At 38.6% G+C, this 72,089-nt stretch overlaps 1 protein-coding gene across 2 annotated transcripts; it reads left to right on the top strand.

Moving 5' to 3' along the window:
- The first annotated feature begins 36,051 nt into the window (after positions 1–36,051).
- LOC107770615 (uncharacterized) lies at positions 36,052–48,832 on the top strand. 2 transcript variants are annotated; one of them, XM_075225334.1, is made up of 15 exons: positions 36,052–36,274; positions 40,298–40,448; positions 42,836–42,933; positions 43,705–43,763; positions 43,848–43,939; positions 44,033–44,156; positions 44,420–44,506; positions 44,975–45,062; positions 45,323–45,430; positions 45,607–45,707; positions 47,102–47,167; positions 47,275–47,362; positions 47,978–48,038; positions 48,253–48,316; positions 48,525–48,832. In XM_075225334.1, the coding sequence occupies exons 1-15, from the start codon at positions 36,214–36,216 to the stop codon at positions 48,654–48,656; spliced, it is 1,380 nt and encodes a 459-aa protein (XP_075081435.1). In that variant the 5' UTR covers positions 36,052–36,213; the 3' UTR covers positions 48,657–48,832. The 2 variants fall into 2 exon arrangements, with proteins under 2 accessions (XP_075081435.1, XP_075081434.1); XM_075225333.1 differs by having other exon boundaries at positions 44,969–45,062.
- The last annotated feature ends 23,257 nt before the right edge of the window (positions 48,833–72,089 follow it).

Below are 72,089 nucleotides of genomic sequence, written 5' to 3'. Positions count from 1 at the left end.
GAAGGATGAGGGGGAAGTTTATAATGTATGCAAAAATGGTGAGTATCAGGTCGGTGGGGCGAGTCAGTTTAGTGGACCTCATCCCCGTTGTGTGAAATGTGGGAGATGTTATCCGGGAGTATGTCACTATGGTACTAAAGTATGTTACAAGTGTGGTATGTCGGGTTACCTTCAAAGAGATTGTCATTCATCTCGCCAGGTCATGGGCAGTGGTGTGGCACAGCCAGCTAGTTCTTTAGCTACTTCATCCACAACACCTCCCCCAGCTCGGGTCGCTATAGCATTCGCAGGGCATGGAGCATTTAGGGATGGTATTCAGGGCTCGGGAGGGCCCAACAGGTTCTATGCTATTAAGAGGCATCAAAGGTCGAAGGCTTTTCTGGGTGTGGTTACACGTATATTGACTTTTCAATCTCGTGGTGTATATGCTCTTATTGATTCTGGTTCCACTTTGTCATATGTCAATCCTTATGTTGCTACGGGATTTGGGATAGAGTCAGGACAACCTCATGATCCACTCTCTATATCTACTCTTTGAACAAGACGTACCATTCGTGAAACCTTCCTATCACAACTATTTTATTTACAACCTCTCGAGAAATTGCGTCCTATAATGATTTCTTGAATTGAGTCATAACTCGAGGGTAATATTTTCCACTTTCTCTCCTAATCTCTCACTAAGTAACTATACACAGATAAATTCCTTATAGAACCCTTTTATTCAAATGAATAACATCTGCTCCCTTATTCTTATGCATGAACCGTCGTAAAAGCATACCTATGTGGTGTCAAATTCAATGAAAAGGAGCCCAGTGTGGCGATCCTTCTTGAGTCACTCTTTTCTCTCTGGTGTATATGGCTTCTATGGTTTGAACAGTCATTCTGCTCTCTTGTGAGTATCACCCCGAAACCTTTTCACTGTCTAGTAACATGAGATCCTATCTCAGCTCCTATCTCAGCTCCTATCTCATGTGCATATCAGTTGAAGTGGTCACTTGTCCGTATAAAGTTTCTGAGAAATCTGAGGTTTTCACAAATACATCATAGGAAGATTTTCTCTTTTCCTATTGTAGTATGACCCTCAGTCCCACTTAGATCATTTCGTAGTAAGTAGCTCACTTTGTTCCTAGTATTATAGTTTCCCATGAAGTGGCTTGGTATTACAGCTTTAGAGTTATTATGGCAGAAACATGTGTAGCACATAGCAAAATGTTCATTCTCTCTAAACAATACATTATTTCATCCCAATATAAGATGTCCTAGCTATGTGGTTTCACTCGTGAAAGGTTGAAAATTAGATGTTTTTAGATTTTGGCACATATCATGAGCATATTGATTTGGAAGGCAAGTTGTCATATCTTTAGTTCTCTCATATAGGATCAATTATCGGGAAGGGTTAAGCTATTTGAATTATGATAATCTCATAAGTGTTCAACTTCTTTTTCATCCTCATGGGCTTGTGGCATAGATTCCTCGTGTCAGTTACTGTTAGGAGTGTAATTCAACTTCATTTATTTTGAAACTCATATCGCATTCAAGGTGTTAGAGTATTCTCATTTTTTTTGATAAACTAATTTTCCCTACACTCCAGGAGACGACTGGTGCCACGTACTTGAATATTCTCCCTTAACAATTTCTATTGCCGATGTACTGGCTAACTCTATGCCCCATTTTTCAAGTCAATGATGTTATCACAACGAATAATCATGTCATCGTCATGTCTCTTAGGGTATATAACCTCACAAAATACACTGCTCAGCACATTGATGGATTCCTGAATAATTCCAACCAAACTTCGAACCTCGTTGTTCCTGTTTGTAGCAAATCTACCGATGGCATAGGTTCAAACATGTTAGAAAGGAGGAGTCATTCTATGATCAATCATATTTGCTAGGAACTCTATAGTCATATTCATTCTAGCCCATAATAGGGAAATGGTTAAGGGTCGCCAAGGGTTTAATTCGGGTGTCCGACATAGAGATATAGAGTTAAAGAAAGTGAGTTAGTTGTTCTCAAGACTTTATCCATAAATATACTATGTGAAGTGCTAGTAAAGGTAAAATAGGTGTAATGCACTTTGGGATTTGTGTATAATCATCGTAGAAACTACTGAAGGTAAAGTTAATGGATAATTGGCTTATAAGAGGTATCTATTTGTCATATGCCTATGTCTAAGAAGGAAGTTGGAGATACTTTGTGTATAATCCCCGTAGAAACTACTGAAGGTGAAGTTAATGGATAATTGGCTTATGAGAGGTATCTATTTATCATCCTTGTTAGGTAAGTTTGGAAATTGAGATTATTTCCGTGAATGTGTTATGACAAAGTCTGTAAGTCGAGGAGGCCACCCTGAAGGCCGAAAGTGTCGTGGAAAGAAAATATTTTCTCTTGATTGTATAACAATTGGTTTTGATTTGAAAGGTACCTTTTAGGTGTTATAATTTAAAATTGTGCAGTAAATGTTTAGGTGTCATTAGGATAATGTAGTGCTTGTAATGCTAAGATTCGTGTTATTGATATATACATTGTGATGCTTTGTCGAGTTGTGGATGTGTTGCTAGGATGGGCTTTGGTGGTTCTCTGGCAGGTGGATAGGCCTAGTTACAAAAGAGACTCTGCCAAAATTTCTGAAAAAAATTGGGAGTTAGTCAAAATTTAGGGACTTGAGGTATGTGAGAAAAGATATATATCATGTCAAGTGTTTGGGGTGGACTCTACTTCTCATTCGAGGATGAATGATCCTAAGCGGGGGAGAATGTAAGGCCCCGAAAAATTTCGCTGAGTAATTTAATATTTTGTGGTGCCAAAGTAGGCTAATTATTTTATTTTGTACGCAAACAAAGATTATTAATATGATGGATATCAATTGGATATGGTAATAAGTGTATATGTCATATTATAAGTGATGGATACCAATTATGCGGTCCATTATGCGATCGCAGATTCGAGTTCGGAGGGTTAATTTTCCTATTTTTATAACTCAAGCCCATTTTGATAAATAACATTAGAGGCTTCATTTGGGACGATATTATGACCATTTTAGAGAGAGGTAAGAACAATATAGCGAGAGAGAGAGAGAAAGAGGGAACCTAGCACTCCAAATCACCTAATCTTGTTCAAATCTTAAAAAATCAAGGAAGCTAGCCACTAGATTATCATCCATCCGGGTAAGTCCTACTTCTAGAGATTTCATGCAAGAGGTTAAGAGTTCAAATATATGGTAGGGTTAGAAATAAGCCATGCATGTGCACTAGGTTGTAGTATGTGGAATTTTCAACTATTTTGGGTAGTTTCTTGTTAAAATTAGTTGAGGAAAGAAGGGATTTCAAGTATAGGACCTTGAAGTCTATTTCACATGTTAGGTGTTCGATGAAATTCCTAAGAGAGTTGCACCATGGGGGTCTTTCTAATTATTAATCAATTTTTGCTATCTTCATATATATTATTATCGCTAGAAGTATTGGGGCATTACTGTAACTTAAGGAAAGCTCAACAAGGTATGTTGGCTAAACTTTCTCTCTTAGAATTGAATTCCATAAATATTTTCGTTAGTTCAAGTATGGTTGGCTCAAAATTCCTAATTTCTATATTTCGGGTTATCCCCTATAAACTCATAAACTTGATTATTCCGAATGCGCCTTATATCGAAAGATAGATGTTTAAAGTATGGTTTGCTTATTAAAATCATACGGCTTGAGTTGTGTTTTAAATGAAAACTAGTATACCAATTAGGTGAGAAAAAATCGATATGCTTAATACTCCTAATTTCTCTTATGTGTACCAAATGCCTTGATTGAGTGTGTCTAGTTGTTGATAATCTATGAAGATGTTTGAAAATGAATTAAATGAATTAACGTGCTAAGAACATAAGTTATAATTGTGCCTAGTGATGCCTATGAAGTGAGAAAATATAAAACAGTTTATGAAATGAGCCTTGACTTTATTGTTCATAAATGACTTCAAAAATAGAATGGCCTAAAGGCTTTTGTACTTAATTTATGCCCATAAATGGCGGTTTTAGATAATACTTTGCCTTATAAATACATCCAATGTAATCCGAGTTCTTACATACTCTGGTGTTGAAACTGTACGTTTTCGTGATTGGAAAAGAGTAATTTAAGGATAATTGGTGTACTGCTAATTTATGACTTTGATATGTGTTTCTATTGTTGGTTGGTATATCCCCTTCTTTAGGAAGAACCCTTTTGGTTAAAAGTTCCATTACTAACGCACTTGAGGTATATGAGTTCTGGAATGTTCTATGTGTTAGTATTTGGTGGTGATCCTTGAAATTAAATGAAGTGAAAGCATGGAATATAAATAAAATGCCCCCACCGTGCCATGGGTAATGAATCTTGTGAAAGGCCCAAAGAGCCAAGGAAATATTATTAATGTGGATGGTTGAAAATACTAATAAAGATCTATACAATGTGAAAGATTCTGAGATGAATACATTTATATTTATACTACCTTGTGTGCAAATCAACTAAAAATATTTTTGGGAGTATCATTAGCAAAACCGAGGAAGGGTGGGTCATAAGGCCCACACCTGAAACTACACGTGTCGATGTAGGGGTTGTCACACCTCCTTTTTGCGCGCCCGCCCCGAAGGGTTAAATGCGCGAGGGAGTTTTTCCAATTTAAGTGACAATATCCGAAATGAGATTATTTATTTAATTCAGAGTCGCCACTTGGGAAAGGTTTTTGGTTTTTGGTGTCCCAAGTCACCGGTTTATCTTGAATCCCAAATCGAGGAAATTTTCAACTTTTCCAAATGAAGTCTGCGAACCAGAAATTCTAAGTAAGGAATTCTGTTGACCCGAGGGAAGGTGTTAGGCACCCTCGAATCCCGTGGTTCTAGCACGGTCGCTTAAATTGTTATAATGGCTAAATATCTAATTTAAATACATGTTGTGACTTATGTGCTTTTATTAAGTTTAAACCGCGCTTTTATTATTATCATTTACTTTTATAGAATTGCAACGTCGTGAAAATGCATCTCGAACCACGTCACAATCAATGCACCCGTGGTCGTCGACACATTTTGACTCCGTTGAGATTTGGATTTGGGCCACATCAATGTGCACCCGAGTTTAAGGATGTAATTTTAATTGAGTCGCGCCTAAAGAGTCCAACGCGTTGTTATCTTTGGGGAAGGCATTGAACTTTACTGAACGGTCCATCCCAAATTCTGAGCATTTATTATGATTAATTGTTGAGGGCCCCGCAATTTGCACTTTTATTTGGCGAGGCTCATCTCATTATTTTTAGAAGGGATATCCTAAAGTGATTACATTTCTATTATGTTCGTCTCTAACAATAAAAGGAAGAAAACGTAGGTTTCTAACAGTAAAAGAAAGAACAACGTATGTTGATTAAATGGCCTGCTTCGCTAATCCTGGCCTCTTATTAATTATCCTCTTACAAGGTGAAGAATGTTGTATCTCATGGAACATGCTTTTAATCAAAAAAAAAAAAGAATTACATACGAGATTGATGAAATGCTATGCTTACTCCGAACACTCTTTAAGCCAAATCTAAATTAACTCATTTAAACGTGATCAATAGAGTTCCTTATTAAAGGATGTTACCTAAGGTGCTCGAACTCAACTTAAACATGCCTAATGAAATTGCAACTCGAGAGTTTAAAAAAAACTGTATTGCATTTTGGGGAGATTAAAGGAATCGTCCAACCTATATATTCGAAACAGGCTGAAGAACGAGTTTGAATTAACAACTATACTAATGGTTGCAGATTCCATGAATTATGATTATATCATGTATACCATTAAAGGAATCGTATATTGTGGTTTAGATCAGCACAAGCTTCAATCAACTACAAACTTACTAATGTACTTCCCTATTGAACTATAAACTAGAATTTACACAAACTTGACAATATTTATGAAAGACTGTAAGTAAAACAACAGATAATTACAACTTCTCCATGGTTTTTCGATTCATGCTTTCCATTGTTACAATCAATGATACATTCTCTATTGAACTGCAGACTAAAACCCACATAACTTAACAATATTTAAAGGGCTGTGAATAAAATAAACAGATGATTATAACTTCTTCATGGTCTTTCAATTCATGATTTCCATTGTTACCATCAGTTATACCAATGTGGGGATTCAAAATGTGTACCTGGGAGTTGAATGTAATGGAAGAAGCAAGGAAGTCAGTAGCAATGGGAGCAATACCAAACAGCAGCAGTAACAGCAGGTAACAACCAAGGACAAATCCCAGTGCGAGATATAACTATAGCCGATGGAAAAATTGGCAAAAATGATAGCAGCTAACAACGCAGTAGAAACAAAGTTCCAAGACAGGCCAAATCCAGGAGAAACAAACAATGCGAATCAACCGATAAACTTAGCTGATACTCGAAAGAAAACAGAGTTGATTGAACAGGTTGAACAAACTGAGAATCAAACAAACAGTAGGAAGAAACAATTTCTGATTTTCTGTATGTTTTTCTCTCTCGTAAGTGTGTCTGTATAAGCCTCTCTGTTTTTCCTCTCACTATCTCTTTCCAGTGCCAATTTTCAGTTTTGAAATCTACTTGAGTTATCAAGAAGAATTCTTTTCCAGTTTTCTGTTTTTCAGAACTCAGCTCTTAATGTTCAATCTGAGTTCCCTATGTGTGTCTGTGTGTGTGTATCCCCCCTTTTATAAGCCTAACCTCAGCCCTTTAACAGCCTCTCAAAACACATCAGAACCTATTCCTTTTTAGCTGTTTTTCCAACTCAAACTTTTAAAATTAGGAACCCCCATCATATTCCCTGACAGTCCCCTTTTAACATTTATTAAACTAAAACAGGCCATGGGCAGCAAGAATATAATCTGACAACATGTGCTGTCAAACTATTTTAATCCAAAAGGGCCTTTATGCACATGTTGTGCACAAGTGCACATGCCCTCCAATTCTGAATGCAACTAAACAAAACCAATCCGTTTATATTTCTAATTCAAATACATCAATTATAAGTAGCTATAGTTGATTCTCAATTTGATTCAAACAATGTTCAGCAGCACAAATCAAACTGTTACCATTCAAACAGCTAAAACTATTCGACGACATGGTTCGAATCGACTATATTAATTACAACATATACAATCAAAGCCAAGGATTAGAATCAAACAGTGTTGCACCAAGGGTTCAGATTGCACTGTCAACACAGAGGTTAACTTGGGGATTGATTAATCAAACAATTTCAATTCAGTCGATTATGCAGTTTACATACACACACATTATCGGTGAATGAGGAAACATTTGACCAAATACAGAGGTCCAGGCAAGGTGTGTAAAAATAGTTGGTAAAATTCAAAATACAATTTAAACAAGACGTTTGGCCATACGAATAGACCTTTAACAAACACACGAACTGAAATAAAGAAGAGAAAACAAACTTACCTTAAAATCTTTGAAAGAAAAATCAGCTTGTGTTTGAACAGACCCTTCTCAAGGTTGAACGGACTTTAATCGAAGTGTTTCTCAAATGAGAAACACTTCGATTAAGGTCCATTAGACCCTAATCTCTTGGCTTAAACAGACACGTACCAGGCTTGGGGTTTCTAGGGTTCGTAGATGGTAGATTTGGGACTTGGGCTTCCATGGTTAGATTCGGACTAAACCAAGCATGGTTTGGTCACGAGGGAGGTCCGGGGACTATCTGGTATGAAACTGGGGTGCATCGGTGTAAGTTGAGGTTCTGCTCGAATCTTTAAATAAAGATTCAAGCAGCTAGGAACTGATTCGAGGGAAAAGGATAACAGCTCTATGCTCAGGATAATGAGGTGGTCCTATGGTGTCAAAGAGGGGGTCACCGGCGTCCATGCCGCCGGCTTTCATGGTGAAGGTGTACAGGGGAGGCTAGGGTTTGGGGGACTATGGTGAGGACGATGGAAGGTAGGGGTATTTGGATAGGGGTGGGGTACGAGTGGAAGCTTATATATGGAGTGGGTGAATGGATCCTGGCCGTTGGATGAGACACGATGAAGGGCCAGGATCCTTCAGCTAACGGGAAACAGTGTCGTTTCAGGTGTAAAGGGTTGGGGTCGGTCCGGGTGGAATGGGTCGGGTTCATCATGGGTTATGGGGAAGTGATCCTGGCCGTTGATCAATCTGAGATCAACGGCCTAGATCAGACTCGATCACTACGATGTCGTTTGGACGCTCTGGATGTCAGCTGGTGTGGACCGGGTACACATGGGGTTTTGGGTTTGATTTTGGGCCTCGAATTAAAACGAAAATAGGCCCAAATTGATTTCAACCCAATTCTGCACTCTCTTTTTATTATATTTTTTATTTTAAAACAAAACCTAAGTAAATCAAATTAAAATTCATTAATTAAACATTTAATACAATTATTTGCACACATATATTAAAATATTTAAAGCAAGTAAAATTAAACAAAACAACAATCACGGACAAAGATGCATATTTATGATTTTTCTATTTAATAACCGGATTACGGTTCAAACTGCACATGACACACATATTTTTTGTATTTTGTTTTAATAATAATAAAAAATGGACAAAAATCATAGATAATTAATAAAATGCCACGTGAAAAATCCAAAAATTGTACAGCAAGACCGATCGCTATTATTTTTTTTTGTTTCTTTTGGAGTGATTGTCGCGTAAAACAAAAATCGCGTGCTCAAAGCTGCCCCTCTTTGTTCGGAAACACGAAGAGTTTTCGTGCAAAGATAAAGTGAGCGGATATGAGCGATTTTTGCCTATGGACTACTCCGTGTGAAGCATGTTTTGAAAGATCTGACCGAATCTTTGCTTCAAAGATTTCCTACATATCCTAGGCTAAACAGGAATCAGGTCAATGTAGTTCGGGAAATTCTTGATAGCTGGGACTACCATGGGATTGCAATGCTTGCTGTTACTGCTGTTGCTGTTGTCACCGTTGCTTTACTGACCGCCTTATTACAACCAAAGAAAGATTGAAACTGAACTAAATACTTATATGCATGTCAACTGCTAGTTACAAGATCCCTATCTATGATTCTTTTGCGACTTGATCTTGGGTCTTAGCTGATTTTGCTTGGAGACTTCGATCCGAATCTTGATGCTTGCGAGTTGTAGGTGCTTGTTTAATCTCTGGGATACTGAGTGAGACGCGACTGGCATAGTTCGGGACCTTAATCAAATCTTGGAGCGATCCGCCTTCCATTTTCTCCGGTATCTCGGGACATCTTCTTTTTGTCTTTTTCTTCTTTGATTCTGAGTTGAGACTCATCCCGTGGGTCGTTTCGATCTGTGTGGCTTGAGGTTAGACCTGCGGGGAAAAGCAAACGAATGAAATTTTCTGCCCTAGTTTCACTAGGAAAATTTCGTGAATTATTCGCCAGGAAGTTCATAAAATTGATGAAAGAGGATATGAATGCTCAGTTCAGGGCTGGAGCCCTAATACCGACTAGCTGGGGAGAAGTTCAGTTTAGAGTTGAAACTCTAATGCTGACCAACTAGGAAAAGTTCAGTTTAGGGTTGGGGCCCTAATGCTGACTAAAGGAAAAGTTCAGTTTAGGGTTTAAAACCCTAATGCTGACTAAATGGAAAAGTTCAGTTTAGGGTTTAAAACCCTAATGCCGACTGAAAGGAAAAGTTCAGTTTAGGGTTTAAAACCCTAATGCTGACTGAATGGAAAAATTTCGGTTTAGGGTTTAAAACCCTAATGCTGACCGAAAGAAAAGAGTTCAGTTTAGGGTTTAAAACCCTAATGCTGACTGAATGGAAAAAGTTCTGTTTAGGGTTTAAAACCCTAATGCTGACTGAAAGGAAAAGTTTAGTTTAGGGTTTAAAACCCTAATGCTGACTGAAAGGAAAAGTTCAGTTTAGGGTTTTAAACCCTAATGCTGACTGAATGGAAAAAGTTCAGTTTAGGGTTTAAAACCCTAATGCTGACTGAAAGGAAAAGTTCAGTTTAGGGTTTAAAACCCTAATGCTGACTTAAAGGAAAAGTTCAGTTTAGGGTTTAAAACCCTAATGCTGACTGAAAGGAAAAGTTCAGTTTAGGGTTTAAAACCCTAATGCCGACTAAAGGAAAAGTTCAGTTTAGGGTTTAAAACCCTAATGCTGACTAAAGGAAAAAGTTCAGTTTAGGGTTTAAACCCCTAATGCTGACTGAAAGGAAAAGTTCAGTTTAGGGTTTAAAACCCTAATGCTGACTAAAGAAAAAGTTCAGTTTAGGGTTTAAAACCCTAATGCTGACTGAAAGGAAAAGTTCAGTTTAGGGTTTAAAACCCTAATGCTGACTAAAGGAAAAGTTCAGTTTAGGGTTTAAAACCCTAATGCTGACTAAAGGAAAAAGTTCAGTTTAGGGTTTAAAACCCTAATGCTGACTGAAAGGAAAAGTTCAGTTTAGGGTTTAAAACCCTAATGCTGACTAAAGGAAAAGTTCAGTTTAGGGTTTAAAACCCTAATGCTGATTAAAGGAAAAGTTCAGTTTAGGGTTTAAAACCCTAATGCTGACTAAAGGAAAAAGTTCAGTTTAGGGTTTTAAAACCCTAATGCTGACTGAAAGGGAGAAGTTCAGTTTAGGGTTTAAAACCCTAATGCTGACCGAAAGAAAAGAGTTCAGTTTAGGGTTTAAAACCCTAATGCTGACTGAATGGAAAAAGTTCTGTTTAGGGTTTAAAACCCTAATGCTGACTGAAAGGAAAAGTTTAGTTTAGGGTTTAAAACCCTAATGCTGACTGAAAGGAAAAGTTCAGTTTAGGGTTTTAAACCCTAATGCTGACTGAATGGAAAAAGTTCAGTTTAGGGTTTAAAACCCTAATGCTGACTGAAAGGAAAAGTTCAGTTTAGGGTTTAAAACCCTAATGCTGACTTAAAGGAAAAGTTCAGTTTAGGGTTTAAAACCCTAATGCTGACTGAAAGGAAAAGTTCAGTTTAGGGTTTAAAACCCTAATGCCGACTAAAGGAAAAGTTCAGTTTAGGGTTTAAAACCCTAATGCTGACTAAAGGAAAAAGTTCAGTTTAGGGTTTAAACCCCTAATGCTGACTGAAAGGAAAAGTTCAGTTTAGGGTTTAAAACCCTAATGCTGACTAAAGGAAAAGTTCAGTTTAGGGTTTAAAACCCTAATGCTGACTGAAAGGAAAAGTTCAGTTTAGGGTTTAAAACCCTAATGCTGACTAAAGGAAAAGTTCAGTTTAGGGTTTAAAACCCTAATGCTGACTAAAGGAAAAAGTTCAGTTTAGGGTTTAAAACCCTAATGCTGACTAAAGGAAAAGTTCAGTTTAGGGTTTAAAACCCTAATGCTGATTAAAGGAAAAGTTCAGTTTAGGGTTTAAAACCCTAATGCTGACTAAAGGAAAAAGTTCAGTTTAGGGTTTTAAAACCCTAATGCTGACTGAAAGGGAGAAGTTCAGTTTAGGGTTTAAAACCCTAATGCTGACCGAAAGAAAAGAGTTCAGTTTAACTGACCTCTTTTTTTTGAATTTTCTTGTTTTAGTAGAAGATAAAAGAGAGTCTCGTGGAAACTTACCTTTCGAGTGAATTCCTTATTGCCAAAATATTTTTTGTACCCATGTACCTTCTTCTTTGGGTGACACCTGCTTCTTGCACGGTTGTCTTGGATTATACCTGTTTCAACTTTTCAGACAAAGAACAATTGTTAGTTCGGAAATGACGGTCGGTTCGGTGACCTTGATCGTTCCCAGTTGCTTTGTTGCATCTTTATTTCTGTTGCGAAGTCCTGCCATTGATTTGATTCAAATGACGAAACCCTTTAGACCGCTCAGGCTTGTATTTCCAGATTCTGTGATGATTTGCCTCGTAAGGCTTTTTTTTTTCTTTTTTTTTGTGTGTCCCGTTTTGCTTGGAGATTCTCAACGGGGATTTTATTGGAGGTATTCTGTGGGGATTTGTACAAAAGGAAGCTCTGTGGGGAAATATTTACAAAGTGGATTCTTTGTGTGGATTTCTGTACAACAGGGCATGCTGGGGATTTGTTTCAAAGCGGGCTTTCTAGGATTTGTTGGGGTAAGCTTGTTGGGGAATTTTTACAAAGGGACTCGCTGGGGATGTGATGGGGATTTGTGTCCCATTTTTTTTTTTTTTTTAACAAAGGGAAGACCCTGTGGGGATCTGTACAAGAGAAAATCTGTGTGGATTTCGCTGGAGCAGACCTTTTGGGGAATATTTACAAAGTGGATTCTTTGTGCGGATTCGTACAAAGGGAAACCCTATGGGGATTTGTCCGAGGCGGACTTGCTGGGGAAATTTCTCTCTTTCCTCTTTACTTCGAACGCCGTCAAACATCATGATTCATCAGGTTTGGACAGACGTACCAACGAAACGAGGTGTTTTCCTTCATGAAACGGAATTCCGTGCAACCAAACCTGTCACCTGTCCTTTCTGGTATATCTAGAACTTGGGGTTAAACATGAAAGAGATTCGAAGAAAAACAAAGAAAAGAAAAAACGAATTTCAGAAAAGGAGTATCCCCTTCGGGATGAGAAAGACTTATCTGAGGAAGACAATGCTAGCTTTAAATGGACATGACATGCTTTTTGGACTGGACGCCTGATCTTCAATGAACTTGCGTTTCCTGCCGAACCAAAACGGATCTGTGATTCCAAACCGGTGGAACTTTGCCGAGATCTCCTTGGGTGGGGTCATTCTTTCGGCCAACAGCGCCCTTTGCGGGTTTTTGCTGGCTGACCTCTCTCATTTCTCTTCATGTCATCGCTTGATAGCACTCTTTGCGAGTTTTTACTAAACAAGCTCTCTCATTTTGGTTTCTCTACTCCCGTCGCCTCGTGGTGCCCGAAGGTTTTCACCAACGAGACTCTCTCATTTTATCTCTTAATTTAGAGTGTGCCGGTCTCCATTCGTGACGCTTATTGGCTTCCCACTATCTTTGGTAATTGATCTGAAAGCTTGTGCTTGGTAAAGAGAGGTAGATGATACTAACTTCTAGACCACTTGACGTGCCCCGGTTTCAATTTCAGGGTAAATGGGATTTTATTGTTGGTGTGACTGAACCTCAGGGAGAGGCTGCCTACGTATCCTTTCGGAATCAAGTCAAACGTAGTTCAGGCCTCAATCAATGTCTCTTTTTTTTCGAAGTTGCAAGCGGCTCAAAGGCTTGTAGAGAGAGTCGGTAGTGGGAATAAAAACCTTCAGCATTTCAAATGTGCCAGGATCGCCGAGGCGTCACTCAGACGTAGTATCTCTTGACTGCATCTGCATTTACTGCTGTTTCGGGGTCATTTCCTTCGATATCGCCTAGATACAATGCTCCTCTCGGCAATATTTTTCGGATGATGTATGGGCCTTTCCAATTTGGAGCAAATTTCCCTTTCGCTTCCTGGTGATGTGGCAGAATACGCCTCAGTACCAGCTGACCTACTTCGAAATCCCTGGGTCGGACTTTCTTGTTATAAGCACGGGCCATTCTTCGCTGGTACAACTGTCCGTGACAAACCGCGGCCATTCGCTTTTCATCGATCAAAGTCAATTGCTCTAACCGAGTCTTGACCCACTCGCTGTCTTCGATTTCTGCTTCGACAATGGTTCGAAGCGAAGGAATTTCTACCTCTGCCGGTATTACAGCCTCGGTCCCATAAACCAAAAGATAAGGAGTTGCTCCTACTGACGTGCGTACCATAGTGCGATACCCCAACAATGCAAATGGTGACTGCTCATGCCACTGTCGGGAACTTTGGATCGTTTTCCTCAAAATCTTCTTGATGTTTTTGTTCGCCGCTTCCACTGCGCCATTGGCCTTGGGCCGATAAGGGGTGGAATTCCTATGCACTATCTTGAATTGCTTGCATACATCTCCCATCAAGTGACTGTTCAAGTTTGTTGCGTTATCTGTAATGATAGTCGCAGGAATACCGAAACGACAGATAAGATTTGAGTGTACAAAATCCACTATAGCTTTTTTAGTGACCGACTTGAGAGTGACAGCCTCTACCCATTTTGTGAAGTAATCGATGGCAACCAGTATAAATATATGTCCATTCGAAGCCTTTGGCTCGATTGGTCCAATGACGTCCATGCCCCAGGCGACAAATGGCCAAGGTGCAGACATGGGATGCAGTTCCGTGGGAGGTGCATGAATCAAATCACCGTGCACCTGACACTGATGACACTTCCGAACGAAGCTAAAGCAGTCATTTTCCATGGTCATCCAGTAATAACCTGGTCGAAGGATTTTCTTCGCTAAGACATACCCGTTCATGTGAGGTCCGCACACACCTGCGTGTACTTCGTGCATGATCTTTCTCGCCTCCTCGACGTTGACACATCTTAGGAGGTTGAGGTCCGGGGTCCTCTTGTACAACAATTCACTGCTCAGAAAGAAACCACTTGCATGTCGCCTAATGGTTCTCTTTTGATCTCCAGTAGCATGCTCGGGGTATTCTTGCGTCTTCAAGAACCTCTTGATGTCATGGTACCAAGGCTGCGTATTTGATCCCACCTCGATTACATTGCAGTAACCGTGTCTTTCCCTGATTTGGATTTCCAAAGGATCGACGTGGGCGTTGCCCGGGTAGGGTAGCATTGATGCCAGAGTAGCAAGTGCATCTGCCAGTTCATTGTGACACCTCGGGATATACCTGAATTCTATTGATTTAAAACGCTTGCCGAGGTCTTCCACGTGCTGCCGGTAAGGGATAAGTTTGACATCCCAAGTTTCCCATTCGCCTTGGGCTTGCCGGATAATCAGGTCAGAATCTCCCATGATCAGTAAGTCTTCGACGTCCTGATCGATCGCCATATGCATGCCCATAATGCAGGTTTCATACTCACCTGTATTGTTTGTGCAAAAGAAACGCAGTCTAGCTGTGGCGGGATAATGCTGACCAGAAGGCGAAATCAAAATTGCCCCAATCCCTACACCTTTGGCATTCACGGCTCCATCAAAGAACATCTTCCAAACATGAGCGTCCTCCGAGACCACTTATACAGTGTTTACTTCTTCATCGGGAAAGTAGGTACTCAATGGCTGGTATTCCTCATCGACCGGATTTTCGGCCAAGTGATCTGCTAGCGCCTGGGCTTTCATTGCCGTGCGAGTAACATAGACTATGTCGAATTCGGTAAGCAAGATTTGCCACTTAGCCAGTCTTCCCGTAGGCATTGGTTTCTGAAATATATACTTCAGAGGATCCAATCTGCTTATGAGGAAGGTAGTGTGAGCTTGAAGATAATGTCTCAGCTTTTGAGCAACCCATGTCAGAGCGCAACAGGTTCTTTCCAGCAGAGTGTATTTGGCCTCATAGCCAGTGAATTTCTTGCTCAAGTAGTAGATTGCTTGCTCCTTCTTTCCGGTTATGTCATGTTGTCCGAGGATGCAACCGAAAGAGTTTTCCAAGACTGTTAGATACAAGAACAGCGGTCTCCCTGGCTCTGGGGGGACCAAAACTGGGGGGTTCGAAAGGTATTCTTTGACTTTATCAAAGGCTTCTTGACACTCAGCTGTCCATTTGATTGCCGCATCTTTCCTTAACAGCTTGAATATGGGTTCACACGTGCTTGTCAGCTGGGCAATAAACCGACTGATGTAGTTCAACCTGCCCAACAAACTCATCACGTCTTTCTTCGTTCTCGGGGGAGGTAGATCTCTGATAGATTTTATCTTGGTTGGATCTAGTTCGATACCTCTCCTGCTTACAATGAAGCCCAAAAGTTTGCCCGACGGAACTCTGAAAGCACATTTGGCTGGGTTCAGCTTCAAGTCATACTTCCTTAATCTCTCGAAGAATTTCCTCAAGTCTTGGATGTGATTATCCTGCATCCTGGACTTGACTATCACGTTGTCCACGTACACCTCTATTTCCTGATGCATCATGTCATGAAAAATGGCAGTCATGGCCCTCATGTAAGTAGCCCCAGCATTCTTCAAACCAAATGGCATGACCCGATAACAGTAGGTGCCCCAAGGCGTGGTGAAGGCAGTTTTCTCGGCGTCCTCTTCATCCATCAATACCTGATGATACCCAGCGTAACAATCTACGAAAGACTGTATCTCGTGTTTGGCGCAATTATCAACGAGGATGTGGATGTTGGGCAGTGGGAAATTATCTTTGGGACTTGCTCTATTCAAATCTCGGTAATCTACACATACCCGAATCTTCCCGTCCTTTTTCGGTACTGGAACCACATTTGCCAACCATGTTGTATACTGGACTACCCGAATTACTCCCGTTTTCAGTTGTTTGGTGATCTCCTCTTTAATCTTGTCACTGACCTCAGTTTTGAACTTTCGTTGCTTTTGTTGAACTAGAGGACAATCTGGATGAATCGGCAATTTATGAACCACTAGATCAACACCTAACCCCGGCATGTCATCATATGACCAAGCAAACACGTCTTTAAATTCAAAAAGAAGTTGAATTATCGCATCTCGCGTTTTCTTGTCCGTGTGAATGCTTATTTTGGTCTCCCGGATTTCTTCAGGAGTTCCTAAATTAACCGGTTCAGTGTCATTCAGATTCGGCTTAGGTTTATTCTCAAAATGTTCCAACTCTCGGTTTATTTCCCTAAAAGCTTCTTCTTCATCATATTCTGGTTCCGGGTTCATTAATTCACAGTTAAATAGCTTGTTGTGATCTGGGCGTGAAGTCCGCAAGCATGTCATATTTAAAGCCGCATTATTATAACTGAAAGGAAAGATAAAAGGAAAAATAACAAAAATCAGAACAAAAGAAAAAATGGGAAAGCAATGATGATTTTTTTTTATTTTTCTTTGGGAAGTTGGAAGACAACAATGTTTACAACTCAGGAATTCAAAACAACAATCGAAAGGAAGAAAACGTTCAAGTTATGTCCTGGAGATAACTTGTGACACAGGAAAGGTGGCAGGACAGGTCTACCCGGACTTCCGTCTAGTCGGGAATGGCGTGGCCTCCCAGTTTCGAAGTTTGGCGTTCGGCCCCACGTACAGCATCTCAGCAGTGCTTGTGCCTTCACCTGGTTGAACCATGTGAGTTTCGTAGAGCATTTCTCTCATTGCCCCACATATCTCCTCGATTTCCTCAACTGTGAAGACCTCATCGTCTTCTTCTTCGGTGTATCTTGGCCTGATGAAGGTTTCATATAAACCCGGCAATGGTTGAGGTAACTTCCAACCCTCATTTTTCCTTTTCTTTTCCCACTCTTCATCTCCTGGATTGGGTTTGAAACCTAGTCCAAATGGTTTCTTGGCGGTTGGCTAGGTGATGGGTTCTATTATTCCCTGCAGGGTTCGTCCAAGCCCTTTCCCTGGCCTGAACCCGTGCCGGATCATTTCTTTGGCTACCATAACCGAGGCGTTAGACAAGAAAGGCTGGGGGCAAGGTATTCCCTCTTCATGCTGCTCTGCTAGTACAATCTCGAAAGCTTGATAGACCGTATGTTCGCTCCCTTCCCTTGGTTCAAGATATGGGATGAATGGGTCCCGATAAATAGCATGCTCATCTTCTCCATGGACCACGATCTCTCGGTCTTCGTACTCAAACTTTACCATCTGGTGAAGAGTGGAAGGCACAGCTCCTGCCGCATGGATCCAAGGTCTGCCGAGGAGAAAATTGTAGGATGTATCCATGTCGAGCACCTGGAAGGTCACTTCAAACTCGACTGGTCCTATGACCAACAACAGGTCTATTTCCCCCATGGTATCTCTCTTGATGTCGTCAAAAGCCCTTACGCAGACATTGTTGGGTCGGATTCTTCCGGTCCCAATTTCCATTCTTTGTAGCGTGGAGAGCGGGAAAATGTCAACACCTGAGCCCCCATCCAACATTACCCTCTTGACATAGTAGTCCTCACATTTAACTGTTAGATGCAAGGCCTTGTTGTGTGCCGCCCCTTCTGGGGGTAGATCCTTCTTGCTGAAAAAGATTTGGTTAACGGCGAAGAACCTTTCTGTCATTCGCTCCAGTTGTTCAACTGAGGTCTCAGCTGGCACGTATGCTTCATTCAGGGTCTTCAGTAAGATCTTTTGATGCTCGGCCGACCTCATCAACAATGATAGCATGGACACTTGCTCGGGGCAGTTGCGCAGTCGATCTATCACTTCGTAATCCGGCATTTTCATTTGTTGGAAGAACACTTCCGCTTCTTCAACGCTTACAGGCTTCTTTGGTGGGAAGCGCCTTTGTGTGGCATTGTTCAGCTCTTGGGTATTTGAATACCTTCCAATGAAAGTATTTTCTGGAAGTTCTCCCATGACCTCTTTACCTTTGTACATTACCAAAGTCTTTTGATAATTCCACGGCACTGTGGACGGGTTGGTCATCGGCTTTTGTGGCACGCATCCGATAACCACTGGCTCATTCAGCCGAGGTGGTTGAATCGTCCCCCCGACCACATAGGCCCTTTTTGGCACGTACATAGGTTTTGCCTTTTTGATCCCGAAGTTCTGCGGCTTCTCTGCTCGACCTCGTGGTATGTAAAGAACTCCATCCTTTACCGATACCACTTTCTTCTCCACCTTCTTTTCAGGCTCGTTCTTTACAGCATTGGCCTTTTCCCCTTTTTCTGGATTATGTGCTGTTTCGGGCTTTTCCCTTGCGTCAACAATGGCGATTATAGCTTTCAAAGCAGGGTCGAACTCTTTGTCTTCGCAAATCATTCCGATCAGCGGCCCATTATTGTGAGCAGGCAATGGATTGTTAGTCACATTTGGGACCTCCTCGTCCCTTAGCACTATTTTCCCTTGCTCTATCAATTTCTCGACTACTCTTTTCAACGACCAGCAGTCATTCGTATCGTGCCCCTCGGCCCCTAAATGATAGGCGCATCTGACCCCAGCTTTGTAAGAAGGTGACGTCGGGTTTTGCCTCATTTGAGGGATTGGTTGCAAGAAACCCAACTGGACTAGCTTCGGGAGCAAAGTAGAGTATGGTTCACCGATGGGCGTGAAAGTCCGCCTTCGAGGTGGCTCCTGAGGGCGGAAGTTATTCTGCGGGGGTTGTGGGTTATAGCGGTTGCGGTAAGGAGGCTGATTTCTGGGAGGTAGAGCTTGGCCTCGGTTGGCTTGTTGCGGCGGATGGGCATAAGGTTGGGCATTCATGACCATATAGGGTTGATGAGCATATGCCAGATTTGAGTGGGGGTAGTAGTGTTGTGGGGTTCTTTCCGGAAAACGGGGTCGGGGATTACGATATTCCCTTGTTCCTGAGGCTGCCATGGTCGTTTCTTCCTTTTTCTTCCCTCTTGCCATTCCTCCGGACCCGCTTTGGACGGCTTGGGAGGTCGCCCTTATGGCTGCTTGACTCAGAATCCTACCTGTTTTCAGACCATTCTCCACCATCTCTCCAATCTTAATCGCTTCCGCGAATGGCTTTCCCATGGCTGACATCATGTTTTGGAAATAATCGGACTCTTGAGCCTGGAGAAAAGTAGTGACCATTTCTACCTCATCCATGGGAGGCTTCACCCTTGACGCCTGCTCACGCCACTTAATAGCATATTCTCTGAAGCTTTCTGAAGGTTTCTTCTTCAAATTCGACAGAGAATTTTGGTCTGGTGCAATGTCGATGTTATACTGGAATTGTTTCACAAAATCTCTGGCGAGATCATCCCATATATGCCATCGGGACATTTCCTGGTCCATATACCATTCCGAGGCTATCCCTACTAGACTTTCCCCAAAATATGCCATTAGCAGTTCTTCTTTTCCGCCGGCTCCCCACAATTGGTTGCAGTATTTCTTAAGATGTGCAATGGGGTCACCGTGCCCATCGTATTTCTCAAACTTTGGGGTCTTGAAACCCACTGGCAGGTGCACGTGAGGGAACATGCATAGGTCGGCGTAAGAGACGCTCTTCTGTCCGCTCAAACCTTGCATATTCTTCAAACTTTGTTCAAGGCTTCTCATTCTTTTGGCCATCTCATTTTGTTCTGCAATTCTGGGGTTCTGATCCTGCCCGGGTGCAAGCTCGCACTGAGGCGGTGGAGGATTAGTGTTGGTAGCGAACCTAGTTGGTTCCATTGAGAACGAGGGTGCTTGGAATGTAAAAGAGGATGAGTCAAAGCTTGGCTTGTACGTAGCAGGCTGTGCCGTAATCGGGCAGGGCAGTGCAATAAAGATGTTCATGCTTGCATCGGTGGCTGACTTTCGGGGATGAGGCTTAGAAGGCAATCCAGCAGAGAAGGCTGAAGTGGCTGGGTACCCGAATGGGGTAGCGGGATAATTTATGGGGACATTAGAAGTCCCGCATGACCTGGAGAATAACTCAGGGAATCCGGGGATGACACTTGGCGGTTCTTTTCCGTTATTCCAGTCGTCCAGCATTTCCAACATGCGGAGTCGTAGGATTCTATTTTCTTCCGCAGTTACGGATTCAGGTGTGAGGACGGCTGAGATCGAGCTCTCCTCGGAAACAGGGATTATTTGCAACGGAATTTCTGAAGACATTTCCACACTTCCTTTTGACCTGGTTAAGTAAGTGTGAGTACTGATTCCGGTCTTAACAATAGGTAGTTGAACACTTCTCTTTGACCTCGTGAAGTATGAGTGCGAGGCCAGACTTTCACCAAACCAACCGTCTTTCCAAAAACATGACAGAACTCAACGACACACGAGTGGTTAATTCGAAATAAATAACAGATAGGCAACCTCACGTTGAGCATGATGCACCTATACAATTAAGTGAATTCTACATGTTTGCGACGAAAGCATGCGTCATTCCGGCATTATTTTTAGGCTTTCCTTCTCTTTTTGTTTTTCTTTTATGTTTTTATTTTGCGGAAAAAATGCGACCGGATCCGATGAGGATTGCCTACGTATCACGACGCCACGTGAATCAGATCATTACGTAGTTCAAAAACACTAATGAGCGTAAAAGAGGCACACCTTTTATTGTTGAAACGGTCTATTACAAACTACATTTTGCAAAAGAAAGAGCAAACTTTGAAAATAAACCTAGACTCAAAAATAGACTAAAATCACTCTGATAGGAAAAAACAGGCAGAAGATGTAAGATACAGACTTGACTTATGAGTACATTATGGTTTTGAAAACTGGTGCCCGCCGGGCATCGTTCGGCCTCGCCGCGGTCCTAGGTGTGAGATCCCTCTCAAGCTGCTCCAGTTCATGCATGGTCTGTTTGACATAACCCATCACTGCCGAGAGGACGGTAACACTGGTCATGTTCTCGCATCGTAGACATCGTCTGGTGATGGCATGGGCAATGGCCTTGATCCTATCTCTGGTTTGCTTTTTCTCTATGAGTAGGCGTTTTATCTGATCGCTACACATCTTGAATACCTGAGCATCCTGTATATGTTGATTCTTCAGTTGCCGTACTTCTGACTTCATCTGGGCCAACAAGTCGTACCAGTATCTGCTCTCAATTTGGAAATCCTTAGCCTGATTAACTGCTTTGGTCTCAAGTGCAGCCATCTCTCTCTTCATTTTAGCAACAGTTTTTTCGTGGTCGCTTTTCAATTGATTTAAGTATCGGCGATGCTTATCTGCTCTTGTATCCCACTGGGCCCTGAGCTCTGCTATGGCGTTTTTAGATTTCTCTGAACCTTCTTGCCATTCCCTGATTTCAATTTTTAGCCTTTTTATCAACTGCTCGTCTGATCGACGCCTTGGTCGTTTATCCGCATCCATCCTTATCTGTTTAATCTGGGCTCTGAGCATTTCGTTTTCCTGAATCAATCTGTTCCGTTCTCCCAGATCGGTAGCAACTTGCACGTTGTGCTCATATTTCAGGCTTTCCACTTGTTGCTTTAACCTGCTGATTTCGGCGCAATAGCCTCTTTCTTTTGCTAGCCAATTCCACTGCTTCTGCGACGATTCGGCGAAATTCAGGATGTGGGGTCTCTTAGCCGGCCTTTCATGCTCAAGTTCCCTTCTATACCATGCAAGGTAACCTGGCGCCGTCTCACCTTTGGCTTGATCCCGCACGCAAGTATCTGATTTCAAATATTGACACTCACTCCAGATTTGGCGAATTTTCGCTTCTGGAAACTGTCCGTTAGGACTTATCTCAACTGCTTGAGTGCTAAGATCTTCCTCATGAGGTACTATCTGGCATCTTTCGAGCTATCTCAAAACTCGGCAGGGCGCGTAAGGTTGAATGCTCTTAAACCCCATCAGTAAGAAATGAGTTTTAACTGCCGGCATATATATGACCTCATCAACAGGCAACCATCCCAGCGTCCATTGTATTTGGCTGGTAGTAAGAGCTTGAAAGAACGAGGTCCATGCTAGGACTCCTTTGGGCAAACTGATCTCTTTGGTTCTCGTGTAAAATTCTTCTATGCAAGTCTTTTCCGGGGAACCATGGCTCAAAATCTTGGAACGATGGCAGAGGTGCTCGGTTATCCACATTTGTAGGAGAAAGTTACAACCTTCGAAGAAATTTCCCCCAGCTTTACAAGCTGTGAGAGCTCGAAAAATGTCAGATACCACCATAGGCGCGAGAGTACTGTCATTTTGCGTGAGTAAAGTGCTGACGACCCCGGATATCTTCAAATCAATGTTTCCGTCTTTCCTTGGAAATACCAGAAGGCCCAGGAACATCATCATGAAGGCTACCCGTCTGTGTTTGTCCCACTTCTGACGAATACCTTTGCTGCACAGTTTGTTGATTGGATTATTGAATCCCTCTTCATGACCGTACCTATCATATATGAAGCATGGAGTGCAAAAACCGGCAGCCAGATCCGGGTTGTGGACCGTTCTGGGTATCTTCAGTGAATCTAGGAACCGATGCACCGTGACAGCTCTTGGGGCGACCAAGTATTTTTGCTTTAACGGAAGTTCAGCATTTCCGATGTACCCAGCCATTTCTTCCAAAGTCGGGGTGAGTTCAAAATCAGAGAAATGGAAAACATTGTGCGCCGGGTCCCAGTAGGTAACCAAAGCTCTTATGATATCTCCCCGAGGCTGGATTTCCAACAAACCCACGAGACCTTTCAGATATTTCTTGACCTCATCTTGTCCTTCAGCACCTAGATCATTCCACCATAGCCGTAACTTGACAGGGATTTTGGTCATTATTGAAAAATGTTCATTTTGCATTGTGCTCATCCTGCACATTTATTAAGGCGTTTTTAACGAAAATAACTTGACTCAAAATATTTTACAAGGAGGCAAGTTTTCGAACACGGCCTTTTAGCACTTCGGGGACGAAGATTTTGAGGCTGTGTGGGTCAATTGGATGAAAATCCTAAACAATGACCCAAAGGTGGTTATTTATACAAAGTCAGCCCTCCGGCGTCCCTTTCGGGAACATTCGGCTATTTATGACAAAGCAGCATCACCTGATTTATTCGTGACAGAATCAAAATTTTGACAAGTTTTTTTTTCTTTATTATTATTATTACTATTTGTTCGTTTTTTTTTAGTAAAAGGTGGGGTTGAACCCGATGGGGGTTGCCTACGTATCTCACATCCGGTGAGAATCAAACCGGCGTAGTTCGGTACATCATGAATAGAGAAAATCAATTAAACCCAGAAAGCAAGAATATATTTTTTTATTATTTTCTTTTGAAAAGAGATAAAGACTAAAGAAAATATTTGGACTATTAGTCTGAATTTAGAAAGGAGGTACTACGAAAGAAACAACATTTTTTTTTTTGAATTATGAATTTTCTGTTTTTTTTTCTTTTTGCTTTTAAATAAATACCTTTTTTTATTTTGAAAGTGATAAAAAGAAAAAAAAAATTTTATGTTTTTTTTAATAAATCAAACTAGAAGACAATTTTTTTTTTAGGAAAATTCCGGCGAGGTTTTGACACTACTTGGACATTGGTTTTATTTTTCCAAAATAAGTAATTATCTCCCTACGCTGCTATTTTTCCCCCCTTTTAGAAACCGGTCAGCATGCGGAACCGAAGCCAATAAATGCGCAAAACAAATAGGATACAGCAGGATGGTCTTTTCATTTCAGGTTGCCTGTCCTAGACGGACCCAACCCCTGTGTTGAGCCCCCTAAGTCAAATGCAACATGATGCAAATAAACGTTCCTACTAGGGATCCGGCATGAAGTTTCGTTATACTAGGTTTATAACCTGGGCATTTGTTCTAGACTGTGTACCCGAGCGGACAACTCGAGTCGAGGAGGGGGCTACGTACCGGGGACCCGCGAGATCATCCGGCTTTGTAACTTGTCCGACCTCTTTCTTATTTCAGGTATTGACACTAACAGAATAGGGAGTCTCGACCAGCGAGCTTCTCCCCGGAGGTAAGAAGAGAAGGGTTTCGGCACAGTTTATATACAGTTCAGATAATATCAAAGCGGTAAAAGACAACATTTAGCACGTTATGCAAAAACATGTAATAAAGATCAGATAATAAAGCCAAATATAACAATTATTTTAAGCTCGAATTCTTGAACCCTGAACCAGTGGTTATGGGTTAACTTCCCCAGCGGAGTCGCCAGAGCTGTCACACCTCCTTTTTGCGCGGCCGCCCCGAAGGGTTAAATGCGCGAGGGAGTTTTTCCAATTTAAGTGACAATATCCGAAATGGGATTATTTATTTAATTCAGAGTCGCCACTTGGGAAAGGTTTTGGGTTTTTGGTGTCCCAAGTCACCGGTTTATCTTGAATCCCAAATCGAGGAAATTTTCGACTTTTCCAAAGGAAGTCTGCGAACCAGAAATTCTAAGTAAGGAATTATGTTGACCCGAGGGAAGGTGTTAGGCACCCTCGAATCTCGTGGTTCTAGCACGGTCGCTTAAATTGTTATAATGGCTAAATATCTGATTTAAATACATGTTGTGACTTATGTGCTTTTATTAAGTTTAAACCGCTTTTATTATTATCATTTACTTTTATAGAATTGCAACGTCGTGAAAATGCATCTCGAACCACGTCACAATCAATGCACCCGTGGTCGTCGACACATTTTGACTCCGTTGAGATTTGGATTTGGGCCACATCAATGTGCACCTGAGTTTAAGGATGTAATTTTAATTGAGTCGCGCCTAAAGAGTCTAACGCGTTGTTATCTTTGGGGAAGGCAGTGAACTTTACTGAACGGTCCATCCCAAATTCTGAGCATTTATTATGATTAATTGTTGAGGGCCCCGCAATTTGCACTTTTATTTGGCGAGGCTCATCTCATTATTTTTAGAAGGGATATCCTAAAGTGATTACATTTCTATTATGTTCGTCTCTAACAATAAAAGGAAGAAAACGTAGGTTTCTAACAGTAAAAGAAAGAACAACGTATGTTGATTAAATGGCCTGCTTCGCTAATCCTGGCCTCTTATTAATTATCCTCTTACAAGGTGAAGAATGTTGTATCTCATGGAACATGCTTTTAATCAAAAAAAAAAAAGAATTACATACGAGATTGATGAAATGCTATGCTTACTCCGAACACTCTTTAAGCCAAATCTAAATTAACTCATTTAAACGTGATCAATAGAGTTCCTTATTAAAGGATGTTACCTAAGGTACTCGAACTCAACTTAAACATGCCTAATGAAATTGCAACTCGAGAGTTTAAAAAAAAAACTGTATTGCATTTTGGGGAGATTAAAGGAATCGTCCAACCTATATATTCGAAACAGGCTGAAGAACGAGTTTGAATTAACAACTATACTAATGGTTGTAGATTCCATGAATTATGATTATATCCTGTATACCATTAAAGGAATCGTATATTGTGGTTTAGATCAGCACAAGCTTCAATCAACTACAAACTTACTAATGTACTTCCCTATTGAACTATAAACTAGAATTTACACAAACTTGACAATATTTATGAAAGACTGTAAGTAAAACAACAGATAATTACAACTTCTCCATGGTTTTTCGATTCATGCTTTCCATTGTTACAATCAATGATACATTCTCTATTGAACTGCAGACTAAAACCCACATAACTTAACAATATTTAAAGGGCTGTGAATAAAATAAACAGATGATTATAACTTCTTCATGGTCTTTCAATTCATGCTTTCCATTGTTACCATCAGTTATACCAATGTGGGGATTCGAAATGTGTACCTGGGAGTTGAATGTAATGGAAGAAGCAAGGAAGTCAGTAGCAATGCGAGCAATACCAAACAGCAGCAGTAACAGCAGGTAACAACCAAGGACAAATCCCAGTGCGAGATATAATTATAGCCGATGGAAAAATTGGCAAAAATGACAGCAGCAAACAACGCATTAGAAACAAAGTTCCAAGACAGGCCAAATCCAGGAGAAACAAACAATGCGAATCAACCGATAAACTTAGCTGATACTCGAAAGAAAACAGAGTTGATTGAACAGGTTGAACAAACTGAGAATCAAACAAACAGTAGGAAGAAACAATTTCTTATTTTCTGTATGTTTTTCTCTCTCGTAAGTGTGTCTGTATAAGCCTCTCTGTTTTTCCTCTCACTATCTCTTTCCGGTGCCAATTTTCAGTTTTGAAATCTACTTGAGTTATCAAGAAGAATTCTTTTCCAGTTTTCTGTTTTTCAGAACTCAGCTCTCAATGTTCAATCTGAGTTCCCTGTGTGTGTCTGTGTGTGTGTATCCCCCCTTTTATAAGCCTAACCTCAGCCCTTTAACAGCCTCTCAAAACACATCAGAACCTATTCCTTTTTAGCTGTTTTTCCAACTCAAACTTTTAAAATTAGGAACCCCCATCATATTCCTTGACAGTCCCCTTTTAACATTTATTAAACTAAAATAGGCCATGGGCAGCAAGAATATAATCTGGCAGCATGTGCTGTCAAACTATTTTAATCCAAAAGGGCCTTTATGCACATGTTGTGCACAAGTGCACATGCCCTCCAATTCTGACTGCAACTAAACAAAACCAATCCTTTTATATTTTTGATTCAAATACATCAATTATAAGTAGCTATAGTTGATTCTCAATTTGATTCAAACAATGTTCAGCAAGACAAATCAAACTGTTACCATTCAAACAGCTAAAACTATTCGACGACATGTATCGAATCGACTATACTAATTACAATATATACAATCAAAGCCAAGGATTAGAATCAAACAGTGTTGCACCAAGGGTTCAGATTGCACTGTCAACACAGAGGTTAACTTGGGGATTGATTACTCAAACAATTTCAATTCAGTCGATTATGCAGTTTACATACACACACATTATCGGTGAATGTGGAAACATTTGACCAAATACAGAGGTCCAGGCAAGGTGTGCAAAAACAATTGGTAAAATTCAAAATACAATTTAAACAAGACGTTTGGCCATACGAATAGACCTTTAACAAACACACGAACTGAAATAAAGAAGAGAAAACAAACTTACCTTAAAATCTTTGAAAGAAAAATCAGAAAAATCAGCTTGTGTTTGAACAGACCCTTCTCAAGGTTGAACGGACTTTAATCGAAGTGTTTCTCAAATGAGAAACACTTCGATTAAGGTCCATTAGACCCTAATCTCTTGGCTTAAACAGACACGGACCAGGCTTAGGGTTTCTAGGGTTCGTAGATGGTAGATTTGGGACTTGGGCTTCCATGGTTAGATTCGGACCAAACCAAGCATGGTTTGGTCACGAGGGAGGTCCGGGGACTATCTGGTATGAAACTGGGGTGCATCGGTGTAAGTTGAGGTTCTGCTCGAATCTTTAAATGAAGATTCGAGCAGCTAGGAACTGATTCGAGGGAAAAGGATAACAGCTCTATGCTCAGGATAATGAGGTGGTCCTATGGTGTCAAAGAGGGGGTCACCGGCGTCCATGCCGCCGGCTTTCATGGTGAAGGTGTACAGGGGCGGCTAGGGTTTGGGGGACTATGGTGAGGACGATGGAAGGTAGGGGTATTTGGATAGGGGGTGGGGTACGAGTGGAAGCTTATATATGGAGTGGGTGAATGGATCCTGGCCGTTGGATGAGACACGATGAAGGGCCAGGATCCTTCAGCTAACGGGAAACGGTGTCGTTTCAGGTGTAAAGGGTTGGGGTCGGTCCGGGTGGAATGGGTCGGGTTCATCATGGGTTATGGGGAAGTGATCTTGGCCGTTGATCAATCTGAGATCAACGGCCTAGATCAGACTCGATCACTACGACGTCGTTTGGACGCTCTGGATGTCAGCTGGTGTGGACCGGGTACACATGGGGTTTTGGGTTTGATTTTGGGCCTCGAATTAAAACGAAAATAGGCCCAAACTGATTTCAACCCAATTCTGCACTCTCTTTTTATTATATTTTTTATTTTAAAACAAAACCTAAGTAAATCAAATTAAAATTCATTAATTAAACACTTAATACAATTATTTGCACACATATATTAAAATATTTAAAGCAAATAAAATTAAACAAAACAACAATCATGGATAAAGATGCATATTTATGATTTTTCTATTTAATAACCGGATTACGGTTCAAACTACACATGACACACATTTTTTGTATTTTGTTTTAATAATAATAAAAAATGGACAAAAATCATAGATAATTAATAAAATGCCACGTGAAAAATCCAAAAATTGTACAGCAAGACCGATCGCTATTATTTTTTTTATTTCTTTTGGAGTGATTGTCGCGTAAAACAAAAATCGCGTGCTCACATGGGTGGATTGTGATTTGGGATGAAATGCAAATATTGGTGAAATTGTGATTATTCCCCTAAATTGGGATGAAACTGAAAGCTGTGAATTGGAAAAGAAAAAGACAACCCACACGACATATGTGGGAAAACGACCTAGCTGATCGGGTGGAGATCAGACTCCATGTTGCGCACATAATGGTACTACTCTTGTAACAACTTTCTTTCGCATCATAATGTCAAACCACATTGTCCATGGGGAGATGGCCTAGCCGATCGGGCGTGATCGGACTCCGTGCTAACAAAGACGGTGGAATATCGGTGCTAATGATCTCCCAACCAAAATTGTATATGAAGTTCGTATTCTGAAAATTATTAGTACTTTGAAAATCGTTATGTTTCAATTGGTTATTTGGATATTGTTGATTGTGACTTGCTGTTTCTATGTGTTGTCTTTGCTTCTATGGACATTCTATTTTGAAACAGGAATTTTAGCTATACATACTAGTGCTATTCGATGGCACTAACGTCCTTTTTGCTGGGGGCGCTGTATCTTTAAATGATACAGGTGGTTCCAGAGCGGGCGACATCGACCAGTGATAGCGGTATTCTCTTCCTAGCAAACTTGGTGAGCCCCACTCCATCTCGGGGTCATGTCATATATCTTTTGTTCATTTTCTTATCATGTTTTGAGGTATAGCCGGAACCTTGTTGCCGACATTTTTCTATTACTCTTCTATTGTATTTAGAGGCTCTGTAGACAGCTTGTGGGTAGTGCTTGATGTTGGGAGTGGAACTAGAAATGTTGGTTTTGGCAAAAATAAATCTATAAACTTGTAATATTTTGAAAATTATGAATGAAACCGCTAATGGAAATGAAATGGAAGTCGTTAATGAAACATTTTCAGAATTTGATTAACGGAGTTCATCTCCTCTTTATTCATGAATTAATTTGGGTATAATGAAATCTAACAGGCTTTCTTAGTCGGGTTTACTCGGTTGAGCGTCGGTCGCACTCCTTGATTTTGGAGCATGACAAGTTTTTTTAGAGATTTCATGTCCTATAATGGTTGTTGAGCCTACTATTTATATCCGGACCTAGGGAAACAAAATCCTAGAATTGAACCCCTCTTAAATGACAATAAAGGGCCAATGATGAATATGTAACGAGATGCTATGAATGCAAATATTCTCTAAAACGCCTGTCTATTTAATATCAGGAAATATTCTTCATTAAATGCTTTCCGATGGCAGACATTCGATCTGCTCACGGTGATTGTGCTCCCGGGTTCATCCAATACCAATAGCAGCCGTTGTTCCCGGTACTGGTTGTTACTCGATTCATTTTCTGCTTGTTTTCGATTCCATGTGTCGCACTATCATTCGATTATTTAATATAAGCCAATTGTACCCTATACAATTTGTAGGTGATAATACATGTAAGAGAGAGAGAGAGAAAGAAGAGATAGAAGAAGAAATATTGGGAAGGAGAGGGAGATGACAAAGAGAGGTAGAGAGGGGGTTACAGGAAGAAAGAATAAATGAGAAAGTCCGTTTTTTTGGGATTTAATTATACAATTATAATTTGTTTGGTATGCCTTTGCCAAACGTAATCTCAAGCTAATAATTTGCCAATTACTATTATATGTTACCACGTGGTGTCAATTTTTCTGTAATATGTACTCGATTTATTGAATGTTTAGCCCATGTGCGCTCAAGCCCAAGATGGCTCTCGCCCAATTTTGTTTGATTTTTTTGTGAAAATGGCGTGTAGTAGCCACTAAATAAGGGTGTATTTAATTTTTATCCACTATTTAAAATGCTTATCAAAAATAGCCACTACTAAGGGGGAAAAGACACAATTACCCTTTCTCTATTTCTTGTATAATCCCAAAATCGACGAGAACCCTTATTTCATTCGTTTAGAGTTCTGTGTTTCTTCATCTTCCTCGTATTCAAATTGCATCTTCTCCGTCATCTTCCGTCATCTTCATCTTCATCTTCTGTCCTTCAACTTCTCCGTCATCTTCTCCGTCATCTTCGTTTTTCTTTATTTGTAAGTTTGTTCAATGTCGTGTGAAGTATGTGTGAAATTTCAAAAATTAGCATTATATGTTGATTCAGTGTAGTATATGTGTGAAGTTTGTTCATAAGCTTACTGTGATTATGAATTTTCAGTTAACTGTGTTTATTAAATGTAAGGAAGAAACGACATTAAATTTTGTAGTTGGAATTCAAAGTTAAGGACTGATTGTCCTTAACTTTTGCACATGAAACTTGAAGTTAAGGACTAAGTGTCCTTAACTTTGGATGTTGAAAGTATAAGTTAAGGACTGTATTGCCTTAACCTATGCACTTACAATTTAAAGTTAAGGACTGATTGTCCTTAACTTTTGCACATGAAACTTGAAGTTAAGGACTAAGTGTCCTTAACTTTGGATGTTGAAAGTATAAGTTAAGGACTGTATTTCCTTAACCTTTGCATTTACAATTTAAAGTTAAGGACTTATTGTCCTTAACTTTTGCACATGAAACTTGAAGTTAAGGACTAAGTGTCCTTAACTTTGGAAGTTGAAAGTATAAGTTAAGGACTGTATTTTCCTTAACCTATGCACTTACAATTTAAAGTTAAGGACTGATTGTCCTTAACTTTTGCACATGAAACTTGAAGTTAAGGACTAAGTGTCTTTAACTTTGGATGTTTAAAGTATAAGTTAAGGACTGTATTTCCTTAACCTTTGCATTTACAATTTAAAGTTAAGGACTTATTTGTCCTTAACTTTTGCACATGAAACTTGAAGTTAAGGACTAAGTGTCCTTAACTTTGGAAGTTGAAAGTATAAGTTAAGGACTGTATTTCTTTAATGTTTGCACTTAAAATTTAAAGTTAAGGATTGTATTTGCTTAACTTTTAAACTTGAAATTTTAAGTTAAGTCCTAATCTTTGTTTGTTTTTCCTTCTTTTCTAGTGTTATAATGGAAGGCGATCATTTGTTTGATTTTGACGATTGGCGTAATTTTCTGGTATATTGGAAAGAAGATTTTCAATATAAGGAAACAATTAAAAGTTTTCTGTCAAATAGCCAATGGAAGAAATTGAGGGAAAGCATTTTTGGCAACTTCTTCAGATTACAAAGTGTGAAGTTCTCAGGTAAACTTATGCACTGTGTATTGCTTTCTGAAATTGTTAGTAATGAACCTGATTCGATGACCTTCAAGGTATTTGACTGCGATATTAAGTTTACTCGTGATGCATTCCATATTATTACTGGTTTGAAGTCTTATTCGTCGCTTGACATGAAAGGTTTAAATGAGAAAGAGAATAGGCTTTTAAGAGTCTATTTCCCTGGAAAGGACAAAATTGAGTTGGCTGATTTGTATAGTTTTATTTCTAGTCGCCCACATGGTACAACTTCATCATTTGCTGGCAGTGATGATGATGCTTTGAAGTTGGCAACACTCTATTTTATTGAGTCAGTTTTGATGGGCAAGAGGAAAAATAGGAATGTGTCGGAGCAAATAATGAAAATTGTTGACGATGATGCATTTTGCGCTTCCTTCAACTGGGGCTCTCTTGCTTATGAGACGCTATTAAAATCTTCAATTCCTCCTCTACCCAACAAGAAACATCATAAAATGTTCCTTCTGCTTTATTTCTTCTTTCATAAAACCAATGTTGTAGCTTCACTTGAATGAAATCCATCATTCTTAGTATAGGCAGCTCCCTTGCTTCTAATAGCACTGAATTCATCGACTCAACTATATTTGTTGTGAGCATGTCATATCTTCGTTGTGGACTACAAGAACGTGCCCATCTTTCCGGTGGTTCTTCCATCAAGTAGTCATAAGTTTTCTTATCTACATTTGCAATATCTGACATGTATATGTCAAATTCTTTACGCTTGTATACTCTTGCAGCACTTTGGAAAAGTTTTATGACCTCACTTTTCACCTTTCTTCGCTTTAGGTTCTGCTCCAAATGATAGATGCAAATCCCATGATGGCTTTCAGGATATACCTTTACAATGCCATTTGCAATAGCTTAATGCCTGTCTGATAAAAAAATCAAATTCTCACGGCTCCTAATTGCATTGCGAAGCTGACTAAAGTACCACTCATAGGAATTGTTGTTTTCAGATTCTGCTATTCCAAAGGCTAATGGGAAAATTTGGTTATTTGCATCTTTTGAAACTGAAATCATTAAAACACCACGATATTTTGACTTCAAAAAAGTCGCATCAACAGCAATCACTGGTCTACAATGATTCCAACCAGCTATCGATGATCCATATGCGTAAAGCATATAAAGAAACCTGAAAATACAATATAAAACAAGGTTAAAATACCCGAAGTTTAGGACAGTCAGTCCTTAACTTACACTTACAAGTTATAAAGTTAAGGACATGTTGTCTTTAACTTTTATTTCAAAGTTCAAAACTTAAGGATAGGCAGTCCTCAACTTCTGGTTATAACTCAAAAGTTAACAAGGCTAAAGACAGCATGTCCTAAATTGTTTACCTGTTGTTGTCGTCTATCTTTATGTTAGTATAAGTTCCCGGGTTTTTACTTGTCATCATATACAAGTATGAACACAATAATTCATAATTTTCTTCAGGACTTCCTCTTATTAAAGCGGAAGCATGTTGAAGCACGCCACGCCTTGTGATATCCAATGTCTAGTCCATGCAATTTTTGCATCTCTGCCATGACAAAAGCTTGAGTAACTTCAAATCTTGGGTCCCGAAGATTATCGATAATGTAACCACTAATCAACTTTGAAGTAGCATGCCTTTGATCTGCTTTCCTAGTGTTAACAGAGCAGTCATGCTTTTTCTCAAGCTTTACTATCTTGAATAATGTTGAGTCTTTAATTCTGAAAGCACGCATACACCAACGACACCTATCATCATTGCATGTCAACGAATATCATGTTGATCTTGATCTAACAACTTTGAATTCAAAATGTCCTTTGATTGCTACATTAGAAAAACAATTAATTATGCTCTTCTTATTGTCAAATACTGATCCGACTTTTATTTGATCCAAAGAAGCATTTTCTCTTAATATTGTAGTTGGGGATTCTTTTTGTTTCAAATTTGATCTTCGTTTAGTTATTTGAGTGCAGGTTTTGTCAGCAACTACTTCGATTACCGGTGCACTCTCTAAGACTTGAATACCCAAAGCTTGTTCGTTGTCAATCTCTATAATGCTTTGTCCTTCTACTTGAATAGAATCAAATATTTGATGCACCTCTTCATTTAATGGTTGAGCTTCAACCATATCTACTTCAACTATCTGTTGGCATCGCTCTTAATTGTCATGTTGAGTTTTTGTGTTGGCATGTTCATTGCTTGTTGATGTAAAAACTCTTTCCGAAATATCAACTATGAAACGACAGCTCTTGAAGAGTGAATGAGTTTTTAGCAACTCTATACATGTGTGAAGATCTAAATCTTTGGATACAAGCATTCCTTTGCTTGTTCCAAGGTTGATATCAAACCATATCACTATTTCAAACTTTTCACTATCCAATTCAATAAGCTCAAAAATCTGTTTAACGAAATCTTCAAACTGAATTGACTCAGGTGCTAGGAAAAGCTTTGTTTGATGATCAAGATATTTATAGTCTTCAGTCCATCTACCATTAAAAGCAACTATTATGCATATTGTTTCCATCCTACAAGTCAAGAGAATGGGAAACAAAGGACATACGCTATAAAGCAATCCTTGTAGAATTAAGAACAGGTATACTGTAAGTGCAAGACCAAGATAAGGACTGTCTGTCCTTAACATTTAAACATGTAATTAAAGTTAAGGACTGCGAGTCCTTAAGTTTTAAACATGGAATTAAAAGTTAAGGACTGTCTGTCCTTAACATTTAAACATGTAATTAAAGTTAAGGACTGCGAGTCCTTAAGTTTTAAACATGGAATTAAAAGTTAAGGACTGTCTGTCCTTAACATTTAAACATGTAATTAAAGTTAAGGACTGTCAGTCCTTAAGTTTTAAACATGGAATTAAAAGTTAAGGACTGCCAGTCCTTAAGTTTTAAACATGGAATTAAAACTTAAGGACTACCAGTCCTTAACTTTTGAACCAGAAATTAAAAACTAAGGACTGCCTGTCCTTTAACATTTAAACATGGAATTAAAAGTTAAGGACTGTCAGTCCTTAACATTTAAACATGGAATTAAAACTTAAGGATTGCTAGTCCTTAACTTTTGAACCAGAAATTAAAAGCTAAGGACTGTCTGTCCTTTAACATTTAAACATGGAATTAAAATTAAAAGTTAAGGACTGCCAGTCCTTAAGTTTGGAATTAAAATTAAAAGCTAAGGACTGTCAGTCCTTAACTTTTGAACCAGAAATTAAAAGCTAAGGACTGCCTGTCCTTTAACATTTAAACATGGAATTAAAAGTTAAGGACTGTCAGCCCTTAGCTTTTGAACAAGAAATGAAAAGCTAAGGACTGTCTGTCCTTTAATATTTAAACATGTAATTAAAGTTAAGGACTGTTTGTCCTTTAACATTTAAACATGGAATTAAAATTAAAAGTTAAGGACTGTCAATCCTTAAGTTTCAAACATGGAATTAAAACTTAAGGACTACAAGTCCTTAACTTTTGAACCAGAAATTAAAAGCTAAGGACTGCGTGTCCTTTAACATTTAAACATGGAATTAAAAGTTAAGGACTGTCAGTCCTTAACATTTAAACATGGAATTAAAACTTAAGGACTACCAGTCCTTAACTTTTGAACCAGAAATTAAAAGCTAAGGACTGCCTGTCCTTTAACATTTAAACATGGAATTAAAAGTTAAGGACTGTCAGTCCTTAACATTTAAACATGGAATTAAAACTTAAGGATTGCTAGTCCTTAACTTTTGAATCAGAAAAAAAAATGTTCTTATTTTTTTGAATTCAATTTCCAAAATGAAGACACTATGTTCGGAATACAGAAATTCAAAAAAAAATCAAATTCTTATCTAACATATAATCAAATCAATATAGATTTAAAAAAGTATAACTATAGCGAAATAAAAATTGATAGAAACACATGAAATTACAACTTACTGTTTATCTATGTTATTTTTTTGGATTAGATTGCTGAATTTTTGAAATCGGGAAGAGAAATGGTGGTTCGTCCTCAGTTGATCGCCGCTGCTGCTGTTGCTCGCTTCTTCTCTTTGTGTAACTGCTGCTTGTGTTGATAGCGTAGGTATAAGTTATACCAGAAGGGTATTTTAGTCCAATCAAGTATAATTTTTTTAAAAGGAGTGGCTAAAGTCTAAATACATTGAAAACAGTGGCTTTAAGATAAAAGCCACAGCTTTTAGTGGCTAGTTGTGCCGTTCGCCCGATTTTTTTCCCAGGCTCGGGTGTTTTGCATGAGTCACTTCCATGAAACTGTCATGTATTTTCGTTACATAACTTAAAGAGTAAAAGTGCTCAACTTTGATAAACATAAATGACTAAAACTACTCAAATTTATATTTAAAGTACTGATTTAGACCAAACCTTAACATAAGTCATTATTTTTGTCATTTTCTCTATGATTAGGAGTGCAAGACCTTGATGTAAATTCAAATGGGGCAATAGTGACAAAACGTTACGGCAAGACCCCAAAGTCCCAACTTCGTGGCAGTCCACATCGATAACTTCTTGACTTGTGCCAATGTTGTTGTCTTCCTTCCACTGTAATCTTCTCTCCTCTAATAGTATTATATAACTACAAAAACTCGATTCTTTCTCGTTGCTTATTAAACAGCAATGGAAAAAGGAGAAAGCTCAAGTGCTAAACTTTCAGAAGATGAAGTCTGGGCGAAACTCAGTAAGCCCTATTCGTTTATTTCTTTGTCGTATTTTCTTGGAATTAGGTGAAGAGTGGTATTCAAAATTGTGACTTGTGGTAAATGCACAATCTTGCATTGTAACGCTGAAATTATATTCATTATTTCGTGAAACTGGTTAACTTCAATTTCAGTTACGATTCACAAGGATGGTTCTGTTTAGAAAAATGTGAAAGAAAAGTATTTTCTTTTACCTGTTGATAAGTAAATTATGCAATTTCAGCCATCTTTTGGTATGAAGAGAATCCCCACAATTGTAGCAAAAAGATATTGCTTTTTCACGTTTCTTGAAGTACGTTAGCTCTTGAAGTAGCCTACCCTTTGCTTATTTTGTTTAACAAATTGCATGTTGCTCCATATCAGGTAGTAGCATTTATCTAGACAAATCGGTTTTGACCTGGAACGCCTATTTTTAGATTTAGTGCATTTGTATAATTTAATTTTGGAAGTGCTATATATATATATATGTCACGACCCTAACCCCGAACCCGGTCGTGATGACGCCTCTCGTGAAGACAAGGCCAGCCAATTAAACCCAATTCACTTTTTAAAACAGTTAAACAATATAAAAGCAGTCTAAACATGAGTTAATGATAATAAGTAGCGGAAATACAACCCGACACAGCCCTAACCGGGGTGTCACAAGTCACGAGCATCTACTAGGGTATAAATACAATTGAAAGTCTGAAGTGTACAAATACAGACTAGTGAAATGAAGAGAGAGAAAAGCAGTGTTGCGAACGCCGACAGCTACCTTGCCAAACTCCGATAACTCTGCCTCCGACCAGCCAAAATCCGATACCGGGTGTATAAATACCTGAATCTGCACACAAGGTGCAGGGAGTAAAGTGAGTACTCCAACTCAGTGAGTAATAATCATAACTAAAGTCTGAATGGTAAGAAATCATGTAAAGCATATCAAGGTACTGTATAGAAGTAGTTCAAAAACCAGTAAAAAAGCAGTGAAGCTATAAAAATCTCTTAAAACATCTTAGCTCAGCTTAAACTTCTTTGAAAATGACTTTTTCAATAGTTACGCAAATGAATGCAAACAGTTAGTGCAGATAAGCACAGAAATCCGTCCCTCAGGCACAAATACCATAGTTTAACAGGTAAATGACAGGTAAATATGAAAGATAAACACATAAAAGGTTTGCCCCTCGGGCACAATGTCAACAACTCCGCCCCTCGGGCAATATCTCAGAACAATACCAGCCCCTCGGGCAATCACATAGAACGGTACCAGCCCCTCGGGCAAATCACATAGAACAATATCAGCCCCTCAGGCTATCACATAGAACAATATCAACCCCTTGGGCTATATCTCACATCACAATGAGTACCCGCGCTCACTGGGGGTGTACAGACTCCGGGAGGGCCTCCTTACGGCCCAAGCGCAATATCAAGCCATCTCGTGGCATCAAATCTAGGCCCTCGGCCTCATATCAATCAACAAGCCACCTCGTGGCGTACATATCTCAGGCCCTCAGCCTCATAATCAAATCAGTATCTCACTGCTGCGGCGTGCAGCCCGATCCAAAAGTATCCTCACAATACAGGCTCTCGGCCTTACTCAGTCAAAAATCACATAAGCCACTCGGGCAACAGTAAAACATGATGCTCAACCCAAAATATTATTTGAAATATCATTTCAAGTGTTAAAGCAAAATAAACTTGGCTGAATTTTGAAAACAGTGAAAAATAACATGACTGAGTTCAAGTATAAAGTCAAAACAGTGAGAAAATATCAACAAAAATCCCCGAAGGATGCAATATTGATGGAGCTAGGCCCAAATATGGCATTCAACCCAAATAATGATGATAACAAGTAGGTTTCAATCAAATACGCGGTAAAATTATCAAATCGGGACGGACCAAGTCATAATCCCCAATAGTGCACTACCCCACGTTCGTCATCCAGCGTGTGCCTCACCTCAATATAGCACCACGATGTGCAATCCGGGGTTTCAAACCCTCAGAACATCATTTACAATCATTACTCACCTCGAACCGGCTAAATCTCTAGCTCGCGACGCCTTTGCCCCTCGAATCGGCCTCCAAGCGCGTCGAATCTATCCAAAATCAGAACGAGGACGTCAAATTATGCTAAGGGAACAAAGCCCAAGCGAAAACAATCAATAAAAGGCACAAATCCCGATATTAGCAAAACCCGAGCCCCAGACCAACTTCTCGAAACTCAGAAATTTTCACATCAATAGATTCCTTATCTCCCCACGAGTTCATACATATCAACATCATAAAAATCGGAGTCCAAATGACCCCTCAAATCCCCATTTAAAGCCCTCTTAAACTCAAGCCCTAAATCTCCATTTTTAGCCCTTTAATTCCTTTAATTTCAGTCTTAATCCAGGAAATATTACCATACAAGTGTGTTTTAGGTCCAAAATCCTTACCTTAACGAAGTCCCTTTGATTCCTCTCTTCAAAATCGCCCAAAGCTCCCAATTCCGAGTTTAAAAATGGTTAAACCCTTCAAAAATCGCGAAGGAAGAAATATATACATTCTGCCCCGGCTTTTCTGCATCTGCGACACAACAACCGCATCTGCGGTATCGGTTTTGCGGTCAAAACTCCGCTTCTGCAGAAATTCATTAACCAGCCTAAACCGCATCTGCGGCTCCGCAGGTGCGGTCCCCATACCGCATCTGCGGTTCACTCCATCCTTCCCAAAATCCGCATCTTCGGCCCTTCTCTCGCATATGCGGCGCCGCACCTGCGGCCCCCAAACCGCAGGTGCGAAAACACCAGAAGCAACAAATTTTCTGCAATCTCTCAAGTCTCAAATCTTCCCGTTAACCATCCGAAATCACCCCGAGGCCCCCGGGACCTCAACCAAAAGCACAAACATAATCCAATACCTTATTCAAACTTGTTCCAATTATCAAGATACCTCAAACAACATCAAATTTGCCAAATCACATCGATTTCAAGCCTAAGTTTCTAAAATCTTCCGAAATACGCTTTTGATCAAAAACCCAATCAAACCACGTCCGAATGACCTGAAAGTTTACACACATATCCCAAATGACACAACGAAGCTACTGAAACTCTCGGAATTCCATTCCGACCTCTATATCAAAATCTCACCTATCAACTGGAAAAAGCCGAAATCTCAATTTCGCCAATTCAAGCCTAAACCTTCCACGGACTTCCAAAATGCATTCCGATCATGCTCCTAAGTCCCAAATCACCTAACGAAGCTAACCAAATCATAAAAATTCCAATCCGAGATCATATACAAACAAGTCAAATATTGGTCAAACCTTTCAAATTGGGAACTGCTCTTCCAAGTTTATTCCGATTATCCTGAAAACCAAAACCAACGATTTACATAAGTCATAATATATCACATGGGGCAAGTCATGTCCGAGAACTGGCGATCAAAGTGCAAAAGCTCAAAACGACCGGTCGGGTCGTTATATATATATATATATATATATATATATATATATATACTCCATGTGGTTTGGCTTTGTTCTGTCATGGGCCCATAGGGGAGGTGGAGTGGTAGTGATGGTGTATGACCGGTTAACAGTCTGTCGGACATATATATATATATAATCCATGTGGTTTGGCTTTGTTTTGTCATGGGACCATAGGGGAGGTGTAGTAGTGGTAGTGATGGTGTATGACCGGTTAACAGTCTGTCGGACCAAGATATATAGTTTGGTGAAATGCCCATGAACATATAAAATCATTGATAGGATCTATATAGAGGAGACAGAAAATCCTGTAATTTACACGGTGAATTCAAAACACTATTAATCAAGACTAGCCTATTAAGTACCTCAATTTCTAGAGTCTTATTGATATTTGGTGATGCTTGATTTCGGTTTCTTAATTGTGATTGCAGAAATATAGACTCTATTTGAATTTCTATTTGTTGTTCCCTTGTTCGATGATTTTGGCTTCTTAGAAGTACAATGAAGATCAGAGTTGAGATAGATATTGCTTATTGACATACATTTATCCTTATAATTATAGTACCGGTGGACTCTCGCTATTCAGAAATTGAGTTGAGGCTGAAGGAGACCGTAATATGCAGTGAAGTGAAGAATTCCTCTTCTGAAAAGCAAGAATGGTGTAAGATAACAAGGAATGTGGATCTAGTTTCTGCCATGATGCAAAATAATAGGTAAACATTTCTGGTTCTATAAATACTACATTTTGTGCTAGTGTATATTGTTCATGCTGTGACTAGTAGTTGCTTTAGGATAATGTGTTTAGGATGATGTGTTGATGATTTATCTAATAAATAGAGAAGCTAAACTATTATTTCCACTGAGTTATTGGGTTTTAGATTGTTTTGCATTCTCCCGCCCCAATCGAATTTTATAGTAAAAATCTAAGTTGCTCTGATACGGTAGTTTAGGTGCCGCACCCGTGTCGACACGACACTAGTATGGATATGGGATCAGTATCAGATCTGGTCAAATGATTTTGGGTACTTTGACCAGGATGGACGAAAAAATTCGAGACAAGATACAATTTGATTCCCGAAATTAGAACCAAAACTAGGATAAATTTGAAGAAAATAGCATACCTTATCTAGGAAATCAATCATTTTCTTATCTACAACTTGAGAATAAAAAAGAAATCCACGCTTTACAAGTTATACATAACTATTTCACAAAATTTCTCATAATTTAGATATATTTTTATGTTTTTGAATTATTTTAGCTGGAGCCCCGCACCCGTATCCGTACCAGGATCCGTATCCCCGAATCCAAGAAGTTACATGTCGAAGGATCCGTCCTCTAGATCCACACTCGTGTCCGAGCAACTTAGGTAAAAAAACTAGAAAAGTGCCGCTATATGCACACTATTTCCTGCCCTGAATGAAAAATGAAAAATGAAAAATGAAAAACTTTCGTGTATGTACTTGAAATGCATGTCAGTGTTCTCTCATTGGTCTTTTAGTATATTTTGTATTAGCAAGAAGGCAAATGCTGGTTTTTTGGGGTTTTCTTCAGCGTGACCATGCATACAGACATGTTCTTAGGATTTAGCCTAGAAAATCCTTGAGTGTTCTCTCCGGAGATTAATAATTTGCTAAAGTAACTTCTCGAAGCATGCTTGCTAAGTTTATTAGTTGAAGTTTCTGGCTATGTTGCTCGGACTATCCGAAAATATCGATAGGTGCGTGTCGGATCCTCCAAAAATAGTGTATTTTTGGAGGATCCGACACGGGTGCGGCAGCTGTTTTGGAGAGTCCGTGCAACATAGGTTTCTGAGACTGATGCTCATAGAATCAAGTATTCTTGTGTTGCATTTTCTCATGGGGAGAGATTGAACGTGTTGTAATATTTCACTTAACCAGATCTGCAATCTCTCTTCTAATGCAATTACTGGGCCAGTTCCTCAATGTGGACATCCCAATTTCTTAGGTTGAGTGAGTATTTTGAATATTTCAATAGTTATGCATGGTAACCTACACAGAGCTTGAATAGAAATACTTGATCACATGGCCTGGAGTTGTTGGTTCAAGTATTCAACTACCTTTAGTAACAAGGGGCAATGATCATCAATCCACTAACTAATCGACCTAGCCTACTGTGGAGTGCACTGGGTAGCATATGACAGTGTACATATTTACCAGGAATTATTGGATGGGGATCGGAGGGAGGCCTGAAAGATACTGTGGCACACCAAAATTCAAAAGAAGGTTGTTCTTTCACTTGATGTGCTATGAGGGATGCAATATTGATGGAGCACAACTCAAGGAGAGAAGTTAAATTGTAATGAGTTGATATTGTTTGTATAAAGAAAGTAGAGAAGATACTTATTGACCATGTTACATTGCAAACTATTTCATAACTATGGAATCTTGTGTGTTCACTGATTGATATATTGATTGGGTACCACCAAAGACAGTACGCCCTCTGTTTTAAAAAGATTGTCCTAGTTTCACTTGGCACAAACTTTAATAAAGAAGGGAAGACTTTTAAGATACGTAGTCTTAAATAAGCTATAGCATTTGTATGGCCGTAAAACTATTGAAACTTGTGGTGTTAAACTTGCCATAGCATTTGTGTGGCTATAAATGTTTCCTATTAAAGAAATATTGGAAGATGCCAATCTTTTTGAAACGGACTAATAAGGAAATAGTGCCAATCTTTTTGAAACGGAAGGAGTAGAAGAAAATATCACGATCTGGGATTGTGGATGCAGCAAGGAGTAAAAACTAAAAAGTCATTATGGAGAACTATGCTTCTTTGTATTTTCTAGCTAAGTTGGAATGAAAGAAATAGGAAACTGTCATAGTAGTGACTGGAATACTAGTACAATGAGATTTTTTGGTGCCATAAACTTTTGATTTAAAGAGAAAGTCATGGTTGGGATAGCATGTGACCAAATGAGGTTAAGTCACTCGCTTGGAACATATTCTTCACTCCAGCTTGGTGGTCAATGAACGATATTACTGATTTATCAGGAAATTTTTTTGTTTGTTTTTGTTGTATCTGTCAATTGTCTCAACCAAAGTTGTATCTGTGTTGACTATCTACAACTTCTCCAATATAGTTCAAAAGCAATTGTTATTGATGGGACGGTGGTTCAGGATGAGCATGCTGCTGTAATTAAGTGTGGCAGTGAAATTTCTCTGGGCCCCAGTGATGAAGGTGGGTGTTATATCTTATCAGATTCTCTTTTGTAATTTTAGTCTTATACAATTTTCGTTATCTGCTTTGGTGTCTATTTTTCCTGTTTTATTACCTTCAGTAGTACTCTCTTAGGTGTGTTTTCTGGGAGGTAAAAGGAAATCAAAATCTTTAACCGTATGCTGCTCCACCATGAGCTGTTTGAAGCCTAAACCTGCTAATCTCTTGTTATATGTTAGTGTTGTACTAACAGCTTAGATACATATATTGTTAGCTAATACTGAGTTTGGTGTTCCTCTTCAAGTCGAGCCTTAGTGCAATGGTAGAGTTGCTACTTTGGTGACCTATAGGTCATGGATTTGAAGCGTGGAAGTAGCCTCTTTTTTTTTTCCAGAAATAAAAGGAAGGCTATGTACAATATATGCCCATCCTCTTTAAATAATTAAAAATAAAAAAAAGAAGAAAAGAAAAAAGAACAAAGAAAAAAGAAAAGAATGCCCGTCCTCCTCCTACCCCAACTCTAGCCGTAGAGCATTTCATGCACGTGTGCGCCCTTTATGTTCCTCAATTGTATTGACATTTGAAAGATGTTTCGCTGGTCATATTTGATGTTTGTATTAACTTACAAGCTATAGATTATTAGGATAATGAGGGTTTGATGAAGAAGATATCAACTCTCATCATTTTAAGAATGTAATCTCAACCCAAGTTTCAACTCAGAATTTTATTAGAATTGACATATTTTATGGGTATTAATGTGTGGCTTATATTATTATGCTTCAATGCTGTTAGGTTTTGTGAAATACCGACTCGAAATGATGCCCACTGAGGAATCTCGCAGATATATGCAGGTGAATAATTAAACTCTTTAACAAACCTGTTTCTCTTCATGATTATCCGTTTATGCTTACTGACATGGCCTATTGTTCTGCTAGATTTCTCTCGATGTTGAGGATGCAAAATGCTGTATCTGCTTAAATATCTGGCATGATGTTGTCACAGCTGCACCTTGCCTTCACAATTTCTGGTTAGTGGGTTCCATCTTTTAGCTGTTCGAAAAACCATTTGAATTTTGATCCTTGGCTAGATGTGCTATCATTTATGTTCTTCAATCTTCCAGTAATGGATGCTTTTCAGAGTGGCTAAGGAGGTCTCAAGAGAGGCGTTCAAGTGTTTTATGTCCCCAGTGCAGAGCAGTTGTACAGTTTGTTGGAAGAAACCATTTTTTGCATAACATTGAGGAAGTAAGACGTGAAACTAATTCACTTTTGCCCTTATTTCTAGTTGGAAAAATTTCCTTTTTAAGTTAATTTATTCAAATTGGTGATTAGTTTTATCAATCTTTTTAAATAAATCATACCCAATTCAAGTTTTAATTCTCTAATGTTGTTCTGCCTTTTCTCTTAAAGAACTTTTAGCAGACCTAAGCCTTTCTTTGCGGAAGCATTAGATGCATGTTATAATTCATTGTGACTTGTACTTAAAAGTTTATGCCCTGATTATGCAGGATATACTGCTTGCGGATCCTTCCTTGAAACGCTCGAGTGAAGATTTTGTGCTGCTTGATTCCTGTGCATCAATAAAATCACCTCTTGTAAGTAGTCTAAGTTATCATATGAGATGCCTTCGGAATTTCCTTAGATTTGATTACAGTTCTACTATGTATGATTTTTTGTATAGATATTTCCTTCCCAAGTTGTATGCTAAGTAGTTTATTTTATCACTACGACATGTCTTCAAAATGTCATGAAATTTTGTAACAGCTCTACTTTGTATGGCTTTTAGGTAGTCGTTTTTCAAAAGTTGTATGGTTGATCCTGTGCTTCCAAACATCATTACACTATCTTGTCAGGCACTGGTGTTTTGTGACTAAATGATTGTAATTGTTTTGCAATGCAGTATCCTAGCTATTTCAGGAGTTTGTCTTCCATTTCAAGTTTAGAGGAGTGTCTGTAACATGTCATTATTACGCTAATCACATATTATTATGTCTTCAGTATCATGAACGCTCGACGACTTGCTTCCTTTTAAACTTGGTAAATATACTAACCCCTAGGAGCAGGTCCTCAGCAGTAGAAAAAGTCGCCGGAAGAGGGAACGTTCTCCATCAGATGCAGCAAATAGCTGGGAGCCTTTATGCCCTCAGTGTGGTAATTACATTTTCCTCAATCTAGATGTTATTTGCAATATGAATTGATACAAAGTGCAACGTGTTGACTTGTCCAGAAAAAGTGCTTTGTTGACTTATTGGGCAAAATGTATATCCCATGTAAAGCTTGATATAATCTAATATTGTTCTCGTGTGATTTAAAATTTATTATGGTTTTTAATTCTGTGTTCCAACTATTGAACTAAAATAATTCAATCGTTATGAACTTTGAATTTCTAACATTGAATAATTTACATTCAGGCATTGAATTTGGAGGTTTTCAGTGCAATGAAAGCACAGTTCATCTTCAATGTCAAGCATGTGGTGGAATGATGCCCTCTCGATTAAACATTGGAGTGCAACAACACTGTAAACTATGCTTCCAAACTCTTTGCTCTTATGTTCTTGTTGCGAAATATCTTTTCCTCAAATGTGTTTGTGTGATTTTGTGTGTGTGCCCGTTTCACCTTAAATGGAAATGTCAAAGCTTCTATTCCTCTTTGAAGTGTTTAGCGTGTGAGACCTAAGGCGATTTGGCTTTGTAGGTTTGGGATGTGATCGAGCATTTTGTGCTGCTTATTGGCGTAATCAGGGAGTCAATGGAAGCAATTTACATCCACTTTGCAGTCCTGAAACTTTCAAGCCTGTAATTACTTAATTCTGGTGTACTTTTCTGATTGAGAACTGTGTTTTGGTTATACTGGTTAGAAAACTTTAATGTTTAGAACGTCATCATCCAACTGAACTTGGTATGTTACGTAGTTGGAATGAATTTTTAGAAATTTATTTTGATGGCCTATAAGAGGACTTTGATGCGTTCTTACTCTGGCACCTGTATTGTTCTGGGAGCTTGGGTTTACTAAAAAAATAAAATTTGTTGTACATTCAAAGCACCTAATGGTTGAGGGATGAAATTGCACTGATTTTTAACAGCTACGAAGAATTGCCAACCTGAATAGGTGCAAAGCCCGGTGATTATTTCTTGTCCTTGTTTATCCTGGAAACAGCCTCTCTACCCTTCGGGGTAGGGGTAAGGTCTGCGTACATATTACCCTCCCCAGACCCTACTTGTGGGATTATACTGGGTTGTTGTTGTTTATCCTTGTAATTTCTTTAGTACGATAACCCTCTTTCTCCACCCACTTTTGAGTGGAGATAATCCTGAAACTCTTTTCTGATGGACTTGTCACCTCTCGTTCTCTTCTGCTTTCTGCTTTTTCAATTTATAGCATGTTTGACCAAGCTTATTTTTGGCCAAAAGTGCTTTTTTTTGCCAAAAACACTTTTGGCCTCAATTTGAGGTGTTTGGCCAAGCTTCTGGAAGGAAAAAAAGTGCTTTTGAGGAGAAGCAAAAACAGTTTTGGAGAAGCAGAAAAAAATAGCTTCTCTCCAAAAGCACTTTTTTGAGAAGCACTTTTGAGAAAAATACACTTAGAAGCAGTTTTTTAAAGCTTGGCCAAACACTAATTGCTGCTCAGAAGTGCTTTTCAAACTAATTAGCCAAACACAAACTGCTTCTCACCAAAAGTACTTTTGAGAAAAACACTTTTGAAAAAAAGCACTTCTCAAAATAAGCTGATTTTTGCAGCTTGGCCAAACGGGCTATTAATCATGCAAAGTCAAATGACCATGTCCCTCCTTATCCTCTCTCTTTTTTCCCTCTTGTTTTGGTTGATGTTTCCAGAACCCACTTGTGGGATTACACTGGGTCTGTTGTTATTGTTTTGGTTGATGTTATCTCCAAGACTGGCATCTGTGACTAAAAGAGTTCTAAGTTGGTGGAATAGTTGAGGTAAGATGGCCTTGACACCAAAATCATAAAAAGGGAGAACTCCGAGTTGGTAAGGTGGTCATCGTTATACAAGTTAACTTGAGGACATGATCTATAATTTGATATTTCTTCTCCTTGTTTCTTCATTTGATTGTCTTTTTGTTTTTCTCCTTGATGATGGTAATACTTTTGTTTGGTTACTTACAACATTTACATTTGCACTCTTGATTTTTATCTAATTTGTCAAATTGATGCACATGTTTCTGCAGATTGCTGAACGTACAATTACTAGAATACCCTCCTTGGCACATGAGAATAATCAGTATGAACAAAATGTATGGCTTCTTTGTTTTCTTTATGTTTCTTTGGATAGATTGTTATTAGTCTCGATGCTTTAGTTGGAGTACTAGGTCTCCTAACTCTAGGTGTGATACTCTAATAGATCACTGAAAGATGCATTAGAGAGATGACAAGGTCGTTGCAAGATGTGGTAGCTGATTGGATTTTGAAGCTGGATAAGCGGGAGATAGGTAATCTGACCATTGGAAATTTGAGAATCAGTTTCTTTTTTTGTCTTGTCTTTTATGGTATTCATTATTGTATATTCCTCTCTCTCTCTACAAAAAGTTACTGCCTCTAGTCCAGAAGCTCTAGGAGTTAAAAACACTTTGAGAAATTGGCAGTCTGGAATGTCCATTCTAAGAAACAGTCACTTCCCATTATTTAACTTTTGACTCGGTCCTTCTTTAACACTTTATAAATATCTTGAAGCTAGAATTCAACTTGTAGCATTTCCCTTTAGTTTCTTAGTTTCTATATCTTATTAGTCATAGGTGACCTAATGCTTGTCCTATTCCATTTAAATAATCGGTAACTTGAATATTGAACAATTGGATAGGTGGTAGATCAAGTCCGTTATTGACATGATTGAAAGAAATAGTGGAGGTGAAAAACATATATCAGTCCAAAAATGACTATTGGTTGCCATATATCATATCTTTGAAGATGGTCCTCATGAGAAACCAGCATGAGCTTAGAACGAAGTTATTGAATTATGAAAGAAAAAAGCACTTTATAACTTTCTTCGAGTATTGTCCTTAAATTGAATTGTCCTGCTATATAATGTGTGTTTCTGTTTCCTTCAGATCGCACAAGGATGCCTTTAAATCATGCTGAGATGATAACTTCCCGTACATATACTTGTAGGTGAGTAGATGTTTTTGGATATATTGAATAATTTAACAAAGTTCTCATCTTGGGTTATTGATATTTCTGGAAATCGTGTCATTTGGCACCTGATGGATTCCAATTTGACTTTGAAGTTAGGGAAAATGTCTGTTATTCAATGAGATTATTGAGATTTCATTTAGTGAAGCAATTTCTTTCCGCTGATTGTCTTTTTTATATTTTATATGTACAGTGAGTGCTATGACAAGTTAGTCTCATTCCTATTGTACTGGTTTAGAGTTACAATGACAGCACATGTAAGTTTCCTTGTTGGTTCATCCGTTATTTCATCTTTTACTTGTAGAGTTTTATTAGAAGCTGAACAAAATACGAAAGAAGTTTTTATCTAACATGGCACTGCAGCGCGCATTTTTCTGTCAGACCAGTCTTAGCTCTGGCTTCTATAGTGTCAATCGTGGACTCAAGCTCTAGATTTTTAATGCTCTGTTTCTTTTCTCGTCTCAGCTTTTACCTTCAGAGGTAGGTCAAAGAGAAGACTGCTGGTATGGATATGCTTGTCGCACACAGCACCATAACCAAGAGCATGCTCGCAAAAGGAACCATGTCTGCCGGCCAACAAGGGGTAGTCATATGTAGAAATTCTTCTTATAGTTTTTTTCTCTTTGAAATGCCACTTTGTCTTGAACTCGAATGCTAATTTCTGGTCTTATTTTGACGTGCATTTTGAGATGTCTAACCCTATCAACTTCTGATGTGTTTTCTTAAAATGTACGAACATATATTTCTTTTTCATGTGTTACATGCATTTATTCAGCTGTGTAGCTTATACATAAATCTTACAAGTTAAAATGGAATAAGTAGTGCCGTAGTAAAAACTAGGTGGGACTTCTTAAACAGAAATGAGCTTGTTTTAATTAGGGGTGTACATAAGCCGGGTTGGTTCAAATTTTTCAATTACCAAACCAATTGTCTTGGATTTTTAAATTTATAAACCAAACCAATAAAAGTCGGGTTTTTCAATTACGGTTTTTCTCGGGTTTTTCGGTTTTTTCAGGTTTTTTTCTACAAAATCTTCATAGCATAAAATTTATAATTTTGTGCTCTAATATTTCTTAGGTCCTAGTAGGATAAAACTATATAAGATGTTACCCAATAAAATAATACAAAATAATGTGAGATGAGTCATAATTATACTAAAATACTCAACAATTCGCATAAGATAAATATTGCTAATTAATAAGCCATTATAAAAGTGCACATAATCTAAGAGTACTAAGTCTTGTTTAAAATAAGTACGACTAATAAGTACTAAGTATTAATTACATGACTAAATAATATTAAATATGAGTTATGCGTTTTCACTATCTAAATCAATGCGAAACCAAAAAAATAAATATCCAATACTATTGTCATTTCTAGTATTGAATTGAATTTTTTAGTTAACATTAGTATTGATTTAATTTTGCTTTAAGCTTTATTTGAGTTACTAACTTTTATGGGCTATAAAACATATTTGACCATTCAAAAGTTCTAAGTCCAAGCTTGAATAATGCATTAAAAGAAAGAACTATTAAAGAGCTTAAATTATATTTATAAATTACACTACAATAACTACTTTTATGTATAGAGTATTTATAAAACTTGTATACATGTAATGTCGGGTTGGTTTGGTTCGTTTTGACTTTTTTCAGTTAAAACCAAACCAAACCAATTATGGTCGGGTTTCTTTTTCTAACACCAAACCAAATCAAACTAAACCATAATCGAGTTTTTTTCTCGGTTTGACTCGGATTATCGGCTTGGTGCGGTTTGTCGATTTCCTTTGTACACCCCTAGTTTTCTCATTTATGGCTGATAAAAGACTCGAGAATCGTTATGCTTTGTGGGAGGAAACTTGAGTGACATAAATAGAACTTGACACTGAACGGGAGTTCCATTTTTGCAAGATTTTAAAAAATGTATCCCCACATCAACGTCACTGACTATTCAAATTTATTACATGATGTAGCTGTGATATGTCATTTTAAAATACACAAATACCCTACTTAAACAATAGTTTTGCAAATTATTGCATCAAAGAGCAAAAATATAAGCAAACATCAACAATAAACTTTTCTTAGGATATCAATTGTTATACTGCCCTTCTACTTAATTGTGCATGTGTATGTTAATGGTTGAACGTGATGAGGATGCTTGTAATGTAGTTGAGACATTTGTATATGCAGGATTACAATATCCTGATTTTTTCTTTGTGAAATTATGTAACAACAACAACAAAGAAATTGGGTGGCTTAAGGCTTGAATGTCCCCGTAATTTAATAAATGAATTCTGCCTCTTTTCCTTGTGTGCTAAATAACATATTTGCCCCTTCAGCTCCTTCTCCATCTCTTCTTCACTAAGAACACTATAATTCTTTCAATTTTGAAAGCGTACAATTCTTGTTTGGGGTTAAAAAATTCGAAGTTAATGGTTAATTACTGTTCAAATCCTTTGAGTGTTGATTATTTATACTTAAACTTTTAGTTTAAATAATACTTTAGTGATTTACTTTAAAAATCTCAAAACTCCTTATAAAGTATTGAAGAAGGTAAAGTAGGTTTTTTTTTATTTGGTGTTATTTGGCTAAATTGGTGATTGAGAATCATTTGTGCTTGTATTTGAAGGCTTGTTTCAAATTTGAGATCATCTGGGACAGATCTGGGGTGATTCAATCAAAATTAAATTCAAAGAATATTTTATTAAACAAAACAAAAAAATTGTGTCAGCTGAGTAGACTTTGATGGATAATTTAACAAATAGGTTAAATGCAGATAATACAAATTTATGCTAATCTAATAGAGTTTGATGAACAATTGAACAATCACAAAATCATGTCAACTGGATAGACTTTGATGAACAATTTAACAGATAGGCTGAATGCAGATAATACAAAGTTATGCCGATATGGTAAGTTTAGTAAACAATTGAACAAGCATAAAATTATATCAATTGGGTAGAGTGTTTGTAAGCAATTAACAATATAAGTAGAGTAAATAGCATAAACTCTACCGATCCGATAGAAATTCCCGAAGAGTTGTGCAAGTGCTAAAATTATTTTTTAAATACATTAAAAAAAGAGATAATATTGAAAAACCAATTCCTTAGGACTCTGTCTATCACCCCACCAATAACTATACCTCAATTCCGAACAATTTAAGCTCGTTTATATAAAAATCATCACTGACCTTGTCATTCCATAAGAGCGTTCTTTCTTTATGAAGTTATATCGAACTTATTTGCAATTTCTACACAAATCTCAGTTTAGTAAATTTCAATGCATTCACATATCTATAATGTGAAAATAATTAAATTAATTAACTTGATTGCTTTGATTATTAGAAAATTTGCCAATCAAAGGTGTCATAGAAAACTAACCTTAAGGAAATATGAAACTATCAAGAAAGACTATGAGTGGCATGAAAGCACCAAAAGCTTATAAAGTACAATTGTCCGTCCAAAGTGAAGCAATTAAACGAAAGACAGACAGAAGAATTAAAAGGAAAACAAAAAGGACATGAATTGGCAGAAAACCTGAAAATTCATAAGGTGAGACAGTGTAAGTTTAAGTTCTTGTGTCGAGGATGAGGCAAACCCGAAAATAAAGAAGATAAAGAACACCAAATTTTAACGTGAAAAATTCTTCAAATCGAAGGTAAAAACTATGGGATCACAAAGACCCAAAAGGCTCCACTATAACAATAAGAAGGTTACAAAAATTCTCCAAATTAGCTACACAACAAGTGCCAAACAAGGAACAACAATAGCAACAAGAGCAACAACTAATCAATTGAAGAAAGAGTATAATCCAAAAAACGAAGCTGCTGTTCGAGGCTCAAAATCAGATGCTACAAGACCTCAAATCCGATCTCTACCATTCAAATTCAGGAATAAGATGTTACGAACACTCAGTCAAAATTTCAGACCGATCCAACGGTTAACGAATTGAAAAACGTGATTTGAATATTGGCTGGTCGGAATAAAAATCTGCAGCAAAACAAATATTTTTCTTCTCTCTTCTCTCTTGACGAAAGCTCTCTCAAAAATCACTCTTATGTGCTTAAGTCTTTCAAAAACTTGTATCAATGAGCATAGAATAATTATCCAAGGTTGTCCTATTAATAGATCATGAGTGGTGCTTTCTCTTAAAGCCAAAACCCACTCAAAATAGGAAAAAACCAAATTCAATTCCAAATAGGAATGGAAACCAAAAGAGAATAGGATTAGGCCATTGGGCCTTTGGCTGGACAACATGGGCATGAGCCCAACAAACTCCCCCTCCAGCCAAGGGGCCAAATGTGTCTTTAAGTAGAGGAACTATTGACAGGCTTCATGCCTGCCAATTTTTTTACAAAATTCATGTTTATCTGCAACCACCGCCTTTGTCAGCATATCCGAAGGATTTTCATCAGTGTGTATCTTCTCAACCTCAAATAATTTCTCTTCCACGACCATTCTTATCCAATGATACTTTCTATTTATATGTTTGGTCTTAGAATGAAAAGTGGAGTGCTTGGTGAGACAGATAACACTCTGATTATCACAAAATAAGATGTACCTTGGCTGCTCAAAGCCAAGATCATTAATAAACTCTTTCATCAATAATAGTTCTTTGGCACCTTCTGTGATAGCAATATATTCGGCTTCTGTGGTGACTAGAGCTATGCACTTCTGTAGTCTAGATTGCCAAGAAACAACTCCCCCTGCAAAAGTGATCAAATAACCAGAAGTGGATCTTGAATTATCAAGATTGCCTCCTAAATCAGAGTCTGTGAAACAAACAAGTTCAGACTTGCCATTGCCAAAGCACAACTTCAAATATGCAGTACCTTTCAAATACCTTAATATCCATTTTACTGCATCCCAATGTTCTTTTTCAGGATTAGAAAGGAATCTACTAACAGTACCAACGGCATGTGCAATATCTTGTCTAGTGCAAACCATAGCATACATCAAGCTACCAACGGCAGAAGAGTAAGGAATACCAGACATCTCCTTTTTCTCTTCATCAATAGATGGACTCTGACTAATACTCAATTTGAAGTGTTTAGCAAGAGGAGTACTAACCACTTTTGCATCTGTCATATTGAACCTCTTGAGTACCTTCTCAATGTATTGCTTTTGGGACAGAAACAACTCCTTTCTATCTCTGTGTCAGTGGATTTGAACGCCCAAGATTTTCTTTGCTGGCCCCAAGTCCTTCATCGCAAACGATTTGCTCAATTGCTTCTTAAGGACTGCAATTCTGGATTTATTCTTGCCAATAATAAGCATGTCATCCACATAAAGCAATAAAATAATAAAATCATCATCAGAGAACTTCTGGAAGAATACGCAGTGGTCTACAGAAGTTTTCTTGTACCCTTGTTCTTCTATGATAGATTCAAACTTCAAATACCATTGACTTGGAGCTTGTTTCAATCCATACAGGCTTTTTTTCAATTTGCAGACATAATTTTCTTTTCCCTTAGTTACAAAACCCTCATGTTGCTCCATATAAATTTCCTCATCTAAATCACCATGAAGAAAATCAGTCTTGACATCCATCTGCTCAACCTCTAAATCTAGACTTGCAGCTAAGCCTAGAACCACACGAATAGAAGACATATTCACAACAGGGGAGAAAATTTCATCAAAGTCAACTCCCTTCTTCTGGCCAAAACATTTAACAACTAACCTCGCCTTGTATCTAGGTGTAGAGGTATGGTTATCTTGTTTTATTCTGAATATCCATTTGTTAGATAAAGCTCTCTTACCTTTCGGCAATTTCACTAACTCATATGTGCCATTCTCATGGAGTGACTTCATCTCATCTTCCATCGCTTCGATCCACTGATCTTTGTGAGTATCTTGCATGGCTTCATCATAATTCTCAGGTTCTCCCATGTCAGTCAAAAGTACATACTCTTCAGGAGGATAGCGCATGGATTTTTGCTTCTCCCTTGTAGATCTTCTAAGAGAGGTTTCAGGAGCATTCGAAGTAGTTACCTGTGCAGGAATTGGTTGCTGATCAACCACAACTTCAGCAACTAGAGCATCTATAACATCTACACCATGATGATCATTTTGATCTTGATCATTATCTCCATCATCATTTTGGGTTCCTTCATGTGCAATAGGTGCCTTAGCAATTGAAACTGGATCAATATCAACTAAGCTCTAATTACTCTAAGAATCTATCTTCTGAGCTTTGTCAATATCTTCAATAGTTTGGTCTTCAAAGAATATTGCATCACGACTTCTAATAATTTTATTGTCAACTGGATCATAAAACCGATACCCAAACTCTTCTTGACCATAACCGATAAAGATGCACTGCTTAGTTTTGACATCCAGTTTCGATCTCTCATCTTTAGGAACATGCACACAAGCTTTACACCCAAAAACTCTCAGGTGATTATAAGAAACATCTTTGGCAAACCAAACTCTGTCTGGGACATCACCATCCAAAGCAACTGCAGGAGACAAATTGATAACATAGGCAACAGTGTTAAGTGCTTCCGCCCAAAATGTATTTGGAAATTTAGCCTCTGAAAGTAAGCATCTAACTCTCTCAACTAGAGTTCTATTCATCCTCTCTGCCAAACCATTCAATTGATGTATCTTGGGCGGAGTTTTCTGATGACGAATTCCTTTTTCCTTGCAATAGTTATCAAAGGGACCACAATATTCACCACCATTGTCAGTGCGAATACAATTTAATTTCTTCCCCATTTGTCTCTCAGCTAAGGCCTGAATTCTTTAAACACGCGAAGTGCTTGATCTTTAGATTTCAAAGGATACACTCAGAGCTTACTAGAATGATCATCAATGAAGGTCACAAAGTAAAGTGCACCACCTTTTGAATTTACTTTAAAAGGACCACACAAATCAGAGTGTACTAGCTCCAATAAATCGAGCTTTCTTAAGGGAGGATGGCTATGAAAGGAAACCCTTTTCTGTTTGCCAACTAAACAATGTATGCACCTTTTCAGCTTTGCTTGTTTCACTCCAGAAAGCAAACTTTTCTTAGCCAAACACGTAATCCCCCTCTCACTCATATGACTCAATCTTCGATGCCACAATTTTGACAAAGTATCACTTTCCACCAGATTTATTGAGTCATTAAGAATAGAGCCTTGTGTCACATATAATTGACCAGACTTGACTCTTCGTGCCACTACTAATGAGCCCTTGGTGAGCTTCCATTGGCCATTAAAGAGAACATTATGGTAACCTTCATCGTCTAATCTTCCTGCGGAGATCAAATTGAAAGGAAAGTATGGAGCATGCTTGACATTTTGAAGAACTAACATTGAACCATTATTAGTTTTCAAACAAATTGTGCCAACACCAAACACCTTAACTTCAATGGCATTGCCCATCTTTAACACTCCAGAATCAACATGAGTATAAGATGAGAAAAAATCTTTTCTTGGTGTGACATGTGAGGTAGCTCCAGAATCTACTATCCAGCTCGTATGGGATACAAAATTGATGACGTTTTCATCATAAGCAAAAAGAAGGTCATCTCGAACAATAACAACAATATTGTTCTCGTTATTTTCAGTTTTCTTTCCTTCTCTAGTGTCTTGATTCAACTTGCAGCAAAACCTTTTGATGTGTTCTTTCTTGCCACAGTGGTTGCATGTAATATTATAGTATTTGGACCTTGACATCTACTTTTACCTCTATTCCTTGAGCCTATTGTTCTATCTCTCCCCCGGTCTTCTGTAACCAAGATATCTGCTTGTGAGGACGAACCCTGAGATTTTCTCCTTACTTCCTCGTTCAATACACCACTCTTGGCATATTCCATGGTCACCTTACCTTCAGGAGTTGAATTTGTCAAAGAAACATGAAGAGTTTCCCAAGAGTCTGGTAGAGTATTAAGAAGCCAAATTCCTTGTATCTCATCATCAAAATTAACTCCCATTCTAGATAGCTAATCAAGGATGCCCTAAAAATTATTTATGTGATCAAGGATAGGGCTGCCTTCCTTGTATTTAAAGGTCATCAATTACTTTAGCAGAAACAATTTATTGTTCCCGATTTTTTAAGAATAAAGAGTCTCTAGCTTTTCCCACCATGATCTCGCATGTATCTCGTTCACAATATGGTTGCGAACATTATCTTCAATCCATTGTCGTATATATCCACATACGTTTTGGTGCTCGAAATCCCAATCTTCATGGTATATACTCTCGGATTTATGAGCTGAAAAAATGGGTAGATGCATCTTCTTCACGAACAACAAGTCTTTCATCTTGCTTCTCCAAACATTATAATTTCTCCCATTTAAACATACCATCTTGATCATATTCGCCTCCACTCCGTAACAACCCGGATAAATAACCAAGTGCTGTGATACCACTGTTATGTCGAGGAAGAGGCAAACCCGAAAATAAAGAAGATAAAGAACACCAAATTTTAACGTGGAAAACCCTTCAAATCGAAGGTAAAAACCATGGGATCACAAAGACCCAAAAGGCTCCACTATAACAATAAGAGGGTTACAAAAGTTCTCCAAATTGGCTACACAACAAGTGCCAAACACGGAGCAACAAGAGCAACAACTAATCAATTGAAGAAAGAGTATAATCCAAAAAACAAAGCTATTGTTCGAGGCTCGAAATCAGATGCTACGAGCCTCCAAATCCGATCTCCACCGTTCAAATCTAAGACCAAAATGTTACGAAAACTCAGTCAAAATTTCAGCCCGATCCAACGATAACGAATTGGAAAAGGTGATTTGAATGTTGGCTAGTCGGAATAAAAATCTGCAGCAAAACAAATATTTTTCTTCTCTCTTCTCTCTTGACGAAAGCTCTCTCAAAAACCACTCTTATGTGCTTAAGTCTTTCAAAGACTTATATCAATGAGCATAGAATAATTCTCCAAGGTTGTCCTATTTATAGATCATGAGTGGTGCTTTCTCTTAAAGCCAAAACCCACTCAAAATAGGAATAAACCAAATCCAATTCCAAATAGGTATGGAAACCAAAAGAGAATAGAATTAGGCCATTGGGCCTTTGGCTGGACAATATGGGCATGAGCCCAACATAAGTGAGGACAAAATCATCAAGCACAAAGAATATGAGTAAATAGCCCGAAAGCACCAAAAGTATTTGCAGACTACTTGGATCCCTCCAACTGCAGCAAGCAAATGAACAGAGACAGAGCCACTTACAAAAGTACCAAGAATTGGCAGAAACCTGAAATTCATATTTCTCCACAAGATTTTCTTTGCTATTTGGAGTCAACCCCATATGTATACCTTGTAAGCATTTAAATTTTATTAAGTTTAAATCACAACAAAGTAAATTGGATTATAGTTTAAATTCAATATATATTAGTCCAACAAATATTATGGGCTAATGTAATTGAATTAATTATATATGTCCAATATATATGAATTAAATTAATAAGTCTTAATCCAATGGGCTGGTCCATTTAGTTGGGCTACAAATGATGAGCCCACTTCATTAGGCCCAATGTGCCATCTTCCTAGAGGCCCAGTTTGGTGCCGCTGTTAAGTGATGTGGCACACCAAGTCAAACAGAAGAGCCAATGTGATCATGCCACGTGTCAAGTGACAAGGTATGTCAAGTCACATTAAAGGCCAATAAAATCGCGCCACATGTGCAAGTGACATGTTCTGGCCAATCAAATGCGACCTTGTCACTCTTCAATTTGATTGATCGGAAATTGTTTATTCTTATCATAACTCTTCCCTCCCACAACTATAAATAAGGGTATTCATGACCCAGAAAAGACACCAGAAGTTATAATAAGAAGAAAGAAAGAGCTCATGGATCAAACACTGCAAATTCCTCCACAAGTTTCAAGCTTCAAGTAATCAAGTTCAAGCTCAAGAACGAAGAACAAATCAAGGTCAAGTTCTAGCAATCAAGCTCAAGCTCAAGAACAAGATCATCTTTTGTGGCAACAACAACATATTCAAGATCAAGCTCAAAGGCCCTTGGATTTATTTATTATTAGAAAGAAGAATCAGAGGATTTATAGAGATTGTACACTTAAATATTTGAAATAAAATACTGTGATTGCTGCGATATTTTTCGGTCTTGATTTTATTTTCTCGACACAAATTTATTGTCTACAAATTCTGGTACACCCAGTTGGACAATCTCTACCTCTCATCTCAACTTTTCAATCACCAAAGTTCAAGAACATCGAAATGGCTTCAAAGAAAATCAACTCCAGTTCAACTTCTACCAAGGCTGCTAATTCCAGGTTCTATACTGATGTGGAAAACATACTCGAAGTTACATTTGGAAGCTTTGGACCAGTTACGAGGAGCAAAGCAAGCTTGTTAGGACAACAAGCACCCCAAGTGTCGTCCGCATCTACCCCTGTGTTCGGATCTTCATCCTCAAAAGGAGCAAGATCTTCCACAAATGCACCAGAAGGAGGAAGCAATGTTGCTGAAAAGATCAAGAAAATTCTTGCTTTGCTTGACCTCTCCGGATCCAAGCACTCTGCTGTGAAGGAAGATGATGATGCTTCAAGTGATGGATCCTCCCCACTTACACCACATAGCATGATCCAATCAAGGATCAATCTGTGTGACAATCCATGCTACTCTCCATCGTCCACAACAATCATGCAAGCCATTGTGACAAACACTTCATCTGTGGAGGAGCAGTTGGCAAACTTGACGGAAGCAATCGCTGGCTTGACCAAATGCATGCAAAATCAAGATGCTAGAATTGACAAGCTAACAGACAGGGTGGGAATCTTGATGGAAGAAGAATCCACCCATGCACCTGGCAAACTCCTAGAAGTTCAAGAGATTGATCCTCTCCCACGACAAGTTTCAACCACTAAGGAAATTCCGGTCTTTTCGAAAGGGATGATTCCAATCAATCAACTAAATGATTTCATTGAAGAGACTATAAAAAACCAATATGAATTCACTTCCAAATCCTCCTTTACCTATGCAAAGCCGTACACTTCAAGGATCGATATGTTGAAGGTGCCTGCTGGCTATCAACCTCTAAAATTTCAACAATTTGATGGCAAAGGCAATCCAAAGCAACATATGGCGCACTTTGTTGAGACATGAAACAATGCTGGGACTTATGGAGATTACCTCGTCAAGCAGTTTGTCCGCTCATTAAAAAGAAATGCTTTTGATTGATACACGGACCTCGAGGCTAGATCTATTGACAGCTGAGATCAACTAGAGCAAGCATCACTTTTATAGCATGAGACGTACTATGAGTATGATAGAACTTACAAATACTCGTCAACGAAAGGGTGAACCAGTTATTGACTTTATCAATCGTTGGAGGAATGCAAGCCTCAACTGCAAAGACAGGTTTAGTGAAGCTTCGAGCATTGAAATGTGCATCCAAGGCATGCATTGGGGACTACGCTACATCTTGCAAGGTATCAAGCCTGGCACATTTGAAGAACTTGTGACTCGTGCCCATGACATGGAGTTGAGCATGGCCTCCGCTGGAAATGAAAGGTTGCCTATCTATGAGCCTCGCAAAGGGAACGACAAGCAAGAAGTCAGGAAATGGGCCAGGTTCATACCCAAATATGAAAACAAAGAAGCTATGAATGTCAACACATCACATGTGAAGTTCATAACGAAGGTGAGCAAGAAGCAGATTATGAAATCCTCTTCTTTTCAAGATAAGCCAAGTGGAAAGTTGACTCTAAAAGAAATGCAATAGAAGAAGTACCCATTTCCGGATTCTGATGTGCCAGCTATTTTTGAAGAACACCTCGAGTTAAATCTCATTGAGCTTCTGGAGATGAAACGACCAAATGAAGGTGGGAAAACAAATAACCCAAATTATTGCAAATACCATCGACTTATGAGCCACCCTCTATAGAAGTGCTTTGTCTTCAAGGACAAAGTTATGGACTTGGCTCGCGAAAAGAAGATCATGCTTGAAGATGAGAAAGCAAGCGCAAACCAAGTCTCTATCACCTTTGGCTCATTCAGTCCAGATGAATTATGTGGTTTTAAAGAAAGTAAAGATAAAGAATTACTAGAGAACGACAAAGCTAAAGTCAATCAACCTGATGATGATGAAGGTTGTACGTTGGTGACTCGTCGTAGGCACCATAGAAGGAGACCACGAAAAGAATCACTAGAACAACCAACAAGGAAAATAATGGTAAAAAGACCAAAGAGATGGAATCCAGTTAAGCACTTAAAGAGAGCAAAAGTGGAGGTACACTGCTCTCAAAAGCCACGAAATCCAGTGACCTTGGAGGAGTTTTTACCAAGTTGGTTCCACACGAAGATTTCCCATGAGGGTATCGATGCCTCTTGTTGCCATGATGACAAAGGGGAAGAAAAGAGTGATGACCTATCATTGGCACCATCTTCGGAAAAGCTCAGTGAGTCCACTCCTCAAGAAGTTGATGCTTGTGAGGAAAAAGTCACGTTCACAAATGAAGATCTTCTGCTAGGTGACACTTTTCATAACCGCCCATTGTAACTGGTTGTCTATATGCGTGATGAAAGGTAAATCAAATTTTGGTTGATGGAGGATCCTTAGTGAACATTTTGCTAATTCGCACTATGAAAGAACTTGGTATTCCCATGAACAAACTCTCAGAAAGTCGTGTGATGATCCAAGGATTCAACCAAGGTGGCAAAGAGCCATAGGCATGATCAGGCTGGAAATTACCATTGAAGATATGCAATCAAGTGCATGGCTACATGTGATAAATGTAAAGACTTCATATAACGTCTTGCTTGGAAGGCCTTGGATACATGAGAATAAAGTAGTTCTATCTACCTACCATCAATGTTTAAAATACTATGAAGGTGAAGTTGAGAAAAAGATAGTTGCTGATGATGAGCCATTCACCGAGGCTGAGTCAGACTTCGCCGATGCAAAGTTCTACTTGAAGAACCACATTGTGAATGAGCTAAAAGCTGATGATGGCATGAAAAACAAGAATAATGAGCCCATAAATAAAAGAGAAGAGTTGACTACTGGTGAAGCCAAAGCTTTTACTGAGGAGGTACAACCCAACGCAAATAAATCTTATAGAGGGAATATTGCGCCTTATGGCAAGAAAGTAAGTCCTGCGCTCCAATATGTCCCTAAAAGGAAGAAAGATGAAGGTGAATCATCTAATCTGCAAACTAACATGCTAAAGGAGTTAACTCTTCTGGTCAAACAAATTGAGGCAGTAAGGTCTTCCTCAATACTGGTTGTAGGGTTTGTGGCCCAAAATCATTTGCAGAATGTGGCACTCCCTAGAAAGTGAACAGATGAAGGTTTTCATCCTAATGCTTACAGGCTATTTGCAAAAGCTGGATACAATCCTAATGAGCCGTCAAAGTGAGGGAAGCTACCATTAGAAGCTGCGATAAGAAAACTACGTGAAGGTTTGGGATACAAGCAACCGTCACCAGTGCACATCTCCATAAGAAGGGCGAGCATCAATTATATCACTGTAGAAGATGAATCGTCCGCTTCTAACAAGCCTTTTGTCTTTGATCGACTTGGAAAATCAACTATGAGAACTTCTGTATTTGAGAGATTGGGTCCATTAAAGAAGGTGAATAAGTTCCAGAGAAATTATCGAAATAAAAGAACACCCGCTTAGCCCAAAATTTAGAAGATCTCTAAGGATTTCCAAAGTTTGGTTCCTTCTAGAATGAAGCGGCAAACAAAAGTCACAGTTTTGTGTGATGAGTTACAGAAGGTAAAGCCATACATTGTGGTCTACACTAAAGAACGTGATGAAGATGAAGAAAGTGTGGATTCTTCGTATCATGTTACTGCACAAGGAGAGCATGTTGTTTTATCTCTAATGGATGATGACGAGAAATTGGACGATGTTTCACCATGTTATCACATATCCTTCAACGATAGGGACCCTCAAGAAGATGAAGATGCAAAATATGCTTTTCCAGAACTTGAAGAAGGGGTGAAGGCAAAGATTGATGCCTTAAAAGAAGTTAAGCTTGGCATTGATGAAGAACCAAGACCCACCTACCTAAGTGCTTTACTAGAAGTCGATGAAGAAAACACTTATATTGAGTTACTCAACGAGTTTAGGGATGTATTTGCTTGGAGTTACATAGAAATGCCTGGCTTGGACCCTAAAGTAGTAGCCCATCACCTTGCAATCAATAATGGCGCTCGTCCTGTTAAGCAAGCACAAAGGCGTTTTAGGCCGGACTTGGTTCCCTTGATTGAAACCAAAGTTAACAAACTCATCGAAGCTGGATTTACTTGTGAAGTTAAATACCTAACATGGGTTTCAAGGATTTTCCATGTAAGGAAGAAAAATAGCTAGATTCGAGTGTGCGTTGACTTCAGGGATCTCAACAATGCGTGTCCGAAAGATGAATTCCTGATTCCTATTCCAAAGCTGATGATCGATGCTATTACTGGGTACGAGGCAATGTCATTTATGGATGGTTCATCAGGATATAACCAAATTCGCATGGCACTAAAAGATGAAGAGCTTACTTCATCCCGTACCCCTAAGGGTATTTATTGCTACAAGGTAATACCTTTTGACTTGAAGAACGCTGGTGCTACTTACCAAAGAGATATGTAGAATATATTTGATGACCTTCTCCACAAGAATGTCGAATGCTATGTAGACGACTTGGTGGAAAAATCAAGAAAGAGGGGCGACCACTTGAAAGACTTGAGAATGGTGTTTGAGTTGCTCCGAAGGTACCAACTTAGGATGAATCCATTGAAATGCGTCTTTGGAGTTACTTCCAAAAAGTTCCTTGGTTTCACTGTCCGACATCAAGGGATTGAAATTGACCAAGCCAAAGTAGATGCAATCTTAAAAATGCCTGAGCCTTGAGATATTCATGAATTGAAAAGTCGCAAGGAAAGTTAGCATACCTTAGGAGATTCATCTCAAACCTAGCTGGGAGGTGCCAACCATTTAGTCTCCTTATGAAGAAAGGTGTCCCTTTCAAATGGGACCAAACATGTAGCAATCCTTTGAGAGCATTAAAACCTACCTGATAAAGCCTCTAGTTTTAGCAGTCCCTATACCTGGAAAGTCATTGATACTATACATTGTGGCGCAAAAAAGGTCTGTTGGAGCACTGTTGGCCCAAGAAAATAGTGAGGGGAAAGAAAACTCTCTTTACTACTTGAGCAAGATGATGATACCAAACGAGATGAATTATTCCAATCAAAAAGTTATGTTTGGCACTAGTTTTCTCAATCCAAAAGTTGAAGCACTACTTTCAATCTCATGTCATTCGTCTTGTTTCTAGAGTAAATCCCATCAAGTTCGTGATGTCAAAACCTGTGCTTAGTGATCGATTAGCAAGGTGGTACCTCCAGTTTCAACAATTTGAAATTATGTACATCCCTCAAAAGGCTATAAAAGGACAAGTGCTAGCAGACTTCTTGGCAAATCACCTTATACTTGATGATTGGGATCTAACTAACGAACTACCCAATGAGGATGAGTCATTGAAGTTCAACCTCCATAGAAGATGTCCTTTGATGGTGCTGCACATTACAGAGGAGCTGGTGTCGGTGTAGTATTTGTCACCTCTCAAGGTAAAGTTCTGCCCTACTCTTTTACGTTGGCACAACTCTACTCTAATAACGTTGTTGAGTATCAAGCACTAATACTTGGGCTTGAAATGGCTATTGAAATGAAGCGATTACAATTGCAAGTCTTTGGTGAATCTCAATTAGTGGTCTATCAGCTTTTAGATAGTTATGAGATTAAGAAGCCTTAACTATGACCATATCATGATTACGCTAAAAATTTAATGGGATGGCTCGGTGATGTGACTATTCAGCATGTGCCAAGGAAAGAAAACAAGAAGGCTGATGTTTTGGCTGCCCTAGCTTCATTGTTAACCTTGCTGGATCAAGCACAAGTTACTGTTTGCCAAAAATGGGTAGCACCGCTGCAAATGAGGCTGAAGGCGAAGAAAATGAACTCAAGCATCTTGTTGCTGTGTTTGAAGTTGAGAAAGAATAATGGCGACAACCCATTATCAACTACTTAAGCTATGCGGTACTTTTAGAAAATCCAAGTAGGAGGACTGAAGTCCACCGTCATGCACCTCACTTCCTTTACTACAAAGATACTCTATACAGAAGGTCATTCGAGGGAGTAATCTTGCGATACTTAGGGGAAGAAGAAGCACTCCAAGCTTTGTAAGAGGCATATTCTAGGGTATGTGGGTCACACTAGTCTGGACCAAAGCTCTACTTCCATATAAAAAGGATGGGGTATTATTGGCCAATGAAGGTAAAGGATTGCTTAGACTACGCTCGAAGATGCAAGGCTTGTCAATTCTATGCGAATTTTTTTCATCAACCTCCTGAAGTGTTGCACCCGACTATTGCATCCTGGTTGTTTGACGATTGAGGATTGGATGTTGTTGGACCACTGCCAAAGTCCTCTGGTGGGCACCTATACATCTTGGTTGCAACTGACTACTTCTTAAAATGGGCTGAAGTTATTGCTCTTAAGGAGGTAAAAAAAGGAAAATGTTGCAAGTTTCATCCGAGTAAACATAATCGATCGCTTTGGCATTCCTCGTTACATAATAACGGATAATGGAAAGCCATTCGATAATTGGTTGATGAACAAGATTTGTGATCTCTTTGGCTTCAAGCATCGTAACTCTTCGATGTACAATGCTGCTGCCAATGGTCTAGCTGAGGCATTCAACAAAACTCTATGCAACTTATTAAAGAAAGTTGTCTCCAAATCCAAACGAGATTGGAATGACCATATGGAAGAAGCTCTATGGGCATATAGGATGACTCCCGGCACACCAACACAAGTGACTCCTTATTTACTCATTTATGGAGTCGAAGCCGTCTTGCCAATCTTAAGGTGGACATGTAAGTCTCTTGAGAGTAATCTCTCTGATAGTCGAGGCACATTGAGAGTAATCTCTCCGATAGTCGGGGCACATTGAGAGTAATCTCTCCGATAATCGAGGCACACTGAAAGTAATCTCTCTGATAGTCGGGGCACATTGAGAGTAATCTCTCCGATATTCGGGCAAGGATGAGTACTCATCCCCTCACACCCCAAGATTGTCTTCTTCATGCATGGATCATCTCGTTAAACAAGAACACACCCTTATCGTTTGACCTAAAAAAAAGGAAAAAACTTTTTAAAAAAAAAAGAAAACAAAAAGAAGTTACCTTCGCACTAATGCTTGCGAATCATCAAAGGCCAAGTCGAATAAGTTGTAGACAACGTAAATTGATGTTCAACAATGGAGGGGCGTGCGACTATTTATAGGAGTAGCGAGGAAGTTATTGAAAGACTATTGACTGTCGCTCCCCCTTTTCCTCGCGGTGTCCGGGTTTCGACATTCATTGGGAATAACTCATTTGTTTTTGGGAATTGGGTATTTGAATTTGAAGAGTCGCCACCTAATGGATTTAAGGTGCGTTAGGGCACCTAAAGCAAGTAACTCATAAAACCAGTTTGTGTTACCAGAGATTTAGGTAAGAGATCGAAATAACCTTGAGGGAAAGGTGTTAGGCACACCCCACGGTCCACAACGGTGGGTCCCGGCCGAACTCAATTATGTGAATTAGTCTTATAAACAGATAAAGCAAATTAGACAAATTGGTATTACATTAAAAACAAGGGGGTAATACGGGTCCTAGGGTTTTTTAGCCTACAGGATTACATCTGTACAGTACCCGGTAAACCTTCCCCAACTAGAGGGGTTACACGTGGCATTAGCGCACATGTCATCATATCCTTTTACTACCCAATTACCCTCCCCTTAGTGGTTATATAAGCGATTTTAATTAAATGAACTCTATGCGTGCATTACCCGTCCCTTCCTTATGGCCCTGGAGGTGTTTAAGACCTCTAATTTAAGGCAGTTCTAGACTCTCCTAAAGGTATTTAAAAGGAAAAATCTAAGCGACAAGCAAAGACAAATAGGACATTCACATAAAGGGACAATTAAAGGCTCACCTTTACCTCCTCACATTAGCAGATAATAGCACGTCTCAAACAACAGGATTTCAGATATCTCAAAGGATCCTAGAGCAGAATATCTAGGTGAGCATGACAAACAGAATATGCAATGTTAAAGCGAGACGATAAAGAATTAATCAGTTTGCCTACTGATTTTAGAGCTTGCTGAATTTGGACCATTCACAAATAACAAAAGCATAATTTTACAGTTTGCAGGATTTTAGTCACCCTACAAGCTTGCCTAGGCGCGTAACAGTGATGTCCTATAAACATGGTATCTAGTTATTAACACAGTGATGTCCTATAAACATGGTATCTAGTTTGGATCCTATAGTCATGTTGTCTAGGTGTAATGACTGATTTTAGGCTTGTAGATACTAGTAGCTAAATGCAAAAATTGGTTTTAAAAATCCTATAGACATAGCATCTAAATGCAGTAATTAGTTCAAGAACCTTATTGACATGCAGAAAACTGATTTGGACTTTGTAAAGACTGATTTTAAACTTACAGGCATGGTGTCTAAATGTAAGATTGACTTTTAGACCCTATAGGCATGGTATCTAAATGCAAGATTGATTTTTAAACTCTGTAGGCATGGTATCTAGAATGCAGGATAGACATGATATCACAACAAACTTACAGGTATGGTATCTAGAATGCAGGATTGGTTTTTTAAACCCTATAGGCATGGCATCTAAATGAACAAACATTGTGGCAACCTATAAGCATGGTATTTAAATAAGAGACATTCTAATAAATTATACGCATGATATATGAATAACAGAATTGCAGTAAACTATGGGCATGGTATCTAATGCAAGTAAATAATCCTAAGAATATGGTCTCTAATGCAAGCAGATAGTAAACCTAAGAATATGATTTCTACCAAATTTCCCCACAAAATATTATATAAGACCCAATTCCCCTTTTACTAATTTCCCCAATATCTATTTACAAGAATTATTTATAGACCATATGAACTACATAAGGAATAAACTATGCTCTAGGGATCCTAAATATAGGCCCAAAAGATAATCCTGGCAAACCAGGCCTTCAACCAGTCCAAAAATGCCATAACCTCATAGTGCACCCAATAGTATCCTGGGATGTCAAAGTTCCCAAGGGCCTCAGGGACCCCGAGAAATGCTTACACCAGAAAACTTTCAAAGTAATCCTTTGTGAGCAAGTTTGGAAAGCCAACCCCAGTGTGTCAAAGTTCAGAGGAGTCTTATGGACTCCTAAGCAATGCTTACACCAGAGGGGCAAAACCCTAGGTGTTATAAGAATAGGAGTTGAAAACAGGAGATAGTTTTTAATAAAATAGTTTTGTATTCTCAGGAAGTAAGGAGCAAATAGAGTCATTCAATCATTGTAACTCAAACAAAGTTCCCAACAGTCAAATAGTATACAGAAATAGGGTAACTTAGAGTTTCAACTTAGTTTACTAGCTGTTACTAGGTGAGCAAACACTAATTAAAGGCATGACACTAATTACATTCAAAGAGGGTAGTAGGGATGGGGAGCCATATTGGTCAGGAGTCTGTGAGAGGTGAACACCTAAAGAGCATGCTAGTGGAGAAGTAAACAGACATAGGTCAAGTTTAGACATGGGAAAGTATACAGACTTGCTGAAAGAAGAAGCACATAGGTCTGGCTAAAACAAGAGTAAACAGGTTGAAAACAAGACACATAGGTTCAATCAAACAGAAGTAGACATGCTATTGCAGTAACATATAGGTTGAACTGAAGTAGACATGCTTATTGTAGGAAACATATAGGTTTGTTTAAGCAAAAGAAAGACATGCTGATTATGAGGAAACACATTGAATAGTAGGAAGCATATAGTCTAATTGAATGGCAGTACACATGCTGATTAGGAATAATAAACATGAAGCACATAGGTTTAGTTAAAGATAGGCAGGCTGATATAAAGATCCTACTGATTTAATAACAGGAAAGTGAACATGTTAATAACATGGCACATAGTTGAATTAAAATAGCAGTGGACATGCTGAGCAGGAAAACATATATGTTCAGAAGAAGTCATACTGTTTATAAGAAAAACACATAGATTTAATTGAATGGCAATAGTGAGAGCATACCAGTTAAGGAAGAAGAAACAGAAGGTAAAGTAGGCAGGATTCAACAGTCTAGCCTTGGCTTTCAGCCGGCTAGACAAGCAATGAACACAAGTAACAGAGAGAGAAAGATGAGAGAAAGCTTTTGTGTGTGTGTTTGAACTATTGTTCGTGTCCTTAAAGAGGTCAGAATGAGAGTTTATATAGCACTTAGTAAGGTAGGACAAATAAGGTAAAGAATAAATTAGAGTTCATAAAACAGGGTAAACAAATGAATCAATCAGTAAATTGGGGACTTAACTCGATCAATTCCCACAGAAGAATCCGGAAAGGACCCCCTTAAATTGGGAGAATCCCTTAACGAGTCAGATTAGGATTCAAGTAAGGTAGACAAATCAATCATATATGCATAAGGTATGAAAATCAATTAATCAATCAATTAGAGTCAAACACAAATCAATTAATAGGATAGGATCACGGAAGTATCGCTTGAATTAAGGAGGATCTCATACATAACCAATTAACAGACAGGACTGAAGTTTAATAAGTTAAGCAATTCGGTTATAATGATCAAGACCTATGAATCAGGCCAGTAACATAATTAAGGAAAGTATTACTAACTATGAATCATATATATAAGGAAAGAACAGGTAAAAATCTTTCAGAGAGATATTAGTTTAAAAAGAATACGATTCCAAAACCTAATTAGGCAAATAACTCAATTAACTACTTCAGTTGACAAAGCTAAAGCAAACGGTCAAGAACAATGAGATAAATAGTCGAGTATTTGAGAACCCTAAGCATATCGAAACACAGAGATGACACTCAAGCAAAGAAATAAGTCTTACAGTAAAGAAGAAAGCTAAAATTGCTTCAAAACCCCTTTTTTGCAAAAATCCTTATTAGGAATCAAAACCTTAACTTTAGGGAAAAGTTATATCGGTAGATAATAATAGTAAAAAAAAAAGGAAGAAATGCAAAGGGAAAGTATTAAACAAACTCAAAACTCTTCAGATCTAAAAGATCTGTACTAATTTAGCCAAAATAGCTAGGTTTGTACAAAAATAAACAGAGGTGAGAAAAGGTCTAGTTTTAAACCGGAGTTTTAAAGCCATACAAACACAAAAATAATAATACTCACAGACATGGGGTGAATTCAGATAGATTAATCGAGAACATGAGGGGTTTGGACCAAATTTGGCTCAAGCTTCTTGAGATTATTCACAAGCAATACAAGAAATGGAACACCAGTAGAGATAGGAGGCCAGATAAGGTTGGGAATCGACGGAGAAACCCATGGATCGAAGGGGTTTCGATGATGGCGGGGCTAGGGTTTGAGAGGCTTCAGAGAGAATGGAGAAGAAGAGGAATTTAGGGGCGGCGGGTTGTAACAAATGAATTAGGTTAGGGGGGGTCGTTTGGGTTAAAAAAGGTAAGAAAGAATGAGGGTCGTTGATCTCAGAGATCAACGGCCAGAATTGGAAGGGGTCTGGGTCGGGTTAGTTTTATTTGGGGTTGGGTTTGATTTGAATTGGGCTTGGGTTAATTAAATTGAATGGGGGGGGGGGGGGAGGGCCCGATTTTGGGTGTAAATTAGGGGCTATTTGTTAAATACCCATCTTACTAAATAAAATAATTTTAAAAATATCTAATTAAATGATAAAAAATAATTTTCAAGCATGAAAGTGATTTAAAATAATTAGTCAATATTATAAAAATATAAAAAGTCATTTTACTATAGATAATGTAGTTATGCATATGTAGGGGCTATTTTTGCAAAATGTGCGATTATAGTCTTAGAAATGCAAATGTAATTATAAAAAATACGATTAAAATTTGAACACTCATATGAACATAAATAATGATTTTATATGATTAAATCATCATAAAATAATATGAAGGATAATTTTGAACATTTATGTAATTAAAAAATATAGAAATAAATAGATTTAAGGCCTTGAAAAATTATAAAAAATTTGTAAAATACTTGTGTATGTTTGTAAATGCATATATAATATTTTAAAAGTATTTATGCATATTTAAAAATATATGAAGGAGAAATTGGATATCAATAACGATGTGGGACTGGTAACATTTAGAGTCCAACAAAAATTGCCACTCTAATTCAATTGGAAGAAAAAGCTACAGGCGGTGGAGTTTTCCTACACACACCCAAATCGGAAAAGGATAGTAGTCCTATTTCTAGAAAACAAGGAATAACCTAGTAATACAATGATGACACTTTGTTCAACTTTTGGATTTATGTAGCTTGGTCCTAAATATTGATGTTCAGTGAAGCACGTCCTCAAAATGGAAGGCTTCTGGTCCAATGTGACGACCTGAAGGGTCATCACCGTAGTTCTTCCTTGTTCCGCGCTTTCGAGGCCTTGAAAACCTTGCTTTTAGTTGCCTCGATTGGCGTGCGCAGTTCGGGCGCGTAGCCGGAAAGTTTTGATGTTAGAATATGTGAATTATGTGAAACATTTGATGAATTTTGGTATTAATATGCATAATGTTGACTTCGGTCAACATTTTGGATAAACGGACCCGGACCTGTGATTCGACGGTCCCGGAGGGTCCGTAGAAAAATATGGGACTTGGGCGTGTGCCCGGAATCAAATTCTGAGGTCCCAAGCCCGAGAAATGAATTTTTGAAAGAAATTGTTTTTCTGAAATTTGATATGAAAATTTGAAATGAAAAAGGGGTTAGAAAATATAGGTATCGGGGTCGTATTTTGGTTCCGACGCACGGTACAAGTCTTAAATATGTGTTAAGCACTATCTGTAAAGTTTGGCTAAAAACGGACGCCATATGACGTGTTTCGGACTAAAAATGGAGAATTTGAGTTATGAAAGTTGAAGAAAGAAAATCATGTGTTTGAGGCTTGACCCTATGTATATGATGTTATTTTGGCGATTTGATCGCACGAGTAAGTCCGTAAGATGTTTTTAAGGTTGTGTGCATGTTTGGTTTGGAGTCCCGAGGGCTCGAGTGAGTTTTGAATGGGGCCCGGGAGGTCTTAGACTTAGAAAAAATATACAGGTTCAGATGTTGCAGGCCCAGCGCGGCCGCGGCCATTTCCGCGCGGTCCGCGCTGGCAGCCACGTGGCCGCGGTGCTTTTCTATGCGGTCCGCGTGGTGGGGTTCAGAGGGTCGACCAGCGCGGCCGCGCACCAAATCAGTGCGGTCCGCGCTGGGTGGGTTCAGAGAGAGCCCACTTCTCCCCTGCCTCGGCGCGGTCGCGGTGCATTTCTGTGCGGTCCGCGCCAGCCCCCAGAAAAATGTATAAATTCGGGATTTTTAGTCATTTTTCCACTTTTCAAAAACCCAAAACCTAAGAGGCGATTTTCCAAACAACTTTTCTTCTTCAAAACGATTGGTAAGTGATTTCTAACTTAATTTCTATATTCCTTAATATCTTTTAACATAATTTCAACTTCAAATCAAAGATTTTCATGGGGAAAATTGGGTGTTTTGGGTAAAACCTAGGTTTTCTACAAATGGAGAAGTTGGACCTCAATTTGGGGTTCGATTTAAAAACAAATCATATATTTGGATTCATTGGGGAATGAGTAACCGGGTTTTGGTCCGAACCTCGAGTTTCGACCACGTGGGTCCGGGGGTATTTTTGACCTTTTTGGGAAAAAACCTTGAAAAATCTATTTTCATGCATTGGGGATGATTCATTTAGTAATTATTAATGTGATTAAGTAACTTATGACTAGATTCGAGTGGATTGGTGGTTGAATCAAAAGGTAAAGCTATACTAGAAGCGTGAGTTGAGTTTGGAGCATTCGAGGTAAGTGTTTGTTCTAACTTTGGCTTGAGGGAATAGGATTAGGATGATATTTGCTACTTGCTAATGTGGAGTACGGTGTATAGGCATGGTGACGGTTATCTATGCACCGGAGTCTAGCATGACCGTGAGTCTTGATTGCTTTTAATTTGAATAATGTGATACAAGCTCCTTGTTTATTTGATGAGTTTCATATAATGTGAACGGTTGAGGTAAAAT

The sequence above is a fragment of the Nicotiana tabacum genome, chromosome 11 (genome assembly GCF_000715075.1).
Source record: "Nicotiana tabacum cultivar K326 chromosome 11, ASM71507v2, whole genome shotgun sequence".
Taxonomy (NCBI): Eukaryota; Viridiplantae; Streptophyta; class Magnoliopsida; order Solanales; family Solanaceae; genus Nicotiana; species Nicotiana tabacum.
This window is presented reverse-complemented; position numbering and strand designations above follow the sequence as displayed.

Excerpts from the sequence above, each read along its gene's own strand:
- LOC107770615 (XM_075225333.1), top strand. The coding sequence starts at position 36,214 with ATGGAAAAAGGAGAAAGCTCAAGTGCTAAACTTTCAGAAGATGAAGTC. Across the intron at positions 43,764-43,847 it reads AATCTCGCAGATATATGCAG|ATTTCTCTCGATGTTGAGGA; the intron begins GTGAATAATTAA and ends TTGTTCTGCTAG. Across the intron at positions 45,431-45,606 it reads CATTGGAGTGCAACAACACT|GTTTGGGATGTGATCGAGCA; the intron begins GTAAACTATGCT and ends TTGGCTTTGTAG.